Here is a 72089-nt window from a genome sequence, read left to right as displayed (position 1 = left end):
GCACCTTCAACTTGTAAAGATTTCTTCGTTCGGACTTAGCCACTATTTCAAAGCTAAGGTTCTTCCAGCAGGGCAAGGCTGCAAACTGTAGCTGCACAGAGTTCCACAAGGCAAGATACCCTCAGTGCGACATTCCACTGATATTGCTTTGCTGTTGAAAGGAGGCTCAGAACAGGAATAACCTGATTATATGGCACAGTGGCAACACACCTTTGTCAGATTGACACAGCAGGTTTGTCTTGGTACTCCAGAGGTCTTTTCATTTAAAAAGATTCTAAGTCACATGTTCTTCAGGATGTTAGCAGGAGTATTCTTTCACACAGCCAATGGTCTCAGATCTTAGAAACAGCACTTGGGGGTCAGGGTTCACTCCAGTAGAAGTCACCAGCAGATTTCAGGGCTGGTCCAGTTGGAACTGATCAGGAAGAGGGCTAGCAGCTAGTTGTGTCCTCGTAGCATAAACAAAGGTCAGCCAACTGACCCTTGGAGTGCACTTTGTTTTACCTAAGTACAAGTAGAAGTAGGCCCAGCCTTTCAGATCTCCTCACAGATCTCAACAGCAGGTGTAGTCCTTCTGGTTTCCACAGGTCCAGTTGTGTTCTGAAGATGGTGCTCAAGGGTGCCACACTGATGGATGACATTAAACTGGGTGGGAGTGACTCCAGGCCACCCTCTGACCTATGTGGAGAAATTCCCAATGGCAACCCTGCCTTCTTTTGCTGCACTTCCTGTGTGTTGTACCGCAAACAACCTTTCTACATAAAATAAAAGATGGTCGAACCTATCTTCCCTTGTGGAAAGCTGCTATGCCTATCCCAGAGGTATTGCCATACTCTAAACCAGTTCTGGGCACAGCTCCTCTCTCGCTGCGATTGGTACCCAGCTGACTAGGTGGAAAGAATTGGGTCCTGTCCAGCTGTGAGGCTAACACTTTTCTGTGATTGGATAGGCCTCTTTAAAGTTAATTAAGTTCTTAGACACAGTCCAGGTTGTCCTTCTGTCAAAGGTACAGACCACCTTCCCATACTCAAGCCCTGTGTCTCAGCTCTGGGAGAAAATTCACAGCTCATTAGGGGGGCCATTCAGCTACTGAGTGATACTTGGGAGCACATGGATCTGTGGAGGTATTAGGCAGAGAATATGTACATTTAAAAAAGTAATTTTCCAAAATATGTATTACAAATCAGACTGTTTCAGTGAATTGGGCTTGTAATAAATAAATATATTTAAATATTCAAATTAGTTTACCATCTGCAGTTCATGGGAATTATGTCATGTGACTAAAGCAAGCTAATAATGTGTGTATGTTTGTGAGAGAGAGAAAGATTAATTTTGTAGATCTGGTGTTAGCCAAGATGTTTAGATTTTACAATAATTATTCATATAATATACTTTTAGGAAATATTAGCCAGCTTATTAATTTATTGGTCTTTATTTGTGTAATTCGTATTTCCTTCCACCCACCAGAGCGTACTTCATGGCACTACTTCAGCCATTAGATTTCTCCACACACAAACTAGTTCCCTTCATTCCTAGGGACTACTATGGCATTGTGTATTTTTTGAGTTTTGAGGCAAAGTTTTAATTAGATTGGAAACAGCCTGGCAACTCCCCTACAATAAAGTCTTACAAAAAATGTCAAAACAAAACCTGCATCGGTAAATGCAAAAGGCTGGCAACAAATACCAGGCCAATTGGCATTGCCAGTTATAATTATAAATACGTTGTTTGCAAAACACTGATTTTTGTGTGGCAAAAGTTGCCAAATATTGAATGTATCTTGCTTCATATTAGGAGAGCAGGCGCAAGTGTTTGCAATGGAGCCACTGCATATAAGAAACAAAATGCAAAACCCCATAAAAAAGAAGACACTAACCCCCAGATTCAGCAAAGTCCTCTTTTGCGAGTCCTTAATAGCGATTATTAAGGAATCGCTATTAAAGACTCGTAAAACGGGATGCATGTAGAAATCACAATTTATTTTGCGATTTCTACTGCTTCCTTATTTGCGATTCGCTAATTGCTAATCGCGAATAAGGAATGGCTTTCCATTCATTCCTATGGGCCTCAAGGCCCATAGGAATGAATGGGGAGTCATTCCTTATTTGCGATTAGCAATTAGCGAATCGCAAATAAGGAAGTGATTTCAAGGGTGCCAGGGTGTCGAAAGGACACACTGTAGTACCCCTGAAATGCAATTGTACACAGGTGTTGCGCACACACATGTCCAAAGGACATGTGTGTGTGTAAAACACAACTTAGAAAAATGCACTAAAGTGCATTTTTCTAAGTTTTCGCTATTTACCACGAAGTTACACTTCGCGGTAAATAGCGGCCCCATATTGCGACGTCGCAATTTTAAAAAGGTTCATGAATAGCATTTAAGGAATCTCTAATTGAGATTCCTAAAATGCCATTCTTCGCAATTTAGCGATTTCCATAATTGCGATTTTTGTATTTGGGATGATGCCGGCTGAAAAACCCAAATGAAGACATCACTGTAAGTGAGTCGTTGAGAGGGAAGCGAGGATCAGTCCAAAGTATAACACTCCAAATGAAGCCATCACCTGTCCTGCATGGGAACAATCTTATACCTCATTTCCTTAATAGGACAATCATTCACACAACATCCTTCCAACAAGCACCCCAGAGTCACTGTGCACGCGCTTTCACCGACCAGGCAGGACTCTGGCATGGTCCCTGCCCAGCATAAAACATGTTCCTTCCGTGTAGAGCTGAATGCATCACTGCTGATGTTGAATAAACATGCAGCTTTTATTATTAACAGGGAAAAATACAAAACGATTTAATAATGGCAAACGCTTGGTATGAATTTCAAATATCTTCAAGGGCACTGTATTCAATAAATCTGAATAATGCCACATTATACTTTATAACACAGCAATCTCGCTGCCGGAAACAGGCCAGGAAAGGCAACTTGTGTGCCTATAATTCCAAGCATTATTTAAAGTTGGTGTTACAGTCTGTCTGAAGTACTGGATTCTTTTGTATTTATATTGTATAAAAGAAAGCCTGTAAATATTCAGAACGCCTGGAATATGAATTTTAAGAAACCAATCCTGATTTTGCACTTCCGATGCTTAGCATAGGAACTAGGAACATTTCTGTCAATGTTTGCATAGGTCTCCAATGTGTACATATGTTGAACCCTGCGCACACAGTGGGGCAGATTTATTTACTTTTTGTCCGAAGCAGAGCAGTAAGCAAAGTGGTTGCAGCTAGTGGCGGCTGGCAGATAAAGAGGATAGTGAGGCCAAAAATAAAAGTGCGAAAATAAGTAAACAAAAAATAATTCCACTTACCTTCCTGGCACGACGTCCTTTTCGCTCGGCACTCAGGAAACTGCAGTAACAAATCGTGTCGCTGCTCTCATGTAGCATGAAAGAAACACCAGGATTGGAGGGAGCAGCCTCCTTCAGCACTCCTGAGGACACTGGAGCCATATGCTGTTTCTAACCCAGCTGTCCAAGACAGCTCTTTTAGAGAGGGTTAAAATGTGCATGTCTGGCTGGTCATTACACCACAGCCGGCCAAAAAGATAAGCCCATTTAGAACTTAAAGTGCCCTGCCCATCACTGATTTCTGTGGCTGCCTGACTGGCAGCAGAAGAAATCATCCTCCATCCTAAGGCTCAGCTCAGGACAGGGTTTTGAAAAATAAAATAGTAATCAATTAACTTTATTACCATTTTATTTTTCTATCTCTGGGGGCAATTGTTTAGTGGGGTGAAGCGCTTCCACCTTAACGGGGGAGCTGCCCCTGAGCACAAAGCCATGTTTATTCAAAATAGCCTGCTGCTGCCATCCCCTGCGTTGGTGTACAAACAGGGTGACTGGTGCCATGCACAACCTCTGCAACATGGTGTAGAGGTGTGTGCATGATGTCTAGTTTAGGAGCTGTACTAGAAGCACAACCTTGCCATACAAACTCATGTACCTATACAGATCCTAAAACATTCAACACATAACATGTCGGCTGCACAGTGCAGCATACATGCATTATATGGATTTTTGGGATTATTGAAAACATTTGTCCATGTTTTGGAATGTTTAACCCCACCGCTGCTGCCGACGTTCAGCGGACGTCGCGTGCACTACCCCGGTAGTGCTACGCACGTCCGTTGAAAGTCGCGGCCCCACCCGCGCAATAGAACGTTCCGCACTAGCGCGGAACGTTCAGCGCAGGCAAGGGGTTAAAAGAGATGTTATTTTTAAAGCAAATCCCAGTCTAGCTCAGTAGGTTGAGCTGAGTCTTTAAAACTATGAGTGTTTGCCTTGTAAAGCCCAAGTGCCATCCAAGCGATTTTTGGCACTGAAATAGAGTACCATGCCCGCATAAAATACCTCTTTGCTGGCAAGTAAATAGCCATGCAAGGAACACTTAAAGAATATGCCCAGTGTAACCAACACTAACATGAATTTGTTGCTCAGATTGGCCAGAATGAAATATCTTGCCCTGACTGATATTCATCCGGTCAATTCTCATAGAAAGATAGATAGATCGATAGATAGATAGATAGATAGATAGATAGATAGATAGATAGATAGATAGATAGATAGATAGATAGATAGATAGATAGATAGATAGATAGATAGATCCTTCTTTGGCATTGATGATTTTATCTTGAAATCACAGGATACTACCAGAGAACACACAAGGAAAAGTAGTTTGCGATAGTGAACACTGACTAATGTTACACCATTCCTAAAGGAGTAGGAGGTGTACATTTAGAACCAATGCGCCAAGGTGCATGTTTAGTAAATTCCGTACCTGGATCTACACAATCCTGTTCCATTTCTTTGTTAGGATCCTGAGCACAGATGTATGGAGGGGGAGGTGGGGCCCAATTGTATCAGCCAACAATGACATACAGGTAAGAGATGACATCAGAAGTGTGGCAGGGAGTGAAAAAGGCAAGCCCCTCCTTACCCCTTTCTTATATAATATACCTCACAATGGCAATCCCTTAACTCCCTTGTCCCAAACATCTATTACATCCATGATTTCCTCTCTAACGAAAGATAATTTTTGGGTAGCAATAAAGTATAATAATAGTGGAATTTGTGCTTTTCAATCTAAACATACCAAAACCTACTTTCCTATTTCTTACAAACAAATGCAGTTAAAAATGTTGCTTTAAGTCAGTATCAGAGCTATTTGTATGTTTTTTCGGTCTGTGCAATATTTTCATAATTTATGTGAAATGCCCCAATTTAGACAACATTATGCTTTATAACACAATGATGGTCTGACATTTTGCACTATGTTTGTGTACAAAACACATACTGGTGTCCATTTTGACTTCAAAGGCAGATTCTGCTCTGAGAAAAAGAGTGCAAAACTGCACGTGGGCCAAACAATTGTTGCTTGTTTTTTGTTATTTTGCATTGTCTCCTTGCTCCCAAGATAAGATTTTTACCCAAAATCTCAATTATGCATCATAGCACAATGGTGTAATCTGAGATATATCGAATAGTAGGCATAACAATTGTAATGTGAATTCTTGAAAATTATGCCAGATTACTGCTGAAATTTTCACCGAGGCTATTCAGACTGTGTTGGTGTTAGAAATGAGGGTCTACAATTGGCAGAGATATGCACCTTTGTTCAAGTAGGGACCCTTGCTGCTAGTCAGGGTAATTACGCACTCTAGATAACCCCCGTCACCCCTTTGGTAGCTTGGCACAAGCAGACAGGCTTATCCCAAAGGCAACTTGGAAATGATTTGTACCCAAACACACAATATTAGAGTGAAAACACCACAAATGGACACCACACAGGTTTTGAAAAATAAAGTATCTTTATCTAAACCAAACAAGACCAAACAACAAAAATCTGACATATGCAATTCTAAATATGTCTTTAAAAGGTTTAACCCAACTGGGTCCATAGAATACTATGGATGCATGATTTTACACCAGAGTACCTGTAGATGAGTTAAAGTTCACAAGGCCAAATAGCTGATGTAAAGAGAAGCGCTGGAAAACACAGCGATGCGTCAGATTGTGAGTCCTTGGGAGGTGAGGCGACAGTTCCACTGCACACAGGAGAAGTGATGGGTTGAATCCGGACTGTAGGGGGAAGGGAGGTGTCGACATGCAAGACGATTCTGGTCTGAGGGTGATGCGTGGAAAAACTTGCTGCAAAGGTGCGATGCGTGGCACACTGGAGGTAATGTGTTGTTTTGCAAAGCTTCAAGCAGTCTGATGTCAGTGCTGGGGGCTGCATGGTGAGGCTTTGCATTGCCTGTTGTCGGGTTCTGAGAGGCTGGCAGCTGTTCAGCAGGACTCAGCAAGGCTTCACATCATTGGTTCCCAGAGGCTTGCAGCCATGTGGTGGGACTCGGTGAGGCTTCACGTCGTCCAGCGTCGCTCCCGAGAGGCTTTGCACAGTTTTGTGATGCTTCGCTCCTGTTCATGCAGAGATCAGTTTCACCCCTGAGGCCCTGTAACTGGAAGGAGGCACCTCAGGCAAGGGTAGTACTCACAGATGTCAGAGTCCAGAAGCACCAGCGGAGTTGCAGGAAGTGTTTTCTGTCCCTGAGCCTTCTTAACAGGAGGCAAGCACACACAACCCATTGGAGAAACTTCACAAGCAGGATACACAGCAAAGTCCAATCCTTTTTGCTCTCCTTGGTAGAAGCAGCAACTTCTGGCCAACCCAGCAGAGCACACACAGCAAAGGGGCATTTCTCCTCCTCACAACTCTCCAGCTCGTATCCTTGGCAGAGGTTCCTCTTGATATATACCCCATTTTCTCTTTGTTCTCTATGTGGCAAGGGTCACTAATCAAAGTCTAACCAGTTCTTTCCTCTATGGTGCAGCATGATCACAAGGGGTAGAGACAGCATTGTGCAAAGGAGAGGCAGCCTATTCAGATGCAAGTGAAACTCTTCTCTTCCCACCACTCTAAATACAGCCAATGTCTATTCAGCCCATCTATGAGTCAACCAGGAAAGGCAGGACACCCCCCCTTGTGGCTGTCTAAAGTGAATGCACATCCCCAGCTACTGCCACTCTAAAACCAGACTGTCAATACACTAACAGCAGGGGAACACAGAATGGTTCAACATGAAAATACCTAATTTCTAATAGTGGCATTTTCAAACAAAATTTAAAAACCATTGTTACCAAAAGATGAGTTATTAAATTCTGATTTCAAAGAGCCTAAACGCCATTTCTCAATCTTGTCCCAATGGAATGTTACACTTGTAAGATGTTACACAGCAACTCCCATGTTAGCCTAGGGGAGAGGTAGCCTTTCAACAGTGAAAAAGGAAATACACTGTATTTCACTATAAGGACATTTCACACACCCCAGTACATGTCCTACCTTTCACACACACTGCACCCTGCCCATGAGGGTACCTTCGGCCTACCTGAGGGGTAGCCTACATGTAAGAAAGTGGAAGGTTGGGTCCTGGCAAGTGGGTGCACTTACCAGGTTGACATAGCAGTTACCAACTGCTCACACAGACACTACAGTGGCAGGTCTGAGACACATTTATAGGGCTACTCCTGTGGGTGGCACACTCAGTGCTGCAAGTCCACTAGTAACATTTGATTTACAGGCCCTGACACTCAGTGCACTTTAATAGGGTCTTACCAGTAAACAAAATATGCCAAGCATGGACAACCATTTATATTCATAATTTACCCAGAGAGCATCTAAACTTTAGCACTGATCTGCAGTGGTAAAGTTCCCAAAGTCCTAAAGCCAACAAAAACAGGTCAGGAAAAGTAAGAGAAAGATGCAAAATGTTTTGGGAAACAAAAAGGGCCATTTCCGACAGTTGGTAACTTGCAAATCAGCTCCTAGTTCTACAGTAGTCAAATAAATATAAACATTTTCTTTTACAAAGCTAATGACAGGGTTTTCTGTACCAACATTTTAAAAGAAATGGGCTTAAAAAACGAAGATTCCTTTCAATTGTTTGAGATACTAATTCGAGCTGCATTGAAAGTCTCTTTTCACAATATATTTTGGCTCTGGCAGCAAGCATTCTGAAGTCACACCTCAAGCCTAACCAACTATTATGGTAGGGTAGCTATGTCATTTTCATATTACATGTATCACTAGGCTGTGGTAAGAATAATAATAACAGTTTTTTTCACAGACTGTATATTTCCCTGTTATATGAGAAAATTAGAGATACTTTTCAATACAGTTATTTTAGTGATTACAGGTCATATTAATATATAGCTTATATTGAATGGACAGTAATACCATTTTATAATGAAAAGCCAGCCTGAAGAATTCTGGAAAAACGTATACATTCATGAATATATATCCACCAATATTCATACAACCAGGTACGCCATGACGTGACCAAGGAAAGCACACACTAAAGATGTCCAAGCAAAGTGCTTTAATGGTGCAGACCCCCTGCACTGACAGACGCGTTTCGCCTACTGGCTTTTTCAATGACAGTTGCTTTGTGCTAACACAGAAGCATTTAAAGGTTCAATACATCACATGTTATTCGTGGACACAAAAGACGGACTTATGCAACATGGCTTGTAAATCCATGGCGGCTATCTATAAATGTCCTATATACAGTTTATGCTGTCCCTGTGTGATAATAATGTGCAATCGTGCAAAGTTAAAACCAATTTTTACAATTCATTCATTGTATGGACAAACAAAGAGCGGAGACACTATTTAAGAATTTCTTATATGGGAATGTATAAAATTAATACAATATATACACCATATATACACACAAGCCCATGTTATTAACTGATATGATTACTGTAGAGCCTTAATAAGTTCATATGTATTGTACAAAACTATTTACATAACTTGTGTATTAACCCCAATTTGTTTTGTTTATTAAGCCCTGAATGGGCATAGAACAGCTTGTCAGAGGGAATGCAGCGTAATGTCACACACTGGTATTATAGTGTTTATTACTCATTCTATCTTCCTATGTTACTAGATGTGTCACTACAGGTTTACCCAAAGCTCCTCGTCATTGTTTAACCCTATCGGGACCTTGGTTTGGAGGTCAATAATGTATGTTGATTCCAAAATCCGTAGCCTCCGGACCCAATCTCCCCCTCCTTTTGTTTTATCAACTAGATCTATACAGTGATATCTTAGTAAATCACGGTTGCTCTGATGACATTTTTCGAATTGACGAGCAACCGCATAAGTGGGGTCCTTGTTAGTAATAGCATGCATTTTCTTGAGGGTGTATTGTGCTCCCAATTTAACATTTGGAGCAGGGGCAAATTAAGCAATAGACTGTGAATTCCGAGTTACAGTTAAGCAACTGCCTGATCTTACGAGTAGGTCTTGGATCTCCTGGTTTCAAAAGTTGTGACTTTCTCACTGAATTTGCAGGCCCTACAACGTTTACAGGGGTAAAAAACCTGCAATGCCTATAAAGTTTTTTTACCCTGGGGGGAGAGTCATAATGACTATGAATTAGATGATCCCCTACTGATGGGCTACATTTGTAAGTGACTTCTGGGCAAGTTGGTAGACTGTTCTTGAGGATATAATCAGTTTGTAAGATGTTCCAGTTCTCTTTATATTTCTGCACAATCTGGCTTGATTTCTCATTAAAACTGGTAATCATCCTTACAGGGCCACTGTGGTCGGACCTTTGGCCACTAGAAGATCTTTTCCATTGATCTCTTTTACTTTGGCTTCTGCCTGCGTAAGGACAGTGTTGGTATATCCTCTATCTTTAAATCTTTGTATGGCCTGATCCTTGACCTGCGCAAAGTCTTGAGTATTTGAGCAATTGCGTTTTAGGCACAAGAGCACTCCAAAGGGTATGTGTTTAATGAGGCTTCTAGGGTGATGGCTTCCAGTGTGCAGGACAATATTGCCCACCGTTGGCTTTCCGAACAGTCTAGTCGATAATATATCATTATCATATATACCTCCAGATCTAAATAGGTCACCAAGGTATCACTGATTTTACCTGTGAATCTTAAGTTTAGGTCATTGTTGTTTAGCGAGGCAACAAACTCCTCAGCCGAAGACCAGCTGCCATGCCAGACCACAAAAAGGTCGTCTATGTATCTTGCCCACAAAATTATTTTGTCAATCCAATGTTCGTCAGGTTCCCCCCAGGCCACATGCTTCTCCCAGTAGCCCACGAAAAGATTCGCGTAACTGGGGGCGAACCACATGCCCATGGCAGTCCCGCGCAGTTGACACTACAGTTGACCTGCAAGTGTGAAGATGTTCTTATTGAGGAAGAAAGTGATCATGTGTAAAAGCATTTCGTTGTGCTTCAGAATTTATTTTTTTATTAATTTCAACTGACTTTGATTTAAAAACCATTTAGCAGCTATTATACCGTCTTGATGGTTTATACAGGTATATAGGCTGGTAATGTCCAGGGTGATAAGGAGCATATCTTGTTCCCAAATGACACCCTCGATTAGTCTCAGAAAGTCCTGGGTGTTCCTGATGTATGAGGCCAGATCCCTGACCAGTGGTGCTAAGAAAGAGTCGATTTATGCAGATGTGTTCTCAAGGAGACTATCAATCGATGCCACAATTGGTCTACCTGGAGGGTTAATCAAGTCTTTGTGTACTTTCGGAAGATGATAAAACGTCGGTAATGTTGGTGTTTCACAGTACAGAAATAGGTATTCATCTTGGCTCACTAAGCCATCGTTTTTCCAATGCTGTACTAACTCATGATACACATTGATACATTCCAGGTAGTCCTATGAGTCAACCAGGAAAGGCAGGACACCCCCCCTTGTGGCTGTCTAAAGTGAATGCACATCCCCAGCTACTGCCACTCTAAAACCAGACTGTCAATACACTAACAGCAGGGGAACACAGAATGGTTCAACATGAAAATACCTAATTTCTAATAGTGGCATTTTCAAACAAAATTTAAAAACCATTGTTACCAAAAGATGAGTTATTAAATTCTGATTTCAAAGAGCCTAAACGCCATTTCTCAATCTTGTCCCAATGGAATGTTACACTTGTAAGATGTTACACAGCAACTCCCATGTTAGCCTAGGGGAGAGGTAGCCTTTCAACAGTGAAAAAGGAAATACACTGTATTTCACTATAAGGACATTTCACACACCCCAGTACATGTCCTACCTTTCACACACACTGCACCCTGCCCATGAGGGTACCTTCGGCCTACCTGAGGGGTAGCCTACATGTAAGAAAGTGGAAGGTTGGGTCCTGGCAAGTGGGTGCACTTACCAGGTTGACATAGCAGTTACCAACTGCTCACACAGACACTACAGTGGCAGGTCTGAGACACATTTATAGGGCTACTCCTGTGGGTGGCACACTCAGTGCTGCAAGTCCACTAGTAACATTTGATTTACAGGCCCTGACACTCAGTGCACTTTAATAGGGTCTTACCAGTAAACAAAATATGCCAAGCATGGACAACCATTTATATTCATAATTTACCCAGAGAGCATCTAAACTTTAGCACTGATCTGCAGTGGTAAAGTTCCCAAAGTCCTAAAGCCAACAAAAACAGGTCAGGAAAAGTAAGAGAAAGATGCAAAATGTTTTGGGAAACAAAAAGGGCCATTTCCGACAGTTGGTAACTTGCAAATCAGCTCCTAGTTCTACAGTAGTCAAATAAATATAAACATTTTCTTTTACAAAGCTAATGACAGGGTTTTCTGTACCAACATTTTAAAAGAAATGGGCTTAAAAAACGAAGATTCCTTTCAATTGTTTGAGATACTAATTCGAGCTGCATTGAAAGTCTCTTTTCACAATATATTTTGGCTCTGGCAGCAAGCATTCTGAAGTCACACCTCAAGCCTAACCAACTATTATGGTAGGGTAGCTATGTCATTTTCATATTACATGTATCACTAGGCTGTGGTAAGAATAATAATAACTGTTTTTTTCACAGACTGTATATTTCCCTGTTATATGAGAAAATTAGAGATACTTTTCAATACAGTTATTTTAGTGATTACAGGTCATATTAATATATAGCTTATATTGAATGGACAGTAATACCATTTTATAATGAAAAGCCAGCCTGAAGAATTCTGGAAAAACGTATACATTCATGAATATATATCCACCAATATTCATACAACCAGGTACGCCATGATGTGACCAAGGAAAGCACACACTAAAGATGTCCAAGCAAAGTGCTTTAATGGTGCAGACCCCCTGCACTGACAGACGCGTTTCGCCTACTGGCTTTTTCAATGACAGTTGCTTTGTGCTAACACAGAAGCATTTAAAGGTTCAATACATCACATGTTATTCGTGGACACAAAAGACGGACTTATGCAACATGGCTTGTAAATCCATGGCGGCTATCTATAAATGTCCTATATACAGTTTATGCTGTCCCTGTGTGATAATAATGTGCAATCGTGCAAAGTTAAAACCAATTTTTACAATTCATTCATTGTATGGACAAACAAAGAGCGGAGACACTATTTAAGAATTTCTTATATGGGAATGTATAAAATTAATACAATATATACACCATATATACACACAAGCCCATGTTATTAACTGATATGATTACTGTAGAGCCTTAATAAGTTCATATGTATTGTACAAAACTATTTACATAACTTGTGTATTAACCCCAATTTGTTTTGTTTATTAAGCCCTGAATGGGCATAGAACAGCTTGTCAGAGGGAATGCAGCGTAATGTCACACACTGGTATTATAGTGTTTATTACTCATTCTATCTTCCTATGTTACTAGATGTGTCACTACAGGTTTACCCAAAGCTCCTCGTCATTGTTTAACCCTATCGGGACCTTGGTTTGGAGGTCAATAATGTATGTTGATTCCAAAATCCGTAGCCTCCGGACCCAATCTCCCCCTCCTTTTGTTTTATCAACTAGATCTATACAGTGATATCTTAGTAAATCACGGTTGCTCTGATGACATTTTTCGAATTGACGAGCAACCGCATAAGTGGGGTCCTTGTTAGTAATAGCATGCATTTTCTTGAGGGTGTATTGTGCTCCCAATTTAACATTTGGAGCAGGGGCAAATTAAGCAATAGACTGTGAATTCCGAGTTACAGTTAAGCAACTGCCTGATCTTACGAGTAGGTCTTGGATCTCCTGGTTTCAAAAGTTGTGACTTTCTCACTGAATTTGCAGGCCCTACAACGTTTACAGGGGTAAAAAACCTGCAATGCCTATAAAGTTTTTTACCCTGGGGGGAGAGTCATAATGACTATGAATTAGATGATCCCCTACTGATGGGCTACATTTGTAAGTGACTTCTGGGCAAGTTGGTAGACTGTTCTTGAGGATATAATCAGTTTGTAAGATGTTCCAGTTCTCTTTATAGTTCTGCACAATCTGGCTTGATTTCTCATTAAAACTGGTAATCATCCTTACAGGGCCACTGTGGTCGGACCTTTGGCCACTAGAAGATCTTTTCCATTGATCTCTTTTACTTTGGCTTCTGCCTGCGTAAGGACAGTGTTGGTATATCCTCTATCTTTAAATCTTTGTATGGCCTGATCCTTGACCTGCGCAAAGTCTTGAGTATTTGAGCAATTGCGTTTTCGGCACAAGAGCACTCCAAAGGGTATGTGTTTAATGAGGCTTCTAGGGTGATGGCTTCCAGTGTGCAGGACAATATTGCCCACCGTTGGCTTTCCGAACAGTCTAGTCGATAATATATCATTATCATATATACCTCCAGATCTAAATAGGTCACCAAGGTATCACTGATTTTACCTGTGAATCTTAAGTTTAGGTCATTGTTGTTTAGCGAGGCAACAAACTCCTCAGCCGAAGACCAGCTGCCATGCCAGACCACAAAAAGGTCGTCTATGTATCTTGCCCACAAAATTATTTTGTCAATCCAATGTTCGTTAGGTTCCCCCCAGGCCACATGCTTCTCCCAGTAGCCCACGAAAAGATTCGCGTAACTGGGGGCGAACCACATGCCCATGGCAGTCCCGCGCAGTTGACACTACAGTTGACCTGCAAGTGTGAAGATGTTCTTATTGAGGAAGAAAGTGATCATGTGTAAAAGCATTTCGTTGTGCTTCAGAATTTATTTTTTTATTAATTTCAACTGACTTTGATTTAAAAACCATTTAGCAGCTATTATACCGTCTTGATGGTTTATACAGGTATATAGGCTGGTAATGTCCAGGGTGATAAGGAGCATATCTTGTTCCCAAATGACACCCTCGATTAGTCTCAGAAAGTCCTGGGTGTTCCTGATGTATGAGGCCAGATCCCTGACCAGTGGTGCTAAGAAAGAGTCGATTTATGCAGATGTGTTCTCAAGGAGACTATCAATCGATGCCACAATTGGTCTACCTGGAGGGTTAATCAAGTCTTTGTGTACTTTCGGAAGATGATAAAACGTCGGTAATGTTGGTGTTTCACAGTACAGAAATAGGTATTCATCTTGGCTCACTAAGCCATCGTTTTTCCAATGCTGTACTAACTCATGATACACATTGATACATTCCAGGTAGTCCTTTCTTTGTATATGCACATAGCACTCCCTTTCGTTCAGCTGTGTCATTGCTTTTTTGCAATACTGTTCTTTATTGAAGATTACCATATTTCCCCCTTTGTCCAAGTGTTTGATCTCAATGGTCTGGTCTTCTTCCAAGGATTTCATCGCCTCCCATTGCTTTCTAGAGATGAGGTACTTACGATTTCTGAAATCCTAATGATTAGCCAATTTGTTTAGATCAAGAATGACTGCTTCACTGAACACATCTATAGCATTGAAGGGCGTCTTTGGGACTACTCATGATTTCCTTTTAAAATTACTTAGCCCTCTTGATTGATTAACACCGACAACTTCCAAGCATTCATCCAGGTTACTTCCTTCGCTCAGAGTGGATGTGGAATTGAGAGTCATTGTAAAGTCATTAGCACCTCAATATCATGTCCTATCAGGAATTCTGATTCTTCTCCTACTGCACCAGATTAGTTCTGTGGCCTGTCAGTTTGTGGATGGAGTAAGAAAATTTTCTGTCATTTAAATTTTTTAATGTATCTAAAGAGGTCAATCCGAGTCCGTGCGTAATCAAATCCTGATGTTGGGCAAAAGGTATGACCGAGCTGTATTATTTTGATTTGGTCTTGTGATTACTGTCATCTCTTTTACCGAATGTACCATTTGCCTTTCTGCGTGTCACTCTCTGCATTGGTGTATCTTCTCCTTCTTTTCTTACCCCTCCTGGTTTTGCGTTTCTTGTATTTCTAGGTTGGGTTTGCTGAGAGGGATGAGTACTTGGTGTGGGTCTTTGACGAGTTTCCCTTATAAGTTGATATTCCTGAAAATAAGGAGATTCTAGGTTGGCATTAACTTCTTCCGGATTAGTGACTTGTTCGCCCTCAGAGGTTTCCACCTCTGATTCTGAGGTGTCTTTGTTGCCACTCGTAGTCGCCCCTTGTTGATTCATCTTTCTTCTCGGCGCATCGAATTTCCAGGCGAAGGTTAAAATGCGGCCTGTGGCATAATCTTGTTCATCCCTGAGGAACTTCGTTTGTTTATGCTTTCGTATGATTGCTTCATAATCTCTAAGACGCTTCATCCTCCCATTTTTTAGTTCCTCACTCGGGTTTGTGTCCGTTTCTTTATTAATCAGGTCTTTCAGCTTTTTAATTTCTGCTAGCAGTTTGTCACGGTCACTCCAGGCATATCTATATATATATATAGTAGTAACTTTATTCGGTAACCAAGTACCATCAACGTATACAAACATAAAACAATACAATAAATACTTCAGAGTACATATTAAAAATATCTTCCAGCACAGTTCAGTTTGCATTTTATTTGCAGCAAGTAGAGGCTCATCAAGATTCTCCCTCTTCCGTTATTATTTGCATGTAAAAACAGAAGCTATGGGCAGGCTAGGCTATGTGCAAATAGTGCAAGACACTTTAAAACATTTGCAAATGTACTTTTCTACTTAATACATAAAATACATAGAATACATAGAATTGATACAATTCAGATCAGACAATAATTAAAAAAAAAAATAATCTACACACTAGAAATCAAATTTAGCAATGTACTGTGTTTATCCTAGACTGCCTGTAAAAATATGCTCATAGCAATAACAATAAAAGGAGTAGTATTCCTTTTTAAAATTCTAAGAGCCACCGAATGTTTGTTCACCTTCACATTTTCACATAAGGGAATAATCCATTTCCGGTGTGGGCCGTGGTAATGAGGACAGAAAAATAGTATATGTGCCTTGTTCTCATCACCCAGGCCACACGCTGGACAGATACTAAAACTAGAGACCTTGTGCCATTTATTAGTTAAGGATCTCAAATGTAGAGTACCAAATCTAAAGCAAATATAAAGTCAGTGGGCCAGTTTGCTGGTCATTAATATAATTATCTTGGATACAAACCCAGTAGCTAGATTTCATAATTTTAAGATTAATTTTTACTCCGGGTTAGTCCAAAATCTTGTTAGACCCAGTTTAATAAACCAATTGTAAACATGTTTAACCCAGAATATTGACTTGGCACACCTAATAGAGAGCACTCCAACGAATAAATCGCTAAATTCCTTTAACTCAGGGTGACCCAAAACCTAATCCAATAAACAAGTGGTCTTAGAGCAGCTAAATCTGCAATTCTTTTGGGTCCTAAGTCCCAGAACAGGGGAGTTAGCGATGTACTGTTGGGAACAGAGACAAGCCGTCTAACAAATCTATTTTCTGCGGCAGTAAGTGGGGAAACATCAGCACATCCCTATATTTCAGCTCCATATTGTGCCTTGCCGTGATAAACCTCTATTGCCGGTGGAACAGCACGAGAGCTTACTTGTCTATATAGTCTACTAATAGCATTTGCTCTATGCTCAAGTAGTAGCATGCTTTTCCTGAGCTGATCATTTCCACTTCAGGCTCTCCATTAGATTGACTCCTAAAAAATCAAACTCTTCACCCTCTCCAGTGTTTCCTTTCCAGCATGTACCGCTACTTTTTGGCCACTCCTTTCCCTTGACACACACGAATCTGTGAATATGTCAACAAGGAGCTGGAGTCCCATTGGAGTTTTGGAGATGAGAAGGGAGTTGTCGGCAAAGAAGAGGATCAGCACCTTGCTGCCGTTCTGTGTAGGGGAATCATTTCTGCAGTCCTTCAGTATGTCAACCACTTCATTTCTATAGAGGATAAAGAGCGTAGGAGTAAGGGCACACCCTTGGTGCACCCTCCGCTGTATAGGTATGCGTTCAGTTAGCTCTCCTGCATGCCCGCAACGCACCTGAGCAAAATTATTACTATGCTGTTGGGACATGAGATGGACCAGGATCCCAGGAACTCCCTTCCTATTTAAGGTGAGCCATAGGTTAGAATGGGGGATAAGATCAAAGTCAGCCCTAAGATCAATAAACTCCACATAGAGCTTCTGTTGTAGTAAAATATATTTCCAGTATAATGTGATGAATCTGGAAATTTGATCTATAGTGCTCTTCTTAGGGCGAAAACCTGCTTGAAGGGGTGACATATTGTTATTTGTGTCTACCCAGTGTAACAACTTATTGAGTATTTTCCTTGCAAAGATCTTCTGAGCATTATCAATTAGGCTAATTGCCCTATAATTAGAGGGCTCGCAAGTGTTACCCTTCTTAAATATTGTAACAATCTCTGCCCCCCTCCAAGAATCCAGTATCTCTCCCCCTCGTGCTATAGCATTGGCAAGTAGAATAAAAGAGAATGCCCAAATCTCAGGTTCTGATTTATATAGATCCCCTGGGATCTTATCAGGTCCCGGTGCCTTAGCAATCTTTAATGTGGATATGGCATTGGCAGTGTCTTCTAGGCTAAAGATGATAGCTGAACCACAAGATTCTGAAGTATCACAGCAGGGCAAATTAATAGAAGAGCCTATGTTACCACATGTACTTGAGGGGGCTTCAGACAAAAATTGCACAGATTAGAAAAATGAGATACCCACTTATCAGCCGGTATATGATGTTGGTAACTCTTTGCATTATTGTTATCCACTCTAGTTTGAGCCACAGTACGCCAAAACAGACTATTATCATTTGTTTTAACCGCAAGCAACATGTCTTCCCAAGTTCTGTAATCCCAACTCTTTTTAGTCTGTTTTAACAAGACTTTATAAGCATGCCTGGCTTGGGCTATCTGGCTTCTTTCCCTCCTAGGACAGCAGTCCTTAGGGAGCATGTGGCTTGTTTACAGTAAAAATCATACTATTTGATATTTCTCCCCAGGGCTGACTTCTTGTGGTCCACATCCTTTTAAAACACCTGTTACCGCTCGTCGAAAAGTAAGTTATGTATATTCAATATTGGAATTTCCAGTGCATTTGTACCTTCATAGTTGAATAATTGATGTAGAGCCCATAAATCTGGCCCAGCAAAGATAGATCTGCCATAACTTTAGGCCAAGAGACATAACGTCTACAGTTGGATAAAGCAGGTCCAGGCACAGCTGTGTAGCATGTGTTTGTTACCCTAGCTAATGGGGCTCCAATTAGTGATACTACCAGGGGATTGTGATCACTGTGTGATTGCCTATCAACTCTCATGTCAGCTAAGAGTGGCCATAGCCTCACATTTAGAAAATCTATAACACTAGCATGATTACCTATTCTAGAAGTGGGTGCTCGATCAGGATCTGAGGTAGTGCGGCCATTACATGCCCTCAATCCTCTGCCCACTGTTATAGAGCCTAGCTTGCCTCCTGTTGCTGTAAAGTTGGCTCGCGGCTTCCCAGTTAATGCTCTAATACTCCATTGTTCATTCTTCTCTTCTGTTACCTCGTTAATATAAGATGATGGCTCAGAGAATGTGTTAAATCTCTTGCTAATATTATTTTTGAATTAGGATGAAGTGAATCTAACATTTCTTCAAGAGTAGAAAGAGTTAGAAATTTAATATTGGCCGCAGTTGTTCTTAAATAGATGTTTAAAAAGACCAAAAAAAGTCCCGACTTTAACTAAGCAACAACCCCCATTATGTCTGGGCATTCTAGTTGTAATGGAGTGCATGACTTAAATACATTGTTTTTTAGGAGAATCAAAAGCCCCCTGAAGCCCTCCTAAAATGTTCCAGTGGTTTGGCTCCTACACTATAGGTCATATAGCCATCAACAAAATGTTTTCCTGTTGCCCAGGTCTCCTGAAACATGCCAAAGTCACGCTTACTTGTATATCAGAGTCACTCCGGGCCACCCAATTTAAGTGGAATCCCAGCCAAATCCCACAATATCAGACTATTACCGTTTTGTGTTTGAATGGCCTCATGATCAGCTATTTGTGGATGGCTTAAACTAGGGGCCACAGGTGTAATGGTTGGAATACCACCCATTCATGACTCATCAGGATAAGGTCTATCAGGGTTCTTGCTAATCCTGCTTGGGCCTAGGCTATCATCCGAGAATATTTCCTCCCAACCTCTGTCCCCATTCTCATTTGTAATTGAACAATTTGTGTTGTCCTCCAGCCCTGTGTTTCCCCTCCTACCACTGGACAGATGTAAAGCATCGTCAACGAAGCTGACTATCCCAAATGCTGAGATTGTGCTAGAATTTATACAGGTAAGACATATGTGCTCACCACTCAGTCAATCGACTGCATTCAGATTGGAGACAGATGTTAAATGGCTAGCCTGCCTAATTAAATTGCAATATTGCACTAGGGGACCTTCACAATTTCTAATATTTGGTGAAAACATTTTCAAACTAATCCCAGTTGTGGTGTTCCCCAGAAAGTGGCAAGTGCGGTGTTCAAAATTAATCAGATTCTCCACTAGCTGTCTGTTACACAGAGTGATCTGTATACAATCAAGGTCTACAATATCTGAGGGACACCGCCTGGCTTCCAAAATGTCAGATCTAATCACTGAAAGGCATTTATGCTCCGACCTCAGCCAGTAAATTACTTTGTTAATTAGCGGTTCAGTGTCTTCATAAGCTCCAAGGTTTATTTTGGGCACTCTTGTCAAGTTTAACATTTTTAAATCTCGATTAGATCTTCCTTGACAATTTATGGTTTGAGATCTTAAAGGGTAAACTCGCTGGGAAGAGAGGACAGTTTTTTGTACATTATCCGAGTAGGTGGGAGGGGTTGCACTAACATTGACTACTCTACCCTTAACCAGTTTTACGTTAGCAACCTTGCTATTGGATACTACTTGATTTAAGAGCCTTGGAGGTTGCATAAACTGATTAACAACCATGGAGAACAAAAGGGAGTTGTGCGCTATTTCAGCCACTGGACTAAATGGCGTATTTCCTACAGTATTTATTGGTGGCCCCTGACTATCTCTGCCACGAGTACCTATGACAGGGGGATAAAAAAAGGCACAAAGGAGAGGAGTAATCCCTCCCGATGCCCGATTGGATGCTACCATGGAGAAGCCACCTTGCTATATCCTTCCGGTCAAAGTTGATCACTATACAATCTCCGTCTTCCGTTTTTGGGCGACTTCCCACCCAGCCAACCCGCCAAGCCATTATGATATGTGTAGATGCCCTTAACCCCCCTCCGAAGCCATGCTACACCAGAACCTGACTTTGTGAATAAGCTCCTCCGTAGTCTCAACGCAGTTACTTTTTACATGGGGTACCCCTACTAAGACCGCTACTAAGGGGGTTGCTTCTGTTGGCAAATCCAACCCTACCTGTTCAACTCTTAGGACTTTTGGATTTGTCTCTAGCTTGGGTGCTGTACTAGGCTTTTGCTGACTAGAACTGACAGGCCTTTTAACAATTCCTCCCATTGGGCCATTGCTTGCGTTATATTTGCTAGGAGGCCCTGGAGTAACCAAGGTAGGTACCCTATCTTCAGCATCACGAACCCCAGCACAAAACAATTTAGAACTCCTGCTCCCTTCAACAACACCTAGGCTGTTTGCACTATGAACCTGACCCACTCCAACACTGTGACCATCAAGTTTAGATTCAATTTTAGTTAGCCTATCCAACACCCGATCTAGACCAGATTGAACATATTTAAATAAGTCTTCCTTTAGGGAACCAATAAGCAAATTAATGTGTGAAATAACCGGGTCCAAGTCCACATTAGTCAAATCAGGGCGTGTCAATTCCGCCGCTGGCCTTTGAGTGCTGCCACCCCTACGTATTGGTAGCATCTTTGAGGTGGTGTTGCCTGATTTCAAACTTTTTTCCTCACTTTTTTACCATGGGCTACAGTCCCACTGCTTAAGGGGTCCAAGCTCCCTTTCTCCTTCGCCTGAACTTTCGGACAAGACGTGGAAACACTGTCACTGTTAGCAGCCAGTTCTGAACTATGACTAGAGACCGGGTTTGGACATAGAACATCCTCTGTAGGAATGATAATCACTGTGTCAGACCCCCCCCAGACCCAGCTGAGCCTCCACATCCTGAATCTCATTAGAAATAGCCCCTACAGTGGTAGTCAGGTAAGAGATAATGGAGGCACAATTGCGTGGAATCTTTGCCTTAGAGATAGTAGAGTCTGCAGAGCAAAGGTCTTTCTGCTTATACATGGTGAGGCCTCACTGAAAGAGGGTAGGCCCGGTCCGGTCTCAGTCGGTCGCTGACCGGCGCGTTCGGGCCCGCCCTTAGCCCGGGCTTTGCTCGGGCAGCGCCCGGGCACGCCCGTGCACGTCCCCCGCTGCGGGAGCCCTTGGATGGATTTAAAGCGCCTCCTGACGCTTCTCTATGACGCGGTTAACGTGCATCACAGGGGGGATGCTGGTAGTTGAAGTCCCCCACACCCGCGATTCCGCTAGCTGATTTGCTCGAGTAGCGGCAGAAGCAGTGTTGCAGTCCCCCTTGGACTGGTTCAAACAATAAGCAGCTCGTGAGTTTCCAAGTGGCAGCAGCGGAGCAAAATTGAAAAGGAACCCACGCTGCGGGAGCCCTTGGGTGGATTTAAAGCGTGTCCTGGCGCTTCTCCATGACGCGGTTAACGTGCGTCACTGGGGGGATGCTGGTAGTTGAAGACCTCCACACCCGCGACTCTGCTAGCTGATTAGCGGGAGTAGCAGCAGAAGCAGTGTTGCAGTCCCCCTTGGACTGGGTCAAACAATAAGCAGCTCGGTGAGTTTCCAAGTGGCAGCAGCGGAGCAAAATTGAAAAGGGAGCCGCGCTGCGGGAGCCCTTGGGTGGATTTAAAGCGCCTCCTGGCGCTTCTCTATGATGCGGTTAACGTGCGTCACAGGGGGGGATGCTGGTAGTTGAAGTCCCCCACACCTGCGACTCCGCTAGCTGATTTGCGGGAGTAGCAGCAGAAGCAGTGCTGCAGTCCCCCTTGGATAATATGCAGCTAGGTAAGTTTCCAAGTGGCAGCAGCGGAGCAAAATTGAAAAGAGACAAGTGTTCACCCTAGGGACAGGCTTACTTGAAAAAAGGAGCACAATATAAAACAAGAAAATGTAACTCACTCAAAGATGGTACCAATCCAGTATTACGATCAGGTCAGTTAAATAACACGGGCTACAGCAGCAGCTTGTTATAAAGGCCAATAACCAGGTGAATAATCACAGATGCAGTTCTTTGGTTATAGGTGGCCGATGGCTACACAGGTTAATAAACAGGTAGTGCTGTACTCTTATCCGCAGAAGGCCAAAGTGCAGTTTTCACAAACTGCAGCTATTCCACTAATGAAAAGGGGGGGCTCTTGGCCCCCCCCGCCCGCATGGCGGCGCGGCGACCGCCTCCTCCTCCATGCCTCTCGGTGGTGGGGCGTGCCCTCCCGGGCGCACCCCTCCACCGATTGGTTGGCGCCCTCCCTGACCCGGATGTCATAGTAGGACTTCCGGGTCAGGGGGGCGGGCCGCAAGGGGGGCTGGGCGGGGGGCGTAGCCACCACCCCGCCGGGCCCCTTGGGGATAAAGAAGCGGGGAGCGCCCAGGAGACCCTCTTGTTCCCTGGACGCTCCCCCACAGCGTGTCGTGCCCCGCGCTCGGGACTTCTTGTTTTCCCACCCACCATCCCTGGAACTACAAGGTTGATGCTTTAATAGTCTGGTTTAGGGGTAATTTGCTGGGATACTGTTACCATGTTTTCCATGCGTAAGTGAACATTATCTGGATTGTATATCTTGCTGATGATACTTTCTTTAGGAGTTTTTTCCCCTTTTGTAGTGAACTGTGCTGAAATATGTTTTAATGTCCAATTGTGTTTAGGCCTTTTTCTCCCTTTGTAGCTATACGTTGATGCGTGATATGATTTAGCCAGTGTAGTTGTCCTTTAGTATTTTTCCCATAGGTCGTCGTATTTATTAGGTATGGGGCATGCGGTAAGGTCATGACCGGTACAGTTTTTATATATACGCTGCAGTATTTATATTTGGTGCGATTCCCACTGAATGTTCACTTAGCAGGCTAACCATGCGCTGTAATCTATCGTCCAGATGAGTGGGGAAATGCGCACGGGGTAACAGTGCAACACCGGACCTTCAGGCAGGCTTGTAACACGGTCCGCCGACATGCCCACAGCCTGCCCAGGCCACCACACACTCACCGCCGCATCCCATGTGTGCAGTCCAGTCCTCCAGCAGCGCAGCAGATCAGCCGCTCACGACCTGGAGCAGCGCCTCTGCCACACGTATTTGCGCATCCCGTCTCACCAGGTGCACTCTGCTGTCCGCTGCCTGCGTCGCTCGCACAACTTCACCTCTTGCGGCACAGCAAGGGCCCGCATTCACAGCCTTATGAATTTTGGAGCAATGTGCACGTCCGCGTCCCGGGGCACCGCCGGCGTCGGATCACTCCAGCACCCAGGCCGTGTGCGTCATACATGTATATTTATATTTATTTATTTATTTATTTATTTATTTATTTATTTATTTTAGTGAATTGCTCCCTGAAGCCTACTTTGAGTTTTAGTTGGTATGTTGATCCTTAGTAGAACTGGAGTTGGAGTAAATAAAATTTGAAGACCATAAGCATCTCTACTAAATGGCAATATGAATAGGTTTTAAAAACGTAAACTTTGTTTACAATGATGACATAGGTAAAGTTGCCCCCAAAAATGTTTTGTAAGAAAAGAAGAATAAAAGCACCAAAGAAACAGCAATAACCTGCTGACAATTAACCTGCAAGATGGCTTAGTGACTTGAGCATTTGCTGACCGGAAGTGTGAATCCTTTCAAAGCCAACTCAGCCTTCCAACTTTTCCAGGGTGACTAATTACCCACTACTAATTTTGGTAGCACTATTTCTAGTGCTTAGAAATGGCTGGAATGTTTTGTTTAGAAAACAAGTTTAAATTATCATTGGTTAAAAAAATCATCAAAGCGGAAATTTCACTCCAGAGGTCAATGTTTGGAAGACCACTTCATGGATTAAAAAGTTCACATTTTCAAATGTATTTTTAGGATTTAAAGGAAGAATGACTTATTCATGAACCATGAGACAAATCCGATACTAGAGTAGATCTTAGTATTGATATGCTTGCTGCAGCATTAAACTGCTCCTAAGGGTTCTCAGCACAGATAAGGATCATTTGCAATAATAATTACTCAGTGATCGATTGATTATTTCTGGCATCGCACTTGTCATACTGAGATGCAAAATCCATCCGTCTGAACACTGTGTGGACATGTTTCCGTGATCTCGCACTTCCCTGTATCATACTTTATCCTGGGCAGAAAGGACCATTTATAAAGTTTACTCAATTCGCACCACCTTGCTCTGAAATGAAGCATCACTTGTCAGGTAACAAAAATGAAACTCAGCCAAGCAGCAATTTTTGGAGATGAGAGAAAAAAAAGTCTAATTTCCAAAGGACTGTTTTTATCCGAAATGCATTTATTTCAATTGAGCAGTGCATGTATTTTGCTAATGTTGGTTTTCTCGATGACATTATTCCTGAGAGAAAGCAGGAGGCTAGTTGATGAAATTTCAAGCTTGAAATCTCATCTTTAGCTTTAAGACATGCATTTGCCTGTTGGTATGCAGTGTGAAGTTTCTCGGGGAAATTACATTTCTTACGAATTCATTCGAGTATTCTTTGCACTTTTAGAGGTAATTGCGGTTTCTCTCCTTCATTCTGCATATTCCCAGAGTTATTCTCGCTTCGTTCCTGTGTTGTGGGCTTTCTGCTGTTTGAACTGTATTATTCATGACGCCTTTTTATTACTATGCACGAGTTACTTGTTTGAAAAATTACCAGTGCTTCCTTCTAGGTGTCTGTCCATCACACCTAGTACCACTCATCATACACATGCGTCCATTTCTACCACCGTTTCCCCCTCCCAATTTCAAATCTCGACTCACAAAAACACATATTCTTCTTTTCATTAAGAATAACTTCATCATACAGTGCTTAATTTGTGGAGGTGCTAGTAGGTGGATACCAGCCTAATTTCAGAGGAAGCGGTCAAAAGGACTTTTTTTTGCATCTTTAAACCTTGAGTAATAGAAGGAAAGGCAGAAAACGGAGAAAGAAGGAAAATATATATAGAAAAACAGTCACAAGTGGAGAAAGCAGAGATGAAGTGGAACCTGAGGGTGAGATGAACATAAAGTGTATGGGAGTGGAAGAAGCATGACATTTCTTTTGTGCAGTTTTATGTAGGGCAAACTCGACCCGAAGGTATCAGAGCGCTTTACATGAGCACCAGTTGCATTACAGAAGGACACATTCATTTTTAGGCGCAGGAAATTAAGTGATGTGCCCAGAGTCACAGGATGTTTGAGCCTCCTGCCAGACTCGAACCTGATTCCCCAGCATCAAAGTCGGCCGCTCTAGCACTCAACAACTCATATATTCAGCTTCAACATGGCAGGCTCCTAAAAAACATACATTGTTGTAAAGTCACCAAAATGCCAGGGTAGTGGAAGTGACATCATCCAAACTTTCAGTTGCTGATGACAATGTAGGAAGTGATATCACATTGCTTCTTGACCCAGATGATGTTATGAAGGTGTTGCTACATCACATTTGACATAATGGCTTTAATGTAGCAAGGCTGAACTAAAATAAAACCACAATAAATGAGAGATTAAAAATTAAGTGCAAGATGAATATGATAATATAACAGGTTTCTAAAGCAGATCCAAATCAATTTTTGTACCACATATACATAGATAGATAGACATATAAATGTATAGAAAGATAGATAGGCAGATAGATAGATAGATAGATAGATATCCCTTCTAGAGACAATGAGGATAAAACACATTCATTACAATGTCCCAGTTTTGCATGAACAACAAAAGTATACAGTTTTCATGTGAACCCTGTTTCCTCAAGGTTCTGCCACTGTCAAATTGATTTTAAAAGACTTAAAGAGCTTATTGTTCTATACCAACACATTTATCATTGACATTAAGTACAGGCATTTTAAACCACAGAAATATAACACAGAAAAAGCCAGACGTTACCCTTAAAAGAACTCACAGTTTCCTACACAAATGAAAATACAAATGAAGAATCCTAAAAACAAAAAGCCACTCACTCCAGTCAAAAGGCTTCATAAATAAATACACAAACAAGAAATATAACTTAGTTACGGGTAAATAACCTATGCATATCACCAACTATGCCACATCCTGAAGAAGTGTTCCCTTCCTTCTTTCAAAGTTAGAACGTGCATTATTGCCCCTTTCTGCCCAAACATGCCAAGGAGTTCTCAAACAAAAAATTAAACTATCATGTCCACCGTGGCACCAAACTGCAAAATGTCCCACAAATTCATATTTACTGCAGCCATGCAAATAAACTACATATCTGAACCATGTCTGGCCAAGACCATTAACCAAGCATCTAGCAGACTCACTGTAATTTACTCCTCTGTTACTTTGTGATATAACCTTCTACACAATCCTAAATTAACCCATACCTACCCCCTGCAACTCTACCATTTATTGGACAGAATACATGAAAAGCGCCCAGAACACGAAAACATCCTATGTCCTAAACGTGCTGGAATCCAGTTCTCAAGAAGCAAAGAAACAAATTCTCACTTGGTAAAAGATTACTTCTACATGCTTGTTAGAAATGGCTGTCTCTAGTTGGCAGGGGTAGGTATCTTTGTCCAAATAGGGCCCCTTGTTTCTAGTCCGGATAAGTGGGATACACTTCTAAAATAAACCCAGCTCACCCCCTTGATAGCTTGGCACACGCAGACAGGCTTGTTTCAGAGGCAGTGTGTAAAGCATTTGTGAACACGTACAGTAATACAGAGAAGACACTACAAATGGACACCAAACCAGTTTAGAAAAATAAGTAATCTTTATCTAAACCAAAACAAGAACAAACAACAAAAATCCTCAATACAGTATCAAAAAATCCTTAAAAGTAGGTTATTCACTCAAATTAAGGTTCTAGCAACAAATAACTCCACCTGGAATTATTACGACATTGTGACAGATGAAAATACCAAGAATGGCGCCAACTGTGAGGTGTGCGGCGTCAGGCCCGGAGTCAAGCAGACCCACAAAGAACAGTACCTTGGAATTGATGAAAACCAAAACAGTGCAAGGTGTCGGGGAGGTGATGCTTCATTGGTGCCAGTGGCGTCGGTTCCGTATGACCACAGCAGAGGTGATACCTCTGTTCCTTATTGCAGCGCAGGGGAGGTGAGACATCGCTTCCTTACTGTGTTGGGGAGGTGACATCACAAATGACGGCGAGGCGTCAGTTCCTTACGATGATATGATGTCGATGGATTCGGGAGTCACCCACCTCGAGGAACGACTCCACGTTGATGAAATACTGGTGTCGCTTAAGTCGGGGCTGCGGTGCGAGTTGGAACGGTGCGTCATGGACGTCATGAGCTGTGTCCTCAGCTCTGATACAGGCAGTGGCCTCGATGACGGCTTCGGAGTCGATGCGGCACGGCGTCAGCAAGCGTCGGGCCTACGGTGCAAGTTGGGCAGTGCGTCGTGCTCTTCGTGAGCAGTGCCCACAAGCGGAGCCCACAGCTTTAGTGCAGGTTGCTGAAGTCTTTGTGTCCTGAAGACTTCACAACAGGAGGCAAGCTCAGTTTCAAGCCCTTAGAGATCTTCCTTAAGATAACAAAGCAAACAGCAAAGTCCTTTTCTCCTTTCCTTGGCTGCAAGCAGCCACTGCAAGCAGCCACTGCAGGCCAACCCCAGACAGCAAACAACACAGGGGCAGTATTCCTCCTCAATTTATCTGGCTCTTTTCCTTGGCAAAGGTTTCTCTTGATTCCTAGAAGTGATCTAAAAGTCTGGGCTGTTGGCCCCTCTTTTTATACCCACAAATCCTTTGTTCTCTGAAGGCAGAGAGTGTCTGTCCCCAGCCAAAACCAGTTCTGTGGGAACATTTGCAAGTGCACTACAACCTCCATTGTCAGTGTGAGCCCTGGCTCCAGACACACCACAGGGGGACGGAGCTGTAATTGTGGAAGGCAGGCACAGCCCTATTCAGGTGAAGGTGCTACTTCTCCCACCACTCCAAATGAAGACAGGCCTATTCAGCTTACCCCGGACTCATCAGACTTCTGGAACCGCTGCCTCTCTCCAGGCCCTGTCATCCAAAAGCCAGACATGCAATACACAAACCTAGCAGAGGCACACTAGATGGTTAGGCAAGAAAATACCTACTTTCTAAAAGTGGTATTTTCAAACACAGAATGTGAAACTCACCATCCCTCATAGGTGCACTTTAACATTCTGAGTTCAGGCATACTAAACTTTAATTTTCTATCTTGTTCCTAGGGTCAGTTATGTTTACAAGATGTTTATAAGATGCTATAAACAAACTCCCCATTCTGTCCTATGGAAACAGATAGCCTTGCAATAGTTAAAAATGAAATTGGCAGTATTTCACTATCAGGACATGCCACACTCATCAGGGCATGTCCTACCATTCACATACAATGCACCCTGCCCACAGGGGTACCTTGGGCCTACCTTAGAGGTGACTAGTATGTACAAAAGGGAAGGTTTAGGGACTGGCAAGTGTGTGCACTTGCCAAGTCGACATGGCAGTCCCAGACTGCACACAGGCTTGCAATGGCAGGCCTGAGTCACATTTTACGAACAGCTTCTGTGGGTGGCACAATCAATGCTGCGAGCCCACGAGCAGCATTTAATTTACAGGACCTGGGCACACACATTGCACTGTACTAGGGTCTGACAAGTAAAGCAAATATGCCAGTCATGGAATCACTAATACATAACATCAATTTACAAAGAGAGCATATGCATGTTAGTACTGATCAGCAGTGGTAAAGTGCCTAGAGTCATAAAACAACCAACAACAGGCCAGAAGGAATACAGAAGGAAGGAAAAAGTTATGGGATGACCCTGCAAAAAAGGGCCAAGTCCAACAGTGCAACTAGAAGGAGATAAGGCAGATGAGCCTGTGCTTCTTAGCTAAAGAGACACCTTTGATATATTACTGACTGCCTATTGCTATCATTCTCAAAGCATCAAGTCCACATTATACATACATGTCCGTCCAGAATGAATCGTGAGCATCAACACTAACACTAACCTGTTCATGTATCTATGTGACAAACGTGTGACACTACTACTGTAGACCTCAATTAAAACATGTAAGAACTATCCCAAACATCACTTGAATTCTTGCTAGGCTCACGTAACCACCAACAAAAATGCAAATATGGCTACTAATCTACCCAGATCGCCAAGTGTAATTTAAATATATCCCTGACAAAATCTATTGATGTAAAGGTAATAACTGGCCATAAGTTAAACTACAGCATCACTATAAAAGCCATGTACAAGCTTGGCTGATTGCTGGCACAAATTCCTCTGAGGCATCCATTATCGATTAGGACTAATTGTCTAAAAGTCCTTACCTGATTTCATCTCAAGGGTCTTCAGTCTACATATGAAATTTTGGGTCCTGAATATGATCTTTTAGATGCTTTATGACACAAGACCGAAACGTCGACATACTTAACCCATTTTTCCAGAAATTGTGATATAGGAATTATTCACTGTATGTTCAATGATCCTTTCTATTCTGTAACTAAGTGTAAAAAATGGGTTACTCATAAAAGTGAATATGAGACAAGACTATCTATAAAGACAATTGATCTCATTCATTTTATGTGAATATTGTTCTGGAGCCCTGATCTTGACGGTTTGAAATCAATAAATTGACACCTAGAACACATTCACATAAGCTGCGTTAGCAGTATCTTGGTATTTGCACAGCAGGGTCAAATGTTTCAAACCTTTTCCGACCCTAAAATGGGCCAGAATCCAATTAGTCCTTTTTTCTGCCTCAGAAGTGAATGGCCTTGACTGGTTAGAAAAGCTGACATTATTTGTAACCCCTGCAGATCCAATACCTTGCTGACCTGAAGCAAGGGTGAGACCCTTCGAGCGACACTGCTTCCCTAACTACACTACCTCTTAGGATGCGGCGCACTTCCTGGGCTAGCCAGATAATTGGCCCTGCTACCGCCCAGATTTTTCACGAAATGAAAAATGTTGCCCGGGCTGGTGGAGGACAGGCCCGGATAGCAGTAATTAAATGATTCATTAGGCAGTGCGTCGCTGAAACCCTTTATGGTGGATTATGGTGGGATTGATTAAAAATGCCTAATTATCTCCCATTACCACAAGCACTTAGTAAGCATTGTATAATACATTTTAACCTTTCGACTCCGAGTTTGGATTTCCATTCTGGACATTCATTATCACTGCACTTCACAAAAAAAGCACAGTGTTGGGAAAAGAAAAACACCCCATGTCATTGAGGATGAAATATACTGGGCTTTGTGAAGTCTATAATGACCTTTTCCTTTGGTAATCGGTTAGGACACCATGAAACACAGTTTCAAAGCCTTACGTTATTTAAAGGATTTTTTTTTTTACATCATCTTTCATAGGACATTATTTTCTGCATAGCAGAGGAGAAATTAACATAGGTTCTGAAATGGTTGGTTAGTTGATTGATTAACATATTTACAGAACACGAAAGCCAAAAAAGCGGAGATAAACCCCCTTGATAATATGCCCCACAATTTCTCCTACCTAAGGAATCCAATATTGGGCGCTGCTGACTGTGGAAAGCTAAGCAGAGCAGTAACAGACACACATTCGTGACGACCTGAGCAAACAGAGGCCTTTACGTTTAAATTTGGTATTTATTGCAAATTTAGGCCGCTCATACATTTTATTTAAAACCACTGTTATATTGCGCCTACTTGCAAGATTTTAGTCAAATTGTAGCATCATACAACCACTAGAGACTGGAGTGCAAATGCAGGCTTTATACCCGTCTTCAAGTTCAGTCCCAGAATGTTGCAGTAAGAATTGTCAACAAATACCTTACACACTTAAAAGTAATCCTTTAGATAATTCTTCTTAAAGAAATTGATAATTTATCATATTTTTTCCTCAGGTATGTCCACAGTCTAACATAGGACATTATCTTTTCATCGTTTATTTTTTTTTCCGACCTCTGTTTATTTCTGTGAACAAAGCCAAAAGCAGAGGCGCGCCATTTAGAAATTCTTCTTCCAAAATGTTTTCTTCAAATGAATGAGACATGTGAGTATTTAAGACAAAGATGACATCATTTTTTCGAGGACCAGGCTTTGGTGCCCATTGGTAACAAAGCGAACCTTTTTTTTTAAAAAAAGCATATGGAAACTTAATCTGTCTTCTCAGGATTACGGTAAAATATTTTGACTGCTTGAACGAGTTATGAATGTGAAGCGGTGGTCACTTCGGTCCTCACTATGGGTGGCCCAGTGTTGGATACTTTATTTATCGGACCCAATAAATACCACTCTGTCGATATTTATTATGGCTCATAAATAATAGCTACTACGAGTTTTCCCGCCCAGATGGGTAAGAGTTGGTGCTTTTCACATCTGAATCCAAATGTTTCGGAATTTACCAATCATGTTTTATCTGTTAAATTTCAGTTAGGTTGGCCTGCCGAAATGTTTCTCTGAAGTTCGCGCTTTATTGCACCCTGTAATTATCAGGTACAGTAAACTCTGGCGAACTTAATAACTGTAACCTTTGTGCAAGCAATTAACTGGCCCACTATTATTGCGGGCCTTGGTAGGATCGATTGATTGAGTCGAGTCCTTCGGAGAATACATTTTGGAGACGTGGACCTCACTAGAGTTGCGTAACAGCAACTCACTCATGGATCCAGACAAGTAGGATAACTGGATAATACTATAATCACAAGTTCAGGACTAAATTCTGAGTCCCGTGCAAAACCTTGTTTGCGCAGGGATTGGAATTATAAATTGTGTGATAATTATCATAACCTAGCAGTTTTTACCTGATACCTAAACTATTTATTTATATAAATTTGTACAAAAAGTATAGCCCGCAGTTTGTTTTCCTTTTTGATATATTCTTTTGTGAGTTCCTTAATACATTTCAACAATTCGCATATCTAAGGCCACTAATTTGGGCTCTCATAATTTGTTTCAGATAAATTAAGTTAAATATGTCCAATTGAAATCCCTTGAAGACACTGTTACCTGATACTGTTCTCTTGTTACCCAAGACTCCAAGGGTTTATTGGTTGGCCAATTTATTGAGCAACACAAATATTTACAGCACCACATAATTCTCAAACTTCACAAATCAAAATTAAGTATCCTCCATAAAAAACATAATCGCCCAGCAAATGGACTACTTATGACCTCACAATATTTATGTTGTTAAATTATTGTTATCAACAACCTAACATCTTTACATAGCAACACATATCCAAATAAATAAATGATACAGTGTCTGCAGCCTTCCCCCTTGACACCACACCTTTTGCACAGAGCATATAGCCGGGAGAAATGTGTGCATAATAACAGTTGTACATTTGCAAGAATTTAAATGTAGGAGCTTGAGTCCAGTTTTGCAGGATATCACATTTTTCTACCCATAATACCATGCTCAAAAATTCATCTGTCAGATCAACACCCAGGTCAAAAACCCAGACTGTGGAATGATGGATATGAGCAAAGACAAAGTGGCTTATTTACAAGCTTTAACAACACAAAAACCTAGGGGTCTAAAGAGAGGGAAGGGGGACCTCTACATCAAGCAATCAAGCAGCTGGATGTCTAGATTAGCACAACCAGGTTATGTCAAGACTCACCAGTTCAGACATGAAGGACACAAGAGTAAACTAATAGTGATTGTGTTGGAAACACATTCAGGATTCCCATCAAAAGAATTGTATGATCAATATTATCATTTGGTCATCCTTCCAGGGTCATATGTCTCTAGATCATTGAGACAAGGATTGTACCCATATCAGGAAGAAGGGTTTCAAAACCACAATCACTTATGGACCAAATGGTATAGATCTGATGAGAATAAGTGCAGTGCAAACAAAACCCAGTGAAAAAGTGGTGAATCTAAAATAGGATAGAGAACCGATAGGGGAATTTTTAATTAATGAGACAGCCTCTTCCTATTAAAAACAAGAACAGTGCCAAAACTAAATGCAGTGGCCCTTCTAATACGACTTTTGGTCTTAAACTACAAACGTGCAGCGTATGACGCACATCCGTAGTCCTTTACCGCTCCAGCGAGATTTCGGATCATGGATGATGTCATTTTGGAGTCCAGCTCTGATCTCGCGTTATTACGGAGTCGGTCTTTATGGAAACTGACGCGTCCTGGTTTAAGAAGGGTTTCTTCTTTGATAATCTTTTGAGGAGTAAGTTAGATTTTTAAACTACTTTGCTACCGATGCGTGTGTACCGAAGTTTGTGGTAAAGGCTCGCGAAATAACGCAAACACTTTATACCACAATGACGTTGTAAGCACACTATTGGTCTGTCACTCGACCATTTAAATTCGACCTGTCCGGTTGTTCTCGTTGCCTCCCCCAGACTCAGTACAGGCTCGAGACAACGACGGACAGGTAAGCCCAGGCAGGAGAAGTTATCACCCGATCTCCTCTGCTTTTTCCCCCCTTTCCCCCCCTAATCCGCTTGTTTGTAAATAAGTATTTTTGCTGCACAGAGCTAAGCTTAAATATGCACTACTAATTGACTGCTAATTATTTTAAATTGTTAGATTTGTCTAAAGCTTTGAGATTTAGACTCTACTCTTTTGCTGTGGAGAGGTTGAGGGGTCTTTGTCCAGAGTGGGACATTTTTGGTGCTAGTTTGAAAGTGAAGAGTTTGTCTCTGAAGGTAGATTATTTGTACGTGGGCTTCATTTATTAACACTACTCAGAATGGAACATACAACGTCTTCCTTTCTGGTTGTTTTTAAAGCCCAGTCATTCTTGCCTTTACAGAGCGGGGTCTCACAGTTCCTGAGTTAGGTCCAGGAGAGGTGAGGTCTGTTCCCCGGACATACTGGGTGAGTAAATATTGTCTTAGACGGTGTATACAGATGACACTGATGATACCCTTGAAAGCGCAATGAGTATTCTAATTATGTATTCAACCTGATTGTTATTATAGATGTATGAAACACCAGTTGACACGGAGAAGCACTTAACAGATGACGGAAACGACATCCTTTTTATGTCATTATTATTTACTCTCACATGTTTTTGTTATCACACGCAGTAGCATCTATTAGATAGAACAGAGGCCCTGAAGAAAGCCTAGGGTCCTATACCCAAGAGGCTGAAACATGTTGGCCCCCATGCAGGTATTTGGTTAAACTGCATTTAGTTTTTGCACTGTTCTTGTTTTTTATAGGAAGGCGCTGTCTCATTAATTAAAAATTCCCCTATCGGTTCTCTATCCTATTTTAGATTCACCACTTTTTCACTGGTTTTTGTTTGCACTGCACTTATTCTCATCAGATCTATACCATTTGGTCCAAAAGTGATTGTGGTTTTGAAACCCTTCTTCCTGATATGGGTACGATCCTTGTCTCAATGATCTAGAGACATATGACCCTGGAAGGAAGACCAAATGATAATATTGATCATACAATTCTTTTGATGGGAATCCTGAATGTGTTTCCAACACAATCACTATTAGTTTACTCTTGTGTCCTTCATGTCTGAACTGGTGAGTCTTGACATAACCTGGTTGTACTAATCTAGACATCCAGCTGCTTGATTGTTTGATGTAGAGGTCCCCCTTCCCTCTCTTTAGACCCCTAGGTTTTTGTGTTGTTAATATAATGATTGAGAGGAGTTTTACCTAGGCTGGTCTTTAAATACTCCTCAGACCCTTCTCTACCAGATTTGTTGTTTATATATTATTGCTTATTTACAAGCCTCATACGCCACCAGTACGTCACATTTTCCAACATAAAAGTAACTCAACGCAGGCGCAAGGGGCTTGTAAATAAGCCCCAAAGTTTAAGATCAATTCTTCAGCACTGTATCAGTCGGTTGCTTGTGGGTCACAGAAATCCGTAGTCCAAGTATATGAACATTTCAAAGGACTGCTTGGAGGTGCGTGAGGCAGGAATTGGCTTGCTATTATTGTCTAGTAATAAGGCCCTGTACCACACTAAGTAACAATTAAATCCAGGTTAGCGGATTACTTAGGATTTCAAAAAGGAAATTATTGTGCCATCCGTCTTCTCCTTATATTAATCTATGACTAGCATGGCTTACATAGAAATATCCACGGGACCTGTTAAGAGACCAAATAGATTGCCTGCAATTTCACCTGATTCCAATTAGAGAACACGTGGCATAATGGAGTAGTTTACCAGAAACCTAACAGACATTTTATGCAACCAAGAACCAGGGCCGTACTGAGAACACAAACTGCAAGACGGGGGGAGGGGGCGGGGCTAGCGAGAAGCAGCACTACTTCCACGTTAGCACTGCTTCTGCTTTTGCAGTGCTGCCGGTTTTGATACAGGGGGCTGATATTGCAGTACTGCTGCAAAACCTGACCCCAAGTAACAAAACTGCCCCCCACCCTTCCAGCCCACTGGGAAAATGCCTGGTGCCCGCAACGGCCAGTCCGGCCCTGGCAGGGACCAGAGACAATAATGACAATACCATGTACTTGAAAGCATTTGGATCATAAGAGGAGATCCTGGTTACAATCTGAGGAGCACATTAGCTAATATTTCACGCAACACAGCACACAGTAAGGGAACTTGCTTTGTTGCATGAAAGGGATTGAGCAGAGATGCTCTATATTTACAAAGATATGGATTATTCCTGCTCTCTCCTTGCACTGGCGCAGTGTGTGCCGCCTAGCATTATGGGCGGGATTGTTTTTGTGTAGGAAGGAATAAAAAAAGGAACTGGCATGGTTCAAAATGTAACTTCTGGAGCCCTGATCTTGACTGTTTGAAATCAATAAATTGACACCTAGAACACATTCACATAAGCTGCGTTAGCAGTATCTTGGTATTTGCACAGCAGGGTCAAATGTTTCAAACCTTTTCTGACCCTAAAATGGGCCAGAATCCAATTAGTCCTTTTTTCTGCCTCAGAAGTGAATGGCCTTGACTGGTTAGAAAAGCTGACATTATTTGTAACCCCTGCAGATCCAATACCTTGCTGACCTGAAGCAAGGGTGAGACCCTTCGAGCGACACTGCTTCCCTAACTACACTACCTCTTAGGATGCGGCGCACTTCCTGGGCTAGCCAGATAATTGGCCCTGCTACCGCCCAGATTTTTCACGAAATGAAAAATGTTGCCCGGGCTGGTGGAGGACAGGCCCGGATAGCAGTAATTAAATGATTCATTAGGCAGTGCGTCGCTGAAACCCTTTATGGTGGATTATGGTGGGATTGATTAAAAATGCCTAATTATCTCCCATTACCACAAGCACTTAGTAAGCATTGTATAATACATTTTAACCTTTCGACTCCGAGTTTGGATTTCCATTCTGGACATTCATTATCACTGCACTTCACAAAAAAAGCACAGTGTTGGGAAAAGAAAAACACCCCATGTCATTGAGGATGAAATATACTGGGCTTTGTGAAGTCTATAATGACCTTTTCCTTTGGTAATCGGTTAGGACACCATGAAACACAGTTTCAAAGCCTTACGTTATTTAAAGGATTTTTTTTTTTACATCATCTTTCATAGGACATTATTTTCTGCATAGCAGAGGAGAAATTAACATAGGTTCTGAAATGGTTGGTTAGTTGATTGATTAACATATTTACAGAACACGAAAGCCAAAAAAGCGGAGATAAACCCCCTTGATAATATGCCCCACAATTTCTCCTACCTAAGGAATCCAATATTGGGCGCTGCTGACTGTGGAAAGCTAAGCAGAGCAGTAACAGACACACATTCGTGACGACCTGAGCAAACAGAGGCCTTTACGTTTAAATTTGGTATTTATTGCAAATTTAGGCCGCTCATACATTTTATTTAAAACCACTGTTATATTGCGCCTACTTGCAAGATTTTAGTCAAATTGTAGCATCATACAACCACTAGAGACTGGAGTGCAAATGCAGGCTTTATACCCGTCTTCAAGTTCAGTCCCAGAATGTTGCAGTAAGAATTGTCAACAAATACCTTACACACTTAAAAGTAATCCTTTAGATAATTCTTCTTAAAGAAATTGATAATTTATCATATTTTTTCCTCAGGTATGTCCATAGTCTAACATAGGACATTATCTTTTCATCGTTTATTTTTTTTTCCGACCTCTGTTTATTTCTGTGAACAAAGCCAAAAGCAGAGGCGCGCCATTTAGAAATTCTTCTTCCAAAATGTTTTCTTCAAATGAATGAGACATGTGAGTATTTAAGACAAAGATGACATCATTTTTTCGAGGACCAGGCTTTGGTGCCCATTGGTAACAAAGCGAACCTTTTTTTTAAAAAAAAGCATATGGAAACTTAATCTGTCTTCTCAGGATTACGGTAAAATATTTTGACTGCTTGAACGAGTTATGAATGTGAAGCGGTGGTCACTTCGGTCCTCACTATGGGTGGCCCAGTGTTGGATACTTTATTTATCGGACCCAATAAATACCACTCTGTCGATATTTATTATGGCTCATAAATAATAGCTACTACGAGTTTTCCCGCCCAGATGGGTAAGAGTTGGTGCTTTTCACATCTGAATCCAAATGTTTCGGAATTTACCAATCATGTTTTATCTGTTAAATTTCAGTTAGGTTGGCCTGCCGAAATGTTTCTCTGAAGTTCGCGCTTTATTGCACCCTGTAATTATCAGGTACAGTAAACTCTGGCGAACTTAATAACTGTAACCTTTGTGCAAGCAATTAACTGGCCCACTATTATTGCGGGCCTTGGTAGGATCGATTGATTGAGTCGAGTCCTTCGGAGAATACATTTTGGAGACGTGGACCTCACTAGAGTTGCGTAACAGCAACTCACTCATGGATCCAGACAAGTAGGATAACTGGATAATACTATAATCACAAGTTCAGGACTAAATTCTGAGTCCCGTGCAAAACCTTGTTTGCGCAGGGATTGGAATTATTAATTGTGTGATAATTATCATAACCTAGCAGTTTTTACCTGATAGATTCTTCTAGGCCAAACCAGTCAAAATTTATCGGGCAGGGCAGAAAATATGGAATTCGGTGTCTTAAATATCGATTCTGCACCAGTGTTAGGATGTTTAGCCCTCGAGTCTCAGAGATTAGCAAAAACAGTTTTTAGCCCATGCCGTGAACATCAAGGTTTTATTTGGTTTCTTATGTATCCTGCGCCTGTATCAGGTTAAGCATTTTCACTATCTGCCTTTTTTTCCACCTGAATCTTTGTCATGTAGAAAGTTTTCAATCTCCACTGCCTGTTGTGGCTGAGACTTTCACTGTACAATTCTATAAGCAAAAACCAAATATCTCGAAATAATCTTAAACAACACACACACAACGCAAGTTATAAGCATCCATGGCACTCGGGCTCTCATTGGGCTCCCCTTCAGTAATTGCACAAAAGGGCCTGGAATCCATCATCTCCAGGACACTAAGCCCCTCAACGCCCCCTGCAGTCCTCTGCACCCCCCTCTCACACATAGGCCATGCACCTGCCTGACAGCACCTCATCAGCATGCTCTGGCACAGAGAGGAGACAGGGTTGAATGTGTGTGGGGTTCTGTCTGTGTGTGTAGGGTTCTGTCTGTGTGTGGGGGGTTCTGTCTGTGTGTGTGTGGGGTTCTGTCTGTGTGTGTGGGGGGGTTCTGTCTGTGTGTGTGGGGTTCTGTGTGTGTGGGGTTCTGTCTGTGTGTATGGTTCTGTCTCTGTGTGTGTGGTTCTGTCTGTGTGTGTGGTTCTGTCTGTGTGTGTGTGTGTGGTTCTGTCTGTGTGTGGGTGCATGTGGCTCTGTGTGTTGCTCTGTGTGGCTGCAAATGCAATAGGTCTCGCATTTGCGAGAGATTAAGCTATTGGCATTGTAAATGACAATGCCATTTATTTATCTATTTTCAAAATCAACACATAAATAAAAATGTTGTCAGTTACAATGCCAATAGCTCTAACTTTTGCAAAGGCGAGACCGTTGCATTGTAAATGCTTGTTATGTTGTGGGTGCCATAGACACCCCATCACTCTACCTCAAAACCACACCTGCATATGGCATCAAAAGACTGTGCGTACTCCTCGAGTACACACAGCACACTCCTATGTTACTTAATGAATTGATAGAGTCTGCCAGTCTCTTCTAAATCACCAAGGAAACAGTGAACTGCTACTTCTTACACTTTAACGATCTGCGCTTCACTGCTGCACTATTACTCTTCGGTGACAGCTTCTGTAGGATGCATATGTTCAACAGAAGTTCCCACACTTCCCAGAGTGGAAAGGAGTGATGGCACACCACATACAGATTTCCTCTCTTTTTGTGTTTTAAATGTTTTTATTAATTGTACAAGCAGGTACAATGACAGAACATGGTATATTCAGGTCACATATCAGTATACTGCAGTACAATTTGGAGACATAACTACATATATGCAGGTTGTGCAATACTGTTATCCTTCAAGAAGCCATACACTCGGGATGAATGTGTAACGATGGAATATGCAGATAGTACCCATGCTCTGCATCAGCACCCACTTTAGCTGTATAATATGCATGGGTCGGAGGGTGAGCAAGGGTCCATACTCTGCCCATCATCCTGTGTGTTTGGGTGTATATTCAGTTCCCTAGTCCAAGCCAAGTTGGTTGTACAGGGTCCCCAAATGCATATTTGCCAGGAATTTGGGGGCTGCAGTTGTTCATAAAGTTCACAAGGATAATTGCAGTGCACCAAATCCCCTATACAGTCCCACTTGTGTGGCACCATCGGAATCCCCCAACACATTGCTATTCGTCTCTTCGCCAGTAGCCCAGCTATCCCAGGAAATCTCATACTCCCTTTGGGATCTGCTTCACAAAGAACAGTAAATCAATCAGGGGTGTGAGCTCTAATCAAAACCTTTTATGTCTGCCATTTCTTCCTAGAAAGCTTGTATGTCAGGGCAGCCCCACGCCAGGTTGAAAAAGTCTCTGCGATCCTGGGAGCACCACAGACAACAATGCGAACAGGGGTAGATTTTGTCCCTCTGAGCCGGTGTGGAATATAAGCGATGTAGATATTTAAAGTGTATACGTTTGTGCCTGTGGTTCATTGAAATTAGTTTAATTTACATGCAGCAGTATGACTTTTGCGGGATAGTAATTTCATTTCCAGAGTCTCTGCTCCAGGGAGCTCTGTAGCTGTCCGCGCTGCCCGTACATGTCGCATAGCAGATTTTGTAGAGGCCGGATACCCATTTGGTGACTTCGGTAGTGTGTATAATTAAGATCACGGGAGAAAAATTTGGTTTAGTAGGTTGCACCCTCCAGTAGATAAAACAGTCTAAGGGAAGAGGAGTATCTCCACTGGTAAGGTGGTCCACTGTCGTAAATTTGGGTTGGGGTAAAGGTCACAGTTAAACCTGGCCATCTTGACAGGTCTATCCCAAATTGTTTTCCTTTTCCCTCATATTTTTCAGACCTATAGTATTCAGGGCACTTTACCACTGCTGACAAGTGATACAGTGCATATGCTCTCTGTATAAATTATAATATGATTGATTATCCATGATTGGCATATTTGGTTTACTGGTAGGTCCCTAGTAAAGTGCACAGTGTGTGCTAGGGTCTATAATTCAAATGCTACTAGTGGGCTTGCAGCACTCGTTGTGCCACCCACGTAGTCCTGTAAATGTGTCACAGACTTACTACAGTAGTGTCTGCGAGCGCAGTTGTAAACTGCCATGTTACCTTGGCAAGTGCACCCACTTTCCAGGCCCCAGCCTTCCCTTTTCTTACATGTAAGACACCCCTATTGTTGGCCCAATGTACCCCTATGGGCAGGGTGCAGTGTATGTGAAAGGTATAACATGTACTGGTGGGTGTGACATGTCTTGATAGTAAAATACTATGTATTTCTTTTTTCACTATTGAAAGGCAATCTGTCCCATAGGCTAACTTGAGAGTTGCTTTGTAACATCTTACAAGTAAACCTTTCCATACAGACAAGATAGAGAAATGGAGTTTAGGCTCTCTGAACTTAGAAGTTATTAACACACCTTTTATTAAAGGTGTTTTTTAAATTATGTGCTTGAGAATGCCATTTTTAGAAAGTGAAAGGAACAATTGATTGACGGAATGCTTAACACTGTAAACATTCACCCTAGTCACAAACATCTGGGTTTAATCCATTATTCTTTTGCTCACCACGACACCCCAGTTTGGACACAGCTATATGCAAATCAGTCTTGACCATATTCCTCTTGCGAATAGTCCAGCCCGAACTGCCAAGCCAGCTCCTCCCTGGACTGTACCCAAGCACCCTGTGTTTCGGTTTCACGGCATCACACCTCATCAGCCAGGCTAGCTGGGGTCCAGTGTTGTAGGAAGCACGGGACCCATGCCTGGGCATACCCTTCCCACTTAGGACGAGAAAGGCAAAAGGAACAAATGATGGACAAATAATGGACAGAATGCTTTTTTATGAGGTGCAGGGTCAAGACTGCTTTGCAAATGGCTGGGTCCAAACTGGGGTGGACTGTGTGAGGAGCACTGCCTTTTCTGAGGGAGTGGTGGGTTGGATTACAGTTGCTGCTTCTGTCTGTGGTGGAGGAAAAGGACTGTCTCTTTTTGCCTTGATCTGGTATCCTACTTGTGAAGGAAATCTCTAAAGGCTTTTATGTGCTGGTCTCCTGTTTTAGAAGACTCAGGGATATCAAAGTCTTCCCCCTGTGTGCTACTCTTTATTTTGAAATTCTTTCTGTGTGCTTTTAATTTCATTTGGGGAAGTTCTGGTGCTGGTACATTGTTCTACAAGCATGTGGTGTGTGCACATTGTTTTTTATGGATCTGGTGTTGGCACGTTTCTTGCACTCTGGTTTGCACCATCCTGGTGCTTTCGCACTGCTGTGGGCAAACCTTGCTGGGCTTCCCATGACCAAGGATCTGCTATGTTTTCCCCTGCCTAATGAACATGGGCAGCGACCGAGGTGCCACCCGCCGTGCAGAGCCATGAGGTTACCAACCTCATAGAACAGGAGGGTGACCACTCGCCAGTGGGGCGAGTGAAACAGGACCAGCCAACATTACCTAGCCACAGGGCTGTCATTGGTGTGTGTGGGTGTTGTGCAAATGCTTTACATATTGTCTTTGGGATAAGCCTGACTGCGCTGCCAAGCAATCAAGTAGTTGAGCAGGCATTAACTAGGGTGTGTAAGTCCCTTACCCTAACTAGAGTGATGGGTTCTGCATGGCTTAGGTGCATACTCTAGTCAACCAGAAACTCCACTTCTAACAGTCACCCAATATCTCCCCCTCCCACTTCATCAATATACACTGTACCTGTTTGTCAGACATGGGTGATCGTAGTGGGTTGTGTGATTTAGGTATAGCCGGTGATTATAGTTTAGGGTGGGCAGTCATCCACTTAGTCTTTTCCAGGTCCAACAGGTCTTTACAGTGGTTGTCCACATACATGTATCTCTACAGAGGCCCAAAGGGAAAAATATTTGGAGAGATATACTACTGAATTGGTCGCGCTCCATCGCAAATAAAGCAGTTTGGTGTCAGGATGATACCAGTGTCTTACATAGTGGTCTTGTGCCACTAGATAATAGAGGTCTAATTCTGGCACCTCTAACCCTCCCTACTCGTATGACAATGTGAGAGTGCACCAGCTAATACAGGGTTACTTACCAGCCTATATCAAATTAGTGACGGTTCTATGGAGTGTGTTGTAAAAGATCTGCGGATTGAAATGGAGATGTTGGCAAAAATTAAAGAAAATGGGAGAGTACCATAATCTTAATAATGGCAACTCTCCCAGCCATGAACAAGGGTAGGTTGATCCAAATCTCTACGTGTGTACCGAGACGTTCAAGTGCGGGCCATAATTTTGTTGGATGATCATCTGTTTGTCTTGATGCGGTATTACACCCAAATTTGGGACGGTGTCACAACGGAACAAATGGGGTATTCAAGAGGAGCCTATAATGTGCAGTCTTTAAGTGGTATGGTTTGACTTCGCCCAATTAATATCTAGGCCAGAACGATGGCCGAACAGTATTATTACATCGATAATGAAAGATTTCCTCTGGAATCATCTGTACTGCACATGTGACTGCAGAAACAACAGGTTTCATAGCACCTGTGGTCTGAGTCATTTTTGTTATAACCTTGGCTCGATTTCGCCTTGCAACTTTATAGGTTGAGCAGCCAACCTCTCCATTCAGATCAAAGTTTGCACACGTTTTCTTTGTAGACCATCCGAGATCTTCTCTGTGATGTCATGTCAGTAGCATGACTCAAATAGTTAAATATTTTGCCACATTTGTATATACATATGTCGATAAAACCAAGTCCCTGATTAAGATGAAGGCAGCTAGCTGCATCTTACAGTTAAGAAAGACTGAACAAATGTAGATGATCTCTTTGCTGCTTTGATTTCCAAGCTACCATTTAACCTAATAGTTAGCCTCTTGATTCATGGAGTACTTTAGTGATGCCAAAAGTTTGTCGTTGTCCCCATATGCTCAGGACTATGTATATAGGCCTGTTAAAACATATTTCTAATTGAGTTGATCATGCAGTCCAGCAGAAGTGCTTTTTTTTTTTACAACAAAGAACAATGCCAATGTTTGAGGCAACAGCCTGATAATTTTGGACTGCCATCCAAGAAAGGCAATGCAATCGTGTAAATTTGATTTATATTTTAGTACATGTTTTGTTTCAGTAGTGTCCTACCATGAAAAACTGCCAATCCACTTTTCCTGTTTTAACTAAGTAATTCAAACTGCTTTTCAGGGCTTGTCATGTTAGTGTCTCTGATCAACTTAGACAATTTACGGGAATGTATTTTAGTGTATAGAAATATAGGGGCAGATTCAAAAGAAACTAATGCGGCGTTAATTTCGAAGCACATGTCGTATCTCCGTTCTTCCCCCTGCACTGGCACACAAATTTGCTTCCAATGCTGCACCGTTGGGAGATTGTTTTTTGTGCAGGAAGGGTCACCTTCCTGCACAAAAACAATCCATCAAGGGGATTTCCTCTTCCAATGTGTGCTGTATAATGCAGCAAGCATTGAAAGAGGAAAAAAACAAGGAGACATTTAAACATTTCTCCTCATTGAACCTTGCTACGCCACCCCAGGCGTAGCATTCTGACGCATTTCAAGATTTACGATTGCTCGTAAATCAGGAAATGCATCAGTGGACATGGGTGATGCGTGGGAACACCCACAGAAACACCCATGTCACTCTCTTAACACGCAAAGTGTTGCGTGAAAAGGGGTGATATTTACAAGCACGGGTAAAGTCACGCAGGGTAGCTTTGAGTGTGCTACTAAATATCACTCAGTAGGTTTCCAGCCTGCACCAGAGGCTCAACGGACTTGTAAATCTGACCCATAGATTCTATTATTTTAAAAGATGGAGAAAAGCAAGGCGGGGCAAGTCCCATACCAGACTCTCCGGAAGGTTCATTCCTCTCTTTCACCTTATTTAATTTTAATTCATATCTCCGGTTATTGACGTTTTGCTGTTTTATTGTATTATGTGTGATTTTATCCATGGTTTATGCATTGTTTAAATAAGTTACACATTGCCTTTGATTTAAGCCTGGCCGCTTTGCATCACATTACTTGGAATTGAGCACAGATGTATTGCACTTCATTTGTGTGGCATGTAGCAGGTTGTGTCCTTATCCTGTGAAGTGGACACTTGTCACCCTAAATAATAATCCACTTTCTTACAAGATGATTAATGTTGACAATGTTTTAACTGACAGTGGTAATGGACTTTGAGGCTGAGTCTGTGATTGCTGCTCTATAGGCTATTAATTTTGGAATAGTGGGATGCCTGACTACAAATTGGTCACTCAAGTTTGCAAGGCTGTGTGCCATGTTGCAAAAATAAAACACATAAATCCTCTCTCTTCTCCCTCGTGTCCCATCTACTCTCCCCTCTTTGTTACTCCTCATTATTCTCCCCACCACCCAGGTGCTTCCTCCAGCTTCTCTCGCTTTCCCCTTTCTATTACTCGTTCTCCCTGCTGGTAGCTTGTCATCAACCATGGAAATTGAGCAGGTCTCTCAAGAAAGCTCCCCTGCCTTCATTGTAGCCTTGCTTTTCTTTCAGTTTCGAAGGAGGTCTTCAGTTTAGTCCTTTCTTGCTTTCTGTCTCGAGTAAATAAAAGAAGAACTATAATAAGCTTCTTTTGCTTTTCACACAGAAATAGAATTGGATTGTAATTCCTACAATGTTATATTAGCATTGCTTTAATATGCTAAAGGTATTTTCCCACGTGTTAACACATTAAAACTGGACCTATCTACTTTACCAATGCTTGTTTTATTTTTGTCACTAACGTAGAAATGATGGCACAAGATGAGGCCTAGGGGCTAAATTCTCCAAGTATGAACCAATCGCTCTTTTCACTGGCAGAACATATAAAACAATAAAGATACATGTCCTACTTTTTAATTTCCATGCATCCTGCCCTATGGACTTTTAAGGTCTATCTTAGGGTGAGTTATAGATAATAAAAAGTAAGGTTTAGGTTTGGTGAAAGGTTTATTTTGCCATTTTGAAATGGCAGTTTACAACTGATCATGCAGGCGGCAGTGGCAGGCCTAGAGACATGATTTACATTACTACTATAGTCAGCAGCACAATGCATGCTTCGGCCCACTATTAGCCTCTACTTTATAAGCCATGTGATACCATATACTAGGGACTTACAAGTAAATTAAATGTTCCAATTAAGGCCACACTGATTCTAACATGTTTAAAGAAGCGATTGTTAGACCTGCCAGCCTTAGGGTGGTCTACACCAAACTTTGTACTTTTTTACCTCTACTTTTTGCTATATTCTTTTTGTTGGCCTTGGGACTCTGAGCACTTTACCACTGCTAACCAGTGCTATAGTGCATGTGCTTCTCCCCTACACATGGTGTCATTGAATTATCCACAATTGTTTTTTAAAAAAAATATTTGTAAGTCCCTAGTAGAGTTCACTAACTGTGCCCAGTGTCTGTAAATTAAATGCTACTAGTGTGCCTTCAGCTCTGATTGTGCCACCCCCACAGGTAGCCCTTTAAACATGTCTCCGGCCAGCCACTGCAAAGCCTGTGTGTGCATTTTACATTGTCATGTCAACTTGGCATTTAAACCCCCTTGACAAGCTTGAAACGCCCCTTTTATTACATATAAGTCATCCCTAAGGTAGGGCTTGGTAGTCCATAGGGCAGGGTGCTTTGTTAGTTATAGATAGAACATGTACATTTACGTTTTACATTTCCTTATAGTGAAAAACACCCAAATTCATTTTTCACTATTGTGAGGCCGACCCCTCTCATAGGTTAACCTTGGGAATTCCGTATTACGCTTTTAAGCTTAAATTCCTGATTGAGAAGGGGTAGCTCTGTCATGTTTAATATCATTGGACTACTAATGATAACTCCTTTTTGCTGGGAAATTTGGATTTAACATAACTATTTTAGAAATTCCACTTTTAGAAAGATGGAATTCCTCTGCTCTTAGAGCTCTGTAAACCTTCAGCCTATCTCCAATACACATCTTGGGTAGGTGCCAAAGACACAACTGGTTATTTTTGGACTTGGCCCTTTTTGCAAGGCTGTCCCAGAACGTTGTGCCTTCCTTCTGATTTTTTCTGACCTGTTGTTGGTGGTTTTATGACTCTGGGCACTTTATCACTGCTGTTCAGTGCTAAAGTGCATGTGCTATCTATGGTAAACTTGGTAAGTTTTTTCTACACTTGTTTGGCATATTTAATTTACCTATCAGTCCCTTTTACAGTGGTATCTATATACCCAGGGCCAGTAAATTAAATACTACTGGTGGGCTTGCAGTGCTGCTTGCGCCACCCAACAAAGTAGCCTTTCAAACCTGTCTCAGGCCTCTGCCACTGCAGGGCCTGCGCATGCAGTTTACTGCCACTGACGTCTGTGACTCCCCTTTACTACATATCAGCCACCCGTAAGGTAGGCTCTAGCTAGCCCTATGGGCAGTGTGCGGTGTAGGTAAAAGGTAGGACATGTGTCTTAACTGTATGGCATGGTCCGGTAGTGAAAAACAGCCTATTTGGTATCTCACTGCTGTGAGGGGCTGCCCTCTCATAGGAGTGCATTGGGGATTCACTTATATGTGCTTCAGTGGTAATTCCTGTCATGAGAGGAGTAGCATGATTAAGTTTGGTATGTTTGGAATAGTGGTGATAAATGCTGTGTATTGGTGTTCGCGGATTTATTAGCACTATTTTGAAAATGCCACTTTTAAAATTAGGCATTTCTGTATGCTAAGTGTCTTTGTGCCTGCCTGTTGTGTATTAACTGTCTGGCCTTGGAGTGACAGGGGCTGGGGCAGTGCAGTGGCTCCAGAGGGTCTGGATGAGTCAGCGCTAGGCTGAATAGGCCAGGTCTGCATTTGGAGTGGTGAGAGGAGTAGCAGCTGCACCTGAATAGCGCTGTGCCTCCCGTCCACAATGATGGCTCCACCCCTGTGGTGTGTCTGGGGCCAGGGCTTACACTTACAATGGGGAGTGTTGTGCACTCTAAGGAAACTTTTAAGTGCCTCACAGAACTGGTTTGGACTGGGCTCAGAGCAAGGGGATAAACAAAAACATATGCCCTATAAGTACTGGGACTATGACCCCATGTTTGGTGAACTGAATTGGAACAGAAGATACTGGTGGGACCAGAGGAGTGATGTGCTGGCAGGGAACCACCATTGGGACTTTGCCTTGGGGGTTGATATGCTGAAGGGACTGCATCCTGCCACTGGGCCATGTGTGGTGGCCTGCTGCCTGCTTCCCTGTTTGTTTCAAGTCCTCGGGGTGGGGACAGGCAGAGCGCTTTATTTTCAATGTAATTGCCCTGTGTGCTTTACCTCTGTGGAGCCCCTTGTGTTCATCTCAGCAAGGACACTGGGAATCCCTTTTTACAGGGAACATTGTGCCTTGCTCCCTCCACACTGTTTCTGGGAGCTCCATATTTTGCTCCAGTCACTGTGGGCTCCGTTCAAGCAAGGCGCTGTGGATTTCTTCACCGCCTGTGGTCCAAGTCTGGGTCTGAGCTCATTACTTTTCATCCCCTGCGGAGGCTGACGCCACGTTTATTAGGCATTGCCTAGCACCCAGTAGCAACCCGGAAGGAGCTGTACTGCTTCCCCTCTCTGCGCTGCCCGCATGAGACAATTTCACCACCCCGGCTCTAGAATCAGGGAAGCACCATCTGTTTCGGCCACCCTGCCTCTGAGTCTTCCTCCAACCCTCACGGTGTAGCCGGAGTAGCGAGCAGCCATCTGAGGGCAGGATGTAGTGTCATGCCTTGGATCAGCGAGGACGTGTTCCAGGCAGGAAGAAGCTGCCCCGCTTCCCTTTCCGTGCTGTAAGGGCACCTGGGTGAGGAAAAGCTCACTGATCCCGGCCCGAGAACCAAGGTGAGGCCGCCCACGTGCGCAGTCCTCGCAGCTGTCCGTACGGCCCAGGAGGGCTCAGGACAGGCTGCTGCACCGTAGGGTTGAAGAAAAGGAAAATTGGGGCATTAATCGGGCTCACAGAACAAGGTGGAACCTTGACGGAGGCCCCCGAGTCCCCTGGTAGATGGCCTGACTACGGTCATGTCAGAAGTGCCCAGAGACATCTGCTGGGCTCATCTTTCCACCAGTCTTGCCAAAGGTTACCACAGCTCCCCTAAGAGGAGCGCAGTGATTCCTGCAGGGATGTTGATCTGACTGGCTTATGGTGACCTCTGGTTTTGTGTGATGTATATGATACAGTGAGGCCCCGTGATTAATCTTAATGTCTTATGCCCTGATGTCCTACAGGAAGTCTGTGGGCTAATGTGCTACTTATGTGTATGCATAATGTACTATCCTAAGTGCCGTTATTTGGTTTGTGCCTGATGCTTTGTGCTAAGTGCCATTTTACCAGTAGATACTAGTTGCCCTTACTGATGTTATGATAAAGGCCCGGTTGGCAAAGTGAGTTATGTAATCCCTGTGAAGTCATGACTAGTGCCAGTGGCAGAGTGTAATATATGTGACTGTGTTCTAATGTGTTTTATGGATAATACAAAAGCTATTTTAAATAACCTTCTGTGGAGTTTCTTTTGTGGAGTGCCTACTGTGTCACTGCTGATTGAACGCTTTACACATTGCCTCTGGGATAAGCCTGACTGCCAAGCTACCAAGGGGGTGAGCAGGGGTTATCTTTAGTGTGTAACTCCCTTGCCCTGACTAGAGTGGTGGTTTCAGCCTGGCTCAGGCGCATGCGCTAGCCTACCCGAAATCCCATTTCTAACAGTTATCCATACTAGATCTCTGACAACAACAATTCAGTATACTTCTGGACCTGTGAATGCTCTGCCAGGAAGGGCGGCTGCGCTGCTGAGAGGAGTGCAACTCTGCTGGACTACTACTCTGCTGGACTCCTGCTCTGTAGTGCTGACCTGCTGCCTGCTGCTCTCTTGCCTGGGAGTGAGAAGGACTGGACCTTCATCTCGCCAATCCAGAATTAAAGTAACTGCAAGGGCTTACTGACTTACCTCCTGAGTGAAGTCTCAGAGATATGAAAGACTTCCAAATCACCTTGCTACAGCATATGGACTCTGCCATCTGAGAGTCTTTCCCTACCAAGTGGTGCCAATCCAGTCCTGGACCCTTGGGGGTGGGTTTGAAGTAATGCTCCAGATAAAATCCATGCATCAATGCTGTTGCACCACTCTGAACCGGAACGAGAACAAACCTCTCCTAGGTAACACAATAATACATAGGTAGTATATCCTTCATTAAATATACATCAACATTGTCCCACAACACAAAATTATTTGAAAAACATTATACTTTTTTATTTTTGGACATAAAAGATATAATCATAACAAAATAGCGTCATCCAAATTTTCATTCAATATATACAATTTCTTAATTTACATATTTTTATATATACAATGTCCCCCAAAAAACAAAATATCATAAATTCATTCATCTAATAACACCACACATCCTCACATTCATCAATCATACCATACATCACTGAACCACAGAGTAACAACTTAGAAAAAACATCACAGTAATAACAGTACATAAAAATATATACATACACAACATTACAACAAAAGGTGGCGCTAACGCGGGTTTCTGGATAGGGTCCGTGTCCACAGTTCCTCGTCAGGGTGCAAAAACTATAATTTCTTGTAGACGGAACTTTCCTTAATATTTAGAAATCAATCAATCAGATATAATGACAAGAGGGGGCTCAATCTTGAATTTCAATCAACATGATTATATCATAGCGTACTTCGCTTAACCCCTTCGCTGCGGCGGCTATTCCGCCGCAGCACTAAGGGGGCGGGGGCCCGCGCGGCGCTCATACACTGGTGACGGAACCGCTCCGTCACCAGCCTCGGGTGAGCTGTGCTGATGACGGAGCGGTTCCGTCATGGCCCTGCCCGCTCAATAAAAGGCGCCGCGCAGGCGCGAAATCAGCGCCGCGCAGGCGCGTCGAGCAGGCCATGACGGAACCGCTCCGTCATCAGCACAGCGCCACCGCGGCTGATGACGGAGCGGTTCCGTCATCAGCATCGATGCGGTTAAGTGTCAAAGATGCAAGGGCGGTTAAGTTACGCAATGATGGTAAGTTGTGCTAGGCACAGGAGTCTCGGGAGTCAAACGGTAGCCTGATCCTTGGAAAAAGAGGGCAGTAATGAATGGCTGGAGAGAATTCCTGAATATGGAAGAGGAGAACCAGTACCCCCTTCAGTTCTTAGCGTGGCCGAAGTCCACATGCATTACTAAACAAGAACCGATAATGTCGCAGGATGACTGTACTTCGAAAAAACCTTTGTGAAGACCAACGTAATAGAGCTCCGTAACTTCAACAGGCTGGACAGATAAGGCGGATCCTCAGCATGCAGGGCGTCCGTAAGTAAAATGGATTACTGAACCGGATCATCTCTATGAATGCCAATACATCGCCGATGCTGCGAGGATTGAGGACATCGCATCTCCATCGACGCAACACACCACTGCTGCTGCAAAGATCAAGTGCATCGCATCTCCATTGACACAGATGCATCACCGATGGTGCGAGGACCGTGGACATCACACAACCGATGGACACGACGCATTGCCTACATCCTAAGGATCGCCTCCTTTGCTCCTCATATCTCGACGTCAAAGCAACCGGGAACCAAGGTACTGTTTCTGCAATCCAAAGCTGGTTCAGTATCCAACCCTGTCTCCACTGTGGTTGGTCTGAACATTTGAATTTGATCCGTTTTAACATGACCAAAAAGACCTGGCACTTTAAGCTTTTAAGCACTACATTTAAGTGCAATTTTTGAAAAATCATACCTCCAATGATAATTATTGGATTCTTGTCATTTTGGTCTTGTAATAAGCTGTTTTCTGCTAACTAGTTGTGGTTTCTTTTTGTGTGGTGATTGCACTGTTTTACTATTTGAAGTGTTGCACAAATACTTTACACATTGCTTCTTAAGTTAAACCTGACTGCTCTGTGCCAAGCTACCAGAGGTTGAGCACAGATTCATTTAGGGTGTGCATCTAACTTACTTTGTCTACGATTGTGGTCCCTGCTTGAAAAAGGTGCTAACCTCTGCCAACCAGAAACCCAATTCCTAAAATGGTGTCAAATAATTTACTACAATTAACTCAATTTTTCTAAATTGGTGTGGGATATTTCTTGTGCTGTGTTTCGAGGTTATTACTGTTTAATTGATGCATAAATACTTTACACATTATCTCATACTTAAGCCTGTCTGTTCTTGTGCAAAGATACCAGAGGGTTAAGCACAGGTTAATTTAGTGCCTTTTCGTGATTCACCCTCATAAGAATTGTGGCTATTGCTTGAGTAGGGGTTCACTGTCCTCAACCAACACCCTAATTCCGCACATTGTTCCTGTGCGTTCTTCATAAACGTTGACAGTGAATGGCTTGTAATTACAGAAAGTGGCATAATTTTGTGAATTTCATATGAAATGAGTAAAGCAAAATTCCTGAAATTATGCAGAATACAGTAGCGTAATTTAAATTTTGCCCAGACTCAGTTTAAATCCCAACAGGTCACACTACAGACTAATCAATATTGTTATCCCGGCAGTATATTTCTTAACTGGTACAACAAGTGTATTCTTTACTTGTGTACCCTAGGGTGCAAGTGGGCCTCTAGCGCTGATTGTGGAACCCAATTATGTATGCCTTTAATCTTGTCTTAGACATGATATTGCAGCCTGTGTTTGTGCAATTTTAAACTGTGATGTCAATATGGCAAAGTAAACCTTTTGCCAGGCTGATACCTTCCTCTTTAATACATATAAGTCATCCTTAAGATAGGCCCCGACAGCCCCACGGAAAGGGTGCTGTGTATTTAAAAAGTTGGACATGTACTTTTCAGTTTTACATGGCCTGATAGTGAAAAACCTTTACGTTTGTTTTCACTACTGCAAGGCCTATCTCTCCCAAAGGATAACTTTGGAGTTCACTTGTCACATTTTATAAGTTTCATTTACAAATGGAAAGAGATAACCAGTTTATGTTTGGTGTCTTTGAATTGGGGCAAAAATACATATTTAGTGACAATGTTAGGGTTTTTATCACCATTTTAAAAATGCCACTTTTGGAAAGTTATTCTTTTTCTCCCCTTAGCCCTTTTATGCCTATGGCCCGGCCTGGGTCACATGACTACGTGTAACTGATAGACTTTGTGAAATCCTCACAGAAAGTCACACAATAGAGGGATTAGGTGTGCCTGAGATGGCCACTTGTTACAGGATGGAGGGGCGGAGCTGAGCACAGCCCCACTTACACCTCAATAGCTTGGGCTCTGCCTTCACACAATGGGCCTAACAACGCTTCATTGTCACTTCGGAAATGCTTGGAGCCAGGGGAGGCAAGTAATCCCATACAATTCAAAGCAACTGTCTAGGGGCTTCTCCCACCTTCAAGAACTAGGTCTCTAAGATTTAAAAGAAGGACACTAACTCTTCAGTTAACCTCTGGATGTGTAGATACTCTGCCAGGAGTAAGGACTACTGTGCTGCTACAAGGACAGCTACTCTGCTGGTATGCTGCTCTAAATGGACTGTAGCTCTGTTGTGCTGACCTGTTGCCCTCTTGGCTAGGGAAGAAAACTGCCCTGCAACTTCATCTTGAACCCAGGACTCCAAAGTAACTCTAAGGGCGAATCTGTTTACCTCCTGATCTGAACCTCAGGGACAAAAAAAGCTCCCCAAAAAAAGGTCCTGGATCCAGCTTCAGATAGTTCCTGAACCCCCAAGTAGTGCCTATCAGGTCTGGGACTCTTAGTGTGGCTCACAATCTCTGGATTTTGGGTTCTTCATGATCACGAACAGGCCCATTTGCTGAGACCATACTGCTCGTACCTCAAATCAGCATGAGCCACGGCTAGCCTGTCTGTTCGCACTGCAGCATAGACCGCTCGCGGGGAATGGCCAACACAACACACCAGCCTGCCCATTCGCAATGCTAAGCCTGCTCTTTATGGCACGTTGACAGCGTCCCATGACACCCTCCTTGCACCTCGCAAGGAGGGTGTCTCTTCAGCGGGAGGCATCTGAGACTATACAGACTTGTGCTCCTTTGCTGTCTGCTTCCACTTTTGACTTTGACCCGGTTCAGCACCTCCAGCTAGCTGTGGTTGACGCTTTATGCTTTTAGGCACTATTTTCCACTTTAATATTCAAAAATTCATAACTCTGGTTTACTGATTGGATTTTTGTCATTCAGGTCTTATTTTATTTATTATATTTAAGCCCTAGTTTTTGACCATGTGTGGGATACTTTTTGAGTGGTGTTTTCACTGTTTTACTGTTTGAAGTGTTGCATGAATTCTTCAGACATTGTCTCAATGTTAAGTCTTCATCAGAGGTGGGACTGTCTCCAGTCCCCAGAAATGCACAGCAAAACGCCACTTTGGGCTGTACCTATTTACAAACATTATTTCTGCTTATACCATATTTATCCATAGTAATCCAAAACATTTATCATCAGTATACCAAATCTTCCACAGACGAGAAAACGCACTTCGTGTACACGTTATTTCCAAGTTTCTACTATTCTTATGGTGTCACTAGGACTTTGACCAAGAATATGACGAAAACGTGAATTCATTCCAGGCAGTATTTATTGTCACATAACCCAATGCATTTCGGGCATCCAGCCCTTCTTCGGGGGTCACTGTAAATTATAAAAATTCAACAAGATTACCAAACTGTTTACCCCTATTGATACATTTTTCATTGTCTGAACATGTCCGACCACATTTATCTCTTACTTCTCATATGAAAGACATCGCAATATACCCTAAATAAATCTACACATGTTAACCCAAAAAGTACAGCCTCAGACTCCAACCCCTATTGTGTGCACATTACTTCATGCTGCGTTATCGCGCTGAGCCACCCCTTGTCCTAATGACATCCGCCCTTCTATATATGAGACAATAAATACTGCCTGGAATGAATTACCATTCCCAGGGAACGGGAGCAGGGAGATGGGCCAGAAGTTCTTGAGGTCCTTGGGGTTAGCCTTGGGCTTCTTGAGCAGGGCGTTGATCTCGGCGTGCTTCCAGCTTTCCGGGAAGGTTGCTGTCTCAAAGGAGATGTTGATCACTTTCTGGAGTTGGGGTGCGATGGATGTGTCTGCTTTTTTGAAGATGTGGTGTGGGCATGGGTCTGATGGTGATCCTAAGTGGATGGAGTTCATGATCATGCAGGTGTCGTTGTCGCTGACGTTGGTCAAGGAGAGCAGGCGGTTGGTGCGGGTGGTGGACGCGGGGGGGATGGAATCTGTTGTTGTCAGGGTGGTCGCAACATTGAAGCTGTCGTGGATGTCAGCAATCTTGCGGTGGTAGAAGGTGGCCAGCGAGTCGCACAGGTCGCACAGGTCTACTTTGCACTGATCCCTGCTCCCCGCACAGCCGAGTCAACGCTGTAGCGGTGGCATTTCCGATCGCCTTCTCCCCTTCCCGCCACTTCGGCGAGCGCCCAGGCCACGCCCCCTCACGGCGGCCACGCCCCCGGCAGCGCGCTATGTAGACGCTGAACACTAGCGTCTCCCCATTGATTCTCGAGTCCTCCTGAGGCGGAAAGCCGGGAGCGGACACTCTGCTTTTAAAACTGTAGCATTTTGCGTGTTGTTTTGAAATTTTGTGTGTTTGATTTTAATACCTACTTTGCACTGATCCCTGCTCCCCGCACAGCCGAGTCAACGCTGTAGCGGTGGCATTTCCGATCGCCTTCTCCCCTTCCCGCCACTTCGGCGAGCGCCCAGGCCATGCCCCCTCACGGAGGCCATGCCCCCCGGCTCTCCTCAACCTCCCATAAATCATGTGCCTTCACCGGACGCGCAGCGGACGAGTGCAGCGGGCGCGACGTTTGCGCGCCGAAGGCGCGCCAAGGGCAAGCCCGTCTGCGCCCGTCCGCGTCAAGACCGCGCCGGGCGCAGGGCACTCTGGGCAACTATCACTGCCCGTTAGGTATGATAGAAGGGAACTACTGGCTTTAAGGCCTAGGTCAGGCGAAATATGTATGGGTGATCTCCCCATGGACCACCTCTGGGGACCCTTCTCATGTTCTAGCTGCCGATGGACGGCCCCTTGGATATATCCAGAGACGCCCAAAAATGTCATTCAGCAAAATTTCAATAGCCCCAGTCTTAAGGGAGGCTTAATAATTGCCCGCTCACTGTGTTGTCACAGTCAAGACATTCATGATCTAATTATGGATCATGACCTTGACTTTCTCTTTATAACTGAGACGTGGCTTAACGACTCTTCCAATCCCGATTTGGTCACTGCGCTCCCACCTGACTTTACCATCTTCAGACAGGACAGACCAATCGGACGTGGAGGGGGAGTTGCCTTTATGATAAAAAAGTCCCTCCCATGCCACACGTTTGACCTGGGCATACACAAGGGAGGAGAGAGTATCGGATTCTCGATCAAGCTTAATGCCTCTACCTCTTTCTCGGGGGGCTTAATATACCGTCCACCAGGCAACGCCACCCCCTTTCTAGACTCCCTGGGTGACATCCTAGGGCCACTCATGTTACGGTATCCCCACTTTACTTTGATGGGAGACCTGAACCTGCAATTGGAGTCGCCCGATGACCCACATGCCATCTGCTTTCAACACACCCTGAACATCTTCGGCCTGAAACAATTGGTGACTGCCCCTACCCATCAAGCCGGCCATACACTTGATGGCATTTGCTCCAATTTAGGCACTATGACCACGTCAGCACCCATTCCCCAAATTTGGACAGATCATAGTCTTATCCCCTTTGAAATACACCAACGAGATCAAACACCTCCAACAAAAAAGCGATCTTCTCCAACTTTTGCTGTAAATTGGAAAAAGGTTACTGATTGCATTAAGTTGGACTCTCAGCTATTGGCGCAGGCACCAAAGCCGGTGGGGAATGCGTCTGTAGACTCACGCAATTTCCATGACTGGATGGATCAAATCATCCTAGAAAATTCAAATCCTAAAAGTGACCACGCTCAGTCCTCTAGAAGGAAACTGAGTGCTCCGTGGTATACACAGGCTTTAACAGAGAGCCACCTGCTTTGCAGAATAAAAGAAAGGATATGGAGGAAAACATACGATGAGGCATCTAAAATCATCTATATCCACCAGAGAAAATTATATCTCTCAAGTATAAAAGCCGCCAAGAAAGACTACTATATCAAAGTCATTAATGACGCCCACCAGAAGCCAAGTATGGTCTTCTCTATCGTAAAATCATTCACCCACCCCAAGGCCCTTCAACCCGAAATTCCTCCGTCGGAAACTCTATGCAATCAAATTGCAGATTTTTTCGAGGAAAAGATCACAATCATCCAAAAGGATTTCCTTCCGCCTTTAGCCCCTTTGATCTTAGAACCACTTAATCAGGACGTTAACACTCAACACATTCTGGGCTGTTTTCAATGGTATACAACCTTTACCACGCAACTTTTACCACGACCTACCTTTACCACGCAACTTTTACAACGCAAGACCCTTTACCACGCATACCATTACAACGCAGGTATTTACAACGCAGATACCTTTACAACGCATACCATTACAACGTAAGTATTGGTAAGTATATTATTTTATTTAAAATATTTTAGGTTTGGGTTTTGGGTAAATGGGTATTTTTAGGGTTCAGGGTCAGTTTTCAGTTTTTGGGTAAAGGGGTATTTTTAGGGTTCAGGGTCAGTTTTCAGTTTTGGGTAAAGGGGTATTTTTAGGGTTCAGGGTCAGTTTTCAGTTTTTGGGTAAAGGGGTATTTTTAGGGTTCAGGGTCAGTTTTCAGTTTTTGGGGTACAGGGGTATTTTTAGGGTTCAGGGTCAGTTTTCAGTTTTTGGGTAAAGGGGTATTTTTAGGGTTCAGGGTCAGTTTTCAGTTTTGGGTAAAGGGGTATTTTTAGGGTTCAGGGTCAGTTTTCAGTTTTTGGGGTACAGGGGTATTTTTAGGGTTCAGGGCTGGGTTTGGGTTTTGGGGTACAGGGGTATTTTTAGGTTTCAGGGTTGGGTTTGGGTTTTGGGGTACAGGGGTATTTTTAGGTTTCAGGGCTGGGTTTGGATTTTGGGGTTCAGGGGTATTTTTAGGTTTCAGGGCTGGGTTTGGGTTTTGGGGTACAGGGGTATTTTTAACATATATATTTAAAAATTAATAAATAAATATTAATATAAATAATTAAAATATTAAATATTAAAATAATAATTTATTAATTTAAAAAATATTATTAATAATTACATTATTTTACCATATTATTTACTTACCTATACTTACGTTGTAATGGTATGCGTTGTAATAGTACCTGCGTTGTAGTGTATTGCGTTGTAAAGGTATTCGTGGTAAAGGGTCCTGCGTTGTAAAAAATGTGTGGTAATGGTCTGCGTGGTAAAAGAACGCGTGGTAACGTCATATATCCGTTTTCAACCTGTCTCTCTCCAACAGACCCGTAAAGCCATCCTGGCCTGTAAATCCGGGGCTCCTACGGACTCATGTCCTCCCCGCATACTGCATCATTTAATTGATGCAGTCAACCCCAACATCAATGCGATCGTAAACGCGTCTCTAAACACAGGGGAAGTTCCAAATGAATGGAAAAAAGCCATCGTGAAGCCCCTGATGAAGAAACCCAACAAAGCAACAAGGGACTTTTCGAACATGCGCCCAATATCACTCCTGCCAGTGTTGGGAAAGATCACGGAGCAGATGGTGTATCATGAGTTAAAAGCTTTTGTGGACGAACACAACATCCTCCACCCACAACAGTCAGGTTTTCGTCCCAGACATTCCACCGAAACTGCCCTGATCGAACTCACTGACTCCATCAAGTTCCTACAGGATGAAGGCAGGAAAGCTGTCCTCATCCTGCTTGATCTAACGGCAGCGTTCGACACCATCTCTCACGTCATCCTGATTGATAGGATGAGAGAGATTGGCGTGACAGATACAGCGTTGGCTTGGATAATATCCTTCCTGACTAACAGGTCCCAATCTGTATCTTTGGGTCCCCATCTATCCAGCGTGAAAACCATCTCATCCGGCATGCCGCAGGGGTCCAATTTAAGCCCATTGCTTTTTAACATCTATATGGCACCCCTCCTAGCTGTGATAGAGTCGCATGGGATCCTAGTCACGTCATACGCGGATGACACCCAACTTGTCGTCTCGATCGACAAAAATTGTACGGACGTAGAACAGAGGTTCCAGATTTGCCTCAAGGAGGTGTTTCAGTGGTTAAGGAAGAACCATCTGAAATGCAATAGCGGGAAAATGGAAATCCTCCCACTAGGCAAAGACCATCTCTTCTGCCCTAAGGACTGGTGGCCAAAGGATTCAGCGGCCCCACCTAGCTCAGTGGTCTCTGCGCGAAACCTGGGAGTTCAATTTGATGCGGCCCTCTCTTTCGATGAGCATGTTAGAATCACAGCTGGTCGTTGCTTCGGCCTCATCAAATCCCTTAAGAAATTCTTCGATTTTCTCCCCATTGCAGCTAGGAAATCTGTTGTGGTCGCTTTAATACTCTCAGGACTCGACTATTGCAATGGGTTGATGGCGGGAGTAAAAAGGGCCACTCTGAAGAAATTACAGAGTGTACAACATGCTGCGGCAAGACTAGTTTTAAAACTACCCAGGAAATCCTCAGCCTCCGCAGCACTAAATACTCTTCATTGGTTGCCACTGCATAAGAGGATTCTCTATAAACTTCTATTAACAGTTTTTAAAGCTTTGAAAAACACAGGGCCAAAGTATCTCGCAAAGCGTTTTGCGCATTACGACCCAGTGCGCTGCCTTAGATCTTCTAGTGGCAACCTCACCAAAATCCCGAGGTATAAATATAAAACATGGGGAGGAAAAACTTTCACAGTCTTGGCAGCAAGGGCATGGAACAGCTTGCCACTAAACCTAAGACTTATCGATTCTGAAAGTATATTCAAGAAACACCTGAAAACATGGATCTATCAGCAATCTGACAGTTTTGTGATGGCAGCCATCTAGATGTTCCACCAAATTTCATACACACGCTTATCGCCAAGATGCTCCCTCCGGAGCGATAGGTTGCGCTCTATAAATACCCACAAATAAATAAATTGTGAGGGTGGAATGTCGTTGGTGTTGGAGCTGGGGTTGGAGAGTTACTTCCCGATATTGAAGAGCTATTTGCTGTTGTGTGCGTTGTTGTCTAGGCGGTCTTTGAATGAGGATCTTTTGGCTGATCTGATTAGGTGGTGGTGTCTGCGGGTGGTGGTCTTGTGGGTCGTGCAGCTGTTCGGTGTTAGTTCGTGGAGCCATTTCTTCTCCAGTTTCCGTCATGCTCGTTTGGAGCCCTGGAGTTCTTCGGTGAACCAGTTGGCGTTCTTGCTGGTTCGGCTGTTGAAGGGTTTCTTGAGCAGGGAGAGGGTGTTGGCGCAGTTGTCGATCCAATGTCTGAGGTTGCATGCAGCGGTGTCGGGGTCGGTGGGGTCGGTAGGTTAGTTCTGTGTAAGGGTTGTGGTTAGCTGGTCTTTGGTGACTTTGCTCCAGCAGTGGTGGGGCATCTGTTGGGTGCGGTGGTGCGTGGTAGGCTTCCTGTAGGTGAAGTGGATGCAGCAGTGGTCAGTCCAGTGGAGTTCGTGGTGTTGTCGAAGGAGACGTGGGGGCTTGCAGAGAAGATGGGGTCAAGCGTGTGGCCGGCGGCACGGGTGGGTGCAGAGACGAGTTGTCTGAGGCCAAGGTTGGCTAGATTGTCGATTAGGGTGGCAGAGTTGGTGTCGTTGTTGTTCTTGAGGTGGAAGTCCAGGTCCCCGAGGAGGATGTAGTCCATGGAGGGGAGTGAGTGAATACTGACGAGGTCGGCGATGGAGTCGCTGAACTGTGGTCGGGGTCCGGGGGGTCTGTAGATCAAGGAACCTCTTAGGGTGGTGTTATGATCTGTGTGAATGTGGAAGTGCAGGTGCTCAGCGGTGTTGAGGGTGTCGTCTGAGTGGGTGGAGACCTTGAGGGTGGATTTGTGGATGATGGCGATTCCTCCTCCAACTCCATTGGTGCGGTCTCTGTGGGAGATCTTCTAGCCGTCCGGGATGGCTATAGCGATATCGGGTGCTGAGGAGTCTCTGTCAGGAAGGCAAAGTCTGGGGCGGTTGTGTCGAGCAGGTCCCATCGTTTGACAGCATGTTTGCGTGCGGAGCGGGTGTTCAGGAGTATGCTGCGGAGGTGATTGAGTCCGGTCCTTGTTGGTGGTTTGGCAGCTCTGTCACAGGTGAAGCTGCGTTTGCGGCAGGAGAAAGGACCATGGGTGCGTTTCGGGGTGGCCTGGAAGCAGCTGTGGTCTCGACTGGCGTTGAGTGCGTGGAGGGTGCTGGTGTTGTACCGGAGTCTGGCGTTGTGGCGGCTGCGGGGACCAGGGTTTCTGGTGCCGGGCGCGGACGGGCACATACAGCCTTGCCTTTGACGCGCCAGCGACGCAGCCGCACAGCGGCTGCCCAATAAGGGGGAAGTGGGAGAGAGGAGGAGCTGGGAGGCGGGAGCGGGGTGGCCAAGGAGCGGGCAAGGGTGCGGGGCCGCAGGGAAGCAGCGGCGGGGACGGCGATCGGGGCGAGGTACAGAAGGAAAAAAAGGGGGTGCAAACAATAAACAACGCAGGAGCAGCAGTAGGAAAGAAGGCACACAGCGGAGAACAGCCATAACAACGCAGGGATTACCCCGCACTGCCATTACAATGCGGGGATTACAACGAAAGTCGTTACAACGACTTTCAATGGAGGGCGCTGTTGGATAGGGAATAGTTTAATTTTCTATCCAACACCTTCCCTACTGTGAACGTGGGCTGGAGTTGGAATAGAAAATTAAACTATTCCACTATCCAGCGCCCTCCAACGAAAGTCGTTGTAACGACTTTCGTTGTAATCCCCGCGTTGTAATGGCATGCGGGGTAAAAGCCCGCGTTGTATGGACATACAACCCACACAGCGGATAATACTACAACAAATACTACAAAATCAGCAAATACAGACAGTAGTTACCAGCAAAGGGGCACACAGGAGCAACATTGCACAGGAGGAACGGGGGAGCGGCGTACTAGCGGCAGCAGTGGGGGGAGAGACAAGGGCGCACTGGTGGAGCTGTGCGGCGTGTGGAGCGGCCCAGACCCCTGCTGCCCCGTGGTAAGGGTGGACCCCCAAGCTCCAGTGGGCCCCCTCAGCACAGTACTCTGGCCGGAGAGCTCCTGATTGAGCCTGGATGGGGTCCCTCAACGTACCTTGAATGGTGGCTCCCTCATGTTTTGTTACGCAAGTGTCTTACCAGTGTGACTCGAAAAATTGCAAGAAAGAAAAGTGCACATTCACCCTCACTCACTTTATGGATTGAAATATGCAAAAAAATGATCAACGAAATGCTTCAATTCATCTCAGCCATTGGTGAGCACTCGGTCGCACCCCGCAAGTCCATAATTTTTTTGCCCAGCATGCCATCTCAGATTTGACCTAGCTATATGCAAATCAGTCTTGGTCTTGCTCCAATAGGAACAGTCCAGACAACTATCAAGCCAGGTCCTCTCTGAGCTAGAGCCAAAGCAACACAGGACTGGGTTTGGAATAATGAGGCCTTTTCAATAAGGTGCAGTTTTCTACCAGTGACACAGTGAGCACGGGACCTTGGTCTAGTCATACCCATCCTATTTACAGCATCACAATTAAGAATACCAAACATTTAATGGGTGGAATTCTTGAATTCATCTGATCCACTGGTGAACGGTCAGGCTGCAAATCAGTCCTTTGTTTTTTGCCCACCATGCCACTGCATACTCAAGCCACCTATATACAGGTGAACCTCAGTCCTGCTTCAACAGGGACACCCTTTTGTTCACAAAAAAGCTATCTAGCCTTACACTATGCAATGAGAAGTGAAAACGCGCTTCTTCACAGAACGTTTCTCTGTCAACCTGTAGGGTCGCACTCTTTGGTTTCATTATTAGTGCTCTTAAAATTGTTCCAAACAAGTCCCTAAAAGTAGCATTGGCTCGCAACCCGTGCTTGCTTTCTATTGCGTCATAGCCAGGTTCACGCTATTCAAATGCCCACATACACATGACCTGTGCTTATCTGTAGATTCGCATGTTTAGTGGTCAGTCCATATTTTAAGAGCGTTGTTTTGGCACTTGCTAAAGAAGGGCACGGCCTCGGCATTTGATCTCTCATTTTGACTCCTGACATGCTACGGTCATTTCTTACCTTCTGTCGAGATTTCAGTCGCACTATTGGTCACGTTAATAATCTCAAAGCCAATATTCTACATTATGCTTTATGGCTGCGCCTAATGCAGAATGCAATATGTTTTTCTCTCTATTAGAAAACAGCCCGAAATATTCAATTTCCAGATTCAACGTTGTAATACATAAATTACTAAACTGTGCTGTGTGAAAATAAATATTTCATCAGCCGGTGACAGACTTATGAGCTAATTAAAGTCTCAGCTATGAAAGAAGAGGTGCCATTAGTTCAAGTCAGGAAGCTGTGAAGTGTGCTGCTCCTCATTGACTCCCAGGGAGCTGGTGTAATGGGAGTGAGTAGGCTGGCTTATTAACAGCACAATGCCGGTCGCGGATGAGAGGAAATCTGTTTGGGTGGAGATATGAAACGCAGCGTCAAAAACAAGATTGCGGCGGTTGCTTTCTGCTGTCGCGTGCTGCGATCTGACTTCTTAACGGCACGGGCGCTTCCCTTTCTAGAAGTGACAGAAGGATGCAAACAGCCTGTTCTAGAGTGATGTCTGGCTCGAATTGCCCGATTGCGAGACAACACGTTGCTATTAATTGACTGAGATACGCATATGCGCGCTCACTCACTTACCCATAACACGCTCCATTCCTAACTCGAATAAAAAGCGCGTCTCCTGCAGGTCGAGGGGTTGGCTTTCGGTGCGGTTCGGCACACTTGCACAACAATGAGCAATGTAATCTTCACGTACCTGTATTCCTCAAGTCGAAATTCGGTTTCGGTGCTTGGACCGTAACTCCACCGCCCATATTCTATTGCTCGAACAAGCATAGCCATCCATATATTTAGTTCCAACATGTAGGAAAATAAAAACTCCCATTAGCATATTTATTTATTTATTTATTTATTTATTTATATCATTTATAGAGCGCCTGAATCACCCCGGATGGGGTATCTCCGCGCTGAGGACCTGAAGAGTTGAGGACCAGGAGCTAGAAAAGTGATGTCTTGAGTTTTTTCCCGAAGGTCAAGTAATTAGTGCATTGTCGGATATCTAAGGGTAGTTGGTTCCAGATATGAGGGGCTAGGTAGGAGAATGCTTTATCTCCTAGTCTGGCTTGTTTTATACGCGGTATGGTGAAAAGACCATACCTATTCTGGCATCTTTGTACAGATCGGTTCTGGTTTTACCCAATTGTCAGATGCACGGTAACGGGAGCACATTTGTTATTTGGGTGTGTTTTCTAATCACTTTTCCTTCTCACTCAACAAAGGGCGCAATGAATAACCTACCATATAGCACAAAACAGTACAATTTATATATGATATATTTATATAGTGCTGTATCCCAAATGAGGTTGTGGATGTGACACTGCATATACTGGATGCTTGAGAAACTCCATAAATTAGGCCTTACTAGTACAAACCAGTGCTGGGACTGTAACCTTGCACTTGGGTTAATTAAACGTATGGTCTATGGTTGCATTAATTTGAGTCATGCTGTGCCAACGGATTCAGGACAAAATACAAAATATTATGGGCTTTCATTTAGATATTGACACTGTTATTTTCACATAAGGGATTTATGCATCCTCTCAAGCCAAATATATTTCCCCAACATTCTGTTTGTTAATAGACCTCATGCTCGATATAGGCATAAAATGGATTCTCTCCGAGTGGAACAGTACTTCCAAAATATCATATCAAACATGGTAGGAATGGCTATGCTTTGTTAGAATTTCTGACAGTGAATGTTTCCAAAAGTTATACACCATTTCTTCTCTCAGGGCATTATGGGACTCTCGACACCTATCTACAGGAAAACAAACCCTCTAATTGTGTATTGTTACCTTCTCCCCTTTCATTCCTACCAGTGCAAACAGCCTGTATACCAGTGGCGTGCCCCTGCTTTTTTAATTTAATAGATTCCGTTTCCCTACTTTATTTAATTTTTAACACGTCCCAGGACGGCAGAACTTGCGAAGGTGCATAGAAGGCTTGGCATTCGTGGATGGGCGGGGAGGGCAGAGAAGATAAAGGACTGTCTTTTCCTTCTTGCCAAGATAAGACAAGGGCAGTGTCGAATTCTCCTGCTCTGTTCTGGCAGCTACCCCCCCTTCCTTCCTCTTATTCCCTCGCTTTCTGTCCAGCTCTTACACACTTACTGAAAACCGTGACTCCTTTAGTTTATTTGTTCTTCCATGAAATGGATCCAAAAAAATAAAACACTTTTGCTGGAAGTCTTTTTTGGACATCTTTCTATTCCAAAGTGCAGCCTTGAGACGGGGAGAGAGGGTAAAAATGTGAAAAATAACTAAATAAAGCAAGACCAAGTGGTTGCAAAGTGGCCTGATTTATTTTATCCACACACAAACACATTAGCAGCACTTTACAGAGTTTGCCAGTGAAGCACTACTTTTGTTTTATCGTCTTTGTTTAAACAACATTGTTTTCTCTGGGTGGGGAAATGCACCAATCCTGGAGGTACTTTGCAATACATGCTTGATGGTGGATTGGAAAACAAATTGGGTACAGCGTCTCTATATTCAGGGATGTGGTCTTTTTAAACCATATTGCTAACGGCTTGTAAGGAAATAAGCAATGGACATTGAAACGGGTCCCTTAAGGGCCCTGTTGTCATGTCCTTAACTTTTCAGGCAAAACACTCACTGCTTTCTGAATATTAAGTGCAAAAGCATTAAGTTAACCATGTTGTTCCTGCTTACATTTCACATGATTTACTTTAATCTTGCGTTCCCTTGAGCGTTTGCTTTTTCCAGGATGTTGATAGTTTTTTTTTAGGCAGCATATTACTCTTGTCTAGTACATTCACATCCAGGTGTTTATAGCAGGGAGCAATTAGGTTGAAGCTGAAGGCAGTGTGGGTTTTGTCTCAGTGGGGAGAGGGAGCTGCACGGACCCCCTACGCCTTGAAACCCTCACGGGTGAGTAGTGCGCTTCACAAATCCCTCATTGATTGATTGATTGAGTGGGATAGTATGGTGTTCAGTGGGGGAGAGGATGTGGCTCTATGGTCAGAGCTGCCGAATTTGGAACTGTGGAACCAGGTTCCGCCTTCATGACCAGACCACTTTCCTGAGGGAGCACATTCCATGCAAGACCTTAGAAGCCCTGGTGTCTTAGCACCAGCAGGTGGACCCTAGCTGTGGCATGTGTGGGGTAACCTTGAAGGCCTAACCACCACAATCCATGCTGAAATTATACTCCAGCCTTGCGGGCAGGCCTATGAAGCAGCACACCCTAGAGATGAACAGCGTTTACTACGCAACTTTTACAACGCTGTACCTTTACGACGCAACTTTTACAACGCAAGTCTTTACAACGACTTGTGCTTGGGGGCGCTCCAGGATAGGGAATAGTTTAATTTACTATCCAACTCCTTCCCTACTATCCACGGGGACTGGAGTTGGAATAGTAAATTAAACTATTCACTATCCAGCGCCCCCAACGCAAGTCGTTGTAACGACTTGCGTTGTAAAAGTTGCGTCGTAAAGGCATGCGTTGTAAATGCATGCGTAGTAACAAAATACATCCCACCCTAGAGCATTAGTACTCACAAACAATTTCCTGGGGGCCGCAAAGTTTGGTATGTGGTGTGACTGAGGGCCGCACTAATGCCAGCGGGAATGTAAAGTGAGAGTAGGGGAAGCAAAGCATGTACATCTAGTAGCTGTCTTTAAAAATGAAGTTGTTCCTAAAGTTAAGGGCCTAGTTACTTCTTTTCCCTAACTGCAATTAACCTTTCATATATTTTTCCATGCTAGTGCTGAGTGAGGTAAACAGCAGCCCAGTGCTGCTGATGCTCAGGGGGCAGCAGGTAAAGGTCTAGAGGGCTGCATGTGGCCCCCGGCCCGTACTTTGACTGTCACTGCCCTAGAGCGACAGTGACTCTGTCACTGAGGTCACAGGACACTTGAGCAGGGCGGCTCTAGTGCTATGCGACCAGTGCGATTGCACCAGGCGCTGACTTTGGGTGGGGGAGAGATGTGTTTTTTCAAGTATATTATGGATTTAAAAGCAGTTAATGCCTCCATCCTGGCCACCAGCAATTTTCAGCAACAACTAAAATGTCATGATAACTGCAGTGATTAATGTTCTTCCTAGAGAGAGATGGAGTTTTGTCAAGTGGAAGTTTTCGCTCGTGGAAAGGTAGTACAGAGGGTTAATGTGCCTGCTACAAAGAACATGTACCAAGCAGATCACAAAGTGCACATGATGTAAATAGGTCTGTGGGTTACTGCTTTTTTCAGAGAGATCTTTTTGTTACTTGCAGTTTATAAGTCAAAATCCTAACATAGAACAGTGAGCTATTGACTGCTATTAAGCTATAAAGAGCTGCAGGCAAACTGCAAGGTATAAATTAGAGCGTTATGTTTTTTTCCCTAGATTTGATTATTTTAATGTTGCAAAACAGGGTTCATTTGGATAGAAATCAATTCTGGTTATTAAAGAGAGCCACCAAACATGGTATTATATTCTAAATTCAGAGTTTGTGTTTCGCTAGACCAATCACTATTAAACTATACGGCCTACCAGCATGGTTGTCATGTGACTCCTACACCCAGTAGTCCTTTGCCTTATGTAACATTTCCTATGACCGATTTACACATGTATGATTGATTGTCTCTGTGTGTTGAAAGTGCCCTCACACCCTTCACAGGTGTCAGTGGTGCTGTAAATCAAATTAAATGCATGTGAGTGCGAGTGTGGGGATGGAGACTTGAGGGGCACTGCTAAAGGGTGGTAGTGAGGGAATCCGTGGCAGAAGGAGTAATTGGGGGGGGGCACCAACAAACATTGTTGCAGAGAGCTCCAACAGTGCTAAAACCGGTCCTGCCATTGAGGCAAGTCTGTCTCACCCATTGGTACCTCCGTTGGCCTTGTTTCAGCAGTAGTAGCTGCAGCTCACCAGGGATTGGCAATGCAGGATCTGCACGCACAGCAAACTAAGTTCACAAACTTCACAGCCTCTCTGCTTCAGGCACATGCATGTTTAACATGTACCGCCTGCTTTGGGGCAAATGGAATGATGCAGCAATGGAGGACAAAATTATGCCGCAGTGTTGACTAAATTATGCAGCATAAAAAAGGCTGCAGCGTAATGCGGTATATTTTCTGATACTTTATTATTTTGACATTTTTACACATGCTAACAGTCTCTGCAAAGATTTCGGCCTATTATTTCCAGTGAAACATACAAATGCTGCAGTGAGAAAGGTGATTAGTCAACCATTGCAAAGGGCTGTCCACTTCGCAGAAAGACAATTCACATTTTTTAGTAACTTTTGACCCGTTTCAGCTAAAAACAATTTATTAGTTAAAGCCGTGAAATTATGCAGCAGATGACACATTATGTGGAAAATGTTGCGGAGCCACAATTATATAGAAAGCATTTGTAAACTAGGATATTTTGCAATTCATGTTCTGCTCTTGTGGAAAAAAGGGAGGAGAAGTGTTGATGACAGAAACTCCATGGCTCGAAGACAAATGGCTTGTGCTTCCACTTTTAGGCGTATTTGGGACATTCTGTGATTGGAATCGAATCCCACTTTGTCAATGAATTATCATGTCGATAACTCATATTAAACCTTAAATAAAACGTGTATCCATTGTTTGAATTAAATAACATAATAAGGAATTGAACTGTCAAACAAATACTAAAAATTAGAATGATTTACTCTTTCTGGCCACTCCTCTAACCCTGCCCACTGACCCAATCCTCAGGTTATTTCCACCCTCTGATTATCCGTCTACAGTTCCCTTACTTTTTCACCCCACTTAGACCACTGCCTTATACTCTGAAGTAGCCTCTTTCCTCTTTGTTCTATACACATGCCTATATGTGCCACAGTTGTCTACATTTTCCTACTTTTTTTCTTTTCTTTTCTTCTCCCTTCCTCTTTATTTTCTTTTACATCCCCTTTATTCAACTCCTTTTTATTTTCCACGTTAATCTTTTTTCTGAACTGTTTCTTTGTTTTGGAATGTTCGGTACACAACTATATATATTGTGTTGATTCCTTTGGATTATAGCCATGTCACAACCAATTTCTCTTATCTGGCCGTACTTGGATCTTAACTATATCAGGATGATCTGGGAAATGATGTTTTGTTCGAATTTGGATGTTTCCCCATGTCTTTACTTCTAGCCTCAGAAGGGTGAGGTATTTTTGTAACACATGGTATACTCATAACCAAACAAACTAAAGAGGAGTGGGATCTCATGTTCTGGGGGTATCCCTTTTGGAAAAATCTGTAGGACCCTCAACACCTATTTTTCAATTCGTGGTAAATTTGGTGCCACTGACATATCAGTAGCTAATAGCTGCATAATCAGGACTTTTAATCTTAGATAAATAGAAGATTTTCTACACTTTAGGAAGAAGCTCAAAACTTGGCTCTTTCCAAGGGTGTAATGCAGATCAGTCCTCTTCATGGTAATATGTGCAAATAGGGGAACTAATGTAACCCCAGTGCCAGGATACCTGTGGGGTGAGAGTGCACTTATAGGACTATTTGACATTACATTAAATTACATTTTCCTCCACCAAGATGTAATCTCTCTGAATGACGAGATTGTTTGGGATCTGCATCCGAATACATTTCTAAAATTACCTTTTATCTAGTAATAGGTAATTTAATAGGATCCTGGGTTAGGGTAAATTTAAAAACAAAGGTAGATGTGTGTTGGGATGTGTAATGTGTCCCCCACATCACTCTATAAAAATAGGTCTGTGTGTTTGAGCCTACTTGTGTCCCAACGGGTTTGCGGCTTTCGTCAGGACCCATAAGGATATTTGGATATCTTTGTGTCCAAGACAGTGGAGACAATGGGGCATATTATCAAGGACGGGCGATACATTATCGCCGCTTTTATCGGCAGCAAACTGCCGATAAAGCGGGGATAATGGGCTTGATAATATGCTCTATGAATTCCTATCGAAGCCCATGTTAGGTGTAAAGACATCTAACATGGGCTTCGATAGAAATTCATAGAGCATATTATCAAGCCCATTATCGCCGCTTTATCAGCAGTTTCCTGCCGATAAAAGCGGCGATAATGTATCGCCCGTCCTTGATAATATGCCCCAATGTCCTCTGGCTTTCGTGTAGTCTGGTTCACTTATTCCAGTTTTGGAGAGTACACTGTTCTCCTCTCTTAGCTTGATCATGTAGCCCCCATAGGAATTGGCGGGGCAGAATAGCTACTCTATTTTGGTGCAGCACGTCCGTGTAAATGCAGTACCTCCTGTCCCATGACTGCATTCACAAGCACGTGCTGCACTACCTACCATTGGCTAACAGTGTAAAGAAAACTGTTTCAGACATGGGATATAAGTTCACAGAACATGCCATACTATCCCTGGCCTCTTTAGTCTAAAGGGACTCCTTAAAACAGTGCCATTTGAATGCACGTTGTTTGCAAAAGTCCAATTACAACTAAAATATAGAAAGGGCAGCATGAATAAAAACAACTTGCTCCAAAGAACATGAAGAACAGATACAGGGAAAGAATGGGGAAGATATGATGTCTTCTCTAGTTTAGAGAATGTGGTTCTTGGCTCGAACAAGAGTGCTGGGTAAACCAGTAAAATAACACTAGGGTTGAGTGCCATTGTAGTAACCTGCTTGTAAGAGGAAACTTTCATGCATGAATCCATTCTGGGAAGATTAAGCCTTTTTTTCCTTTGAGAGTGTTTGGTAATAAAAAACCTAGGGCCTGATTTACATCTCAGGGCATGGAGTACTCCGTCACAAAGGTGACGGATATCCCGCCAGCCAAAATATAAATCCCATAGTAAAAAGTTGCTGTGCTGCGTTGTGTGAACTGGAGAAAGCAGAACTGAGCCATATCTTCAAAGTAATAGTGCAGTTCTGGTCTCTCATTGCACTGGCAGAATGTTGTTGAACCATGGTCCAACGCAGGCACCCAGCACTTCTCTGCATTGTAGTTGGCATTGTGTTGTGCAGGAAGTGGTCCTTCTTGCACACAAATAATGGCTTTGCTTTAGGATCACATTACATCAAGGTCTACTGGTAGGGTTTACAATCCGACACAAATCATGATTAATTTTGAATGATAATCCAAAGTAATGCAACACAGTGCCGTACTGTTAGAACTGGGGGTCTCTAGTTGGCAGAGGTAGGTACCACTGTCCAAATAGGGACTCTTGCTTCTAGTCAGGGTAAGGAGGAAACCCTCTGAGATAACCCCTGCACACCCTCTTGGTACCTTGGCATGAGCAGTCAAGGCTTTTCAAAGGCAATGTGTAAAGTATTTGTACCAACATTCACAGTAACCCAGTGAAAACACCACAACCTGACTCTACAACAGTTTAGAAAAATAAAGGTATTTCATCTAAACTACACAAGACCAAAACGACAAAAATCCAACATACACAGTTCAAGAATATGGTTGCAAAAGAGTTTTTAAGGTTGCGCTAAAATAATCCACAGTTGCGTGAAAATAGTTCACAGTTGTCACATTTAGCCATCAGTACCTTTAGATGCGACAAAGTTCCAAACCAGAAGCTGGTGCAGTGGAAAACAAATGATGCATCACTCCTGAGACCTTGCGGAGGCGATGCGACAACCCCGCTGTACGCAGCGGGTGTGTTGCAACGAATCCGGTCTGTATGGGGAGGGAAGCGATACCTTGTATTGATTCCGGTGCATAGGTTCCGTAGGAAAAAGGCTCGTAAAGGCACCATGCGACGATCTTTGGGGTTGTGACGATCTCCGGTTCGGCGACAATGCGCGGCTCAGCGGTGTTCTTCTCCTCTCGCAGCTCCTCGATGCGATGGTTCTTTGACGATTCTCGCAGCGATGTGATGCAGTCCGCAAGCAAGCGGTGCGACGATCTCACCCAGTGGCGACAGGCTCTGGGACGATGTTCGCAGCAATGGTAATCTTCCCGCACCTGACTGGTGCACTCCGCAAATGAAGGATGCAACGTCTCTGGCAGCTGCAACAGACGCTGCGGCGATCTCGGCCTTCGTAGTGGCGGGAATTTCCTTGCACTGACGGGGATGCA

This window comes from Lissotriton helveticus, chromosome 10, assembly GCF_964261635.1.
Source record: "Lissotriton helveticus chromosome 10, aLisHel1.1, whole genome shotgun sequence".
In the NCBI taxonomy this organism is placed as follows: domain Eukaryota; kingdom Metazoa; phylum Chordata; class Amphibia; order Caudata; family Salamandridae; genus Lissotriton; species Lissotriton helveticus.
This window is presented reverse-complemented; position numbering follows the sequence as displayed.